Source organism: Crassostrea angulata, chromosome 7, assembly GCF_025612915.1.
Source record: "Crassostrea angulata isolate pt1a10 chromosome 7, ASM2561291v2, whole genome shotgun sequence".
Taxonomy (NCBI): Eukaryota; Metazoa; Mollusca; class Bivalvia; order Ostreida; family Ostreidae; genus Magallana; species Magallana angulata.
The window spans coordinates 26,666,327-26,722,299 of record NC_069117.1 but is presented as its reverse complement, the minus strand read 5'-3'; the positions used below and the strand labels follow the sequence as shown (position 1 = coordinate 26,722,299).

The window sequence follows — 55,973 nt, the reverse complement described above, 5'->3', positions numbered from 1 at the left end:
CCAGAAACTTGTCTTCCACTTCTTGATAACTCTTTCCAGAGTAAAATCCATTCTGCTGCACTACCTTCAAAAGATAACCATTTTTGGTAAATGTATATGGTTAAGTAAGATCATTGATAGCCTCCCCATGTTTTCCCTCAATATTTCTTTTTATCTATCAAACTTTGTTTACAACATACCATCATGCTTTGCTTCTACAGCAGTGAACACGTCTCTGGTTTCTTCTTGCAATTTTTTGGCTTTCTCAAGCATGGCCTTTAATCGTTCCCCTAAATATAATTTAAAGTTCAAATTATCAATCAACTAACAGCATAATCAGTGTGTCAAATTATGAAAACATTTTAATTAATAAATAAATAATGCAGCGCTTCTTTACCAGTATATAATAATCCACCCCCAAATATGAAAATGTTCAAAATAATATCATGTAAAAACAAATTTACCTAATTTTTCCTTTATTCTGTTTGAATAATGTTCTAATGCATCCACTAACAAATGGTGTCTGTTTGACACAGTCATTTCTTTTGTGATAGAACTGAATTTTCTGAGGTAGGACCACAATCTCTCGACACCTTCTCCATCATTAAGTCCAGTTCCCTCCACAAACCTTTGACCAAATTCAAGCTAAAAAAAGTTTGTTAAGATTTACTTTCTGCTTTTTAAAACAGTCAAATCTGGAAACCAACGCCTTTAAATTTAATTTGGAGACAAATCTCTAAAGCAGAAATTATGCAGAATTCAGTAGGTTTAATCTAATCTTAATATATACACTATCAGAAGTAACGGATCATAGACACATTTTGAGAATTAATACGCAAATACTTCTGAACTTTGCAATCTCGAACACCGATATTTCAAATACCATTGTCAAAATGATTAAGAAGTTTAAATTCCTTCTTCTTTAAGTATTTTAACCTAAATATCTTGAATCCTTGGATATCTCTGAGTTTTTTCTCAGTACCTTGACTTCAATATAACGAGGTTTGACTGTATATTTTTTTTCCAACTAGTTTCCACTGTAGGTTGGTCTTCATTATAACAAACAAATAAGAGTTTACAAAAGTTTGCAGCTAAAAAATGCTATTTAAAAAGAGGAGGGGGTTACAATTACAGTTCTTATTGAATAATATCAATATAATGTACTTCTCAATTTCAAATACCCCATTCACTCCAATAATTGCATATGACTACTAAAGCTAGTGATTTCCAATAAAATATATCTTTCCAAATACTAAACTTCAATCATATTCTTTCACTTACAATACTATGCAATGTATATAAAAAAAACATACACATATAATTCTTATTTTTAAATTCAATTTCAAAATTTCTGGTAAAGGATTGCAGTATTCTTAATTCAGTGTGCTGACTTATTAGATTAAGCCAGCAGTGTACTTTGATCAAATAGATTTTAATAGAGCATACCTGGCATGCCATATTATGTGCATAACTGTGAAACACTGGCACAACAAACTTAAAATTTGCCTGTAGGTCTTTGTTTTCTTTCTAGAAACAAAAAAAAACAATATAAAGAAAAATGAAATAAGACAGGTAAAAAATAACTCATGAGTTTTCATATTACTTATTTTTATTAACTATACCTGCAAGTGTCTCTGAAGGCTACATGCTATGTCATACATAATAATTCCAGCTCTTTCATCCTGTTCAGAATTGTCGACCAAGTGTTGTAGGAGGTGCACTGAATATGCCAATCTAAATAAATTTAGTATAATACATATATAAGCAGACTGTTACTTGTGGCACATTTTAATTATCAACAACTCAGTCCAACCTCATTATCTTGAACTTAAATTACTGTAGAAGCAGAAATATTTGTTGAGGATTTAATTTTGTTATTTTTGTTGGCAGTTTAAATCAACGAAATTCAATTTATGACAAATTTTTAACCCAACTATTAATAGACACAGAGTTGATACACAATACATATAAGGAATATACGATATGTGACAAAATTGAATGCCAATGAAATTATATTTGGTATAATAACAACACAATTTCAACCCAAGGAAAATATATGCTTCTATAGTAATTTTTTAAAGCTGCTTGGTCCGATATTATATCAAATTTTATGCACGCTTTTAAACGATGGCTATGCTTAGTATATGTATAATAATAGACATTGCAGTAGTTTTACCCATCAATTATGACAAATTTCAATGAAGAAAAATACGTACAAAATTTGCTAACAAAAACAAACGACATTAAAAGGTACCGCGTTATTTTCGCTTCATGTTAAATTTCACCCCTGATGACGAGAAGGGTATGGTTGTATTACGAATTTGACATCGCTTTAAATAATGGTCGAAATGATCAGACAAATCAACATGTTACGTTTTGTTCGCTAATATTTCTAAAGTCTGCTTTCTTTACGATCGATGCATAGCAAGAAGGTTGAATAACCCCAATCATTCGGGGGACGAAACCAAGCGGTTTCCTTTTCTTAACATTCCCGTGATGCATTTTGGTTTGTTTTTTCGTTTGCCCAAAGAGAAATTATTTTTATTTACTTTGAATATTTCTAACTTTGAAAAGAGACTGATTCTGCTGGTGTAAATAGGAGAAAGTCCATAACTTTGTAAGATAAATGATTTGTATGAAAACAAATTTTATACTGTAATTACAAAAAAGCGGATCAAGCAGCTTTAAAGAACAAGTTATTGGCACTTCTAAACATCTTTGACATATCCATGGTGAACAGGATACTGAAGTTCAGCTGTATATATATCCCAATACAAACTAGTCTATTCTCAATCACCTACAGTCAGAAAACATTATGTACACTTCTATTCTATATATAATCCTATACTTTTTCTAATCCCATTAAATGTTGCAGACATCTATGTTTATTATCTTGAACTTATGGTACTCGACACACTCTTGTGAATGAAGTTCATTTTCAAAACTATTTTATATTATGATTTATTACCTTTCTCCATGTTTCAGATTCATAAAAAGCTGTGGAAATATCATGTTGGCACACAGACCCAAACAAACCAGTGATATCTAATTTATCAGTCTTCTTTTTAGAACGAATGATATTTCCCGCTTGAAAATCTGAGCAATTCTGAAAAAAAAAACATGAATACAAATTAATAAAATGGATGCATGAATGATTTTACTGCAATTAAATACAACTGTGTTTTGCAAAGCCATCTTTGCTTACCATTCAGAGAACCTAATGGAATACTCTAACACCCTTGACTTCTATATTGTATCATAATTTTTTTTTCTGCTCTTGAGGTGACAAATTATCATTCCACACTAACATGCAGTATTCATTTTGTTTGCACAGCATTGTTGTGAAAGGACCACCAAAATCCGAAATTAAGCATTAAATGCTTTATAGTTTTGGAAATGAAAGACAGTATAATCTGTAAGATAACATGCCATTCTTCATGTTCTAATCTATGAATAGCTACGATGTACATTTTAATGATTTATTGTCTTTCCCAAGGGAGCAAGAGTAAATGTCTCAATAATTTTCAAACAGCCCTCATACATGTATATGCCATTTCAGACACCAAACAAAATTTAACTTATATGACTTGTACCACAAACATGGTTAACCCATTTCCTTTAATTCTTGTATTTTTTCTATTAAAACACAACTACAGACTTTTGTGAACCTATTAAATTGTTCAATCAAATAATACACTTACAATATTTTGCTTTTTGGCATCTTGACCATAAGCTGACACAAATGTGTCAACTTTGTCTTGGTCCATGAAAAATTTTTCTTCTCTTCTGGGTACCCCAGTCCCCTGTCCTGATGATTTCTTGTGCACAAGACCAAAGTTACCATCCAGGGAAATGATTTTAGTTACATCACTCTGAAAATTAATATATTATTGTTTTTTTTAATCATTATTTTATTGACAAAAATTAAATCACATGTGGTGGAAGTCACATATAGATACTCTTTTTCCTCACTTTCAATTTTTCAAGGATATTCTTTTTCATAAAGATATAAAGATGATTGAACATATACCGGTACTCTTGAACCTACATAACCCATCATAAAATAATCATTACATATCAATACCAAATCTGGTAATTTTTTTCTGCAGTTAAACTTAAATTTGTACCTAAACTGGCTATTGCAATACTTACTACAATTGCTGGATTTGAGGTACATTTACTAATGGTTGATTTTCTGAGAATTCAGTATGTAGTGATGATTTTTTCTTAGAGATAAAAGTTTTAGCCAAGATTTCATAAATAAATAATATGCACAAAGATCCTCATATCAAAACAAATTTTCACCACAAAGTGTTCCTTGATTATATAAACAGAAAAAATACAAGCTCTATCATAGAACATGATGTTTCCTTGCAAGCTGTAAGCGAGTACCCTTATAAGTAAAGACCTTGCTTATTAGTCCCCTACTGGTTTTCACCGGGGGGGGGGGGGGGGGGGGGGGGGGGGGGGGGGGGGGGGGGGGGGGGGGGGGGGGAACTATAGTTTTCCTCTGCGTCCGTCACTCCATCAGTCTGTCCCACTTCAGTTTTCCACACTTTTTTTCTTTATGCGTTAGAGGAATAGTATGAAATTTGCTGAACAGCTTCAAAATGTCAAACTACAGATCAAGTTTTCACTTTTGTAGCATCTGGTTGACATATTTTGGAGAAAATTAATTTTTTATATTCCAATTTTTTAATGTTCGGGTTCGTTATCCTGTTCGATGTGTATTGAATAAACGTGAAAAGTATGTAGTCAGTAATAGTATCGCGTGCATAACTTGGACCATTCCTTTTATTGTTGCTAACAAATAAGTTCTGTAAAATAGTGTCAAGTATTGTGTTGTAAATTTAATCTTCAGGGTTTTTTGTATTATTACAATCGAGTTCGTTATCGTGTTGGTCTGTTGATTCTGGGTACAGAAGACAGTAAGAAATGATATTCTGCATAACAGTGCATTGTTTTCACAAATTTCTACAAACTGGTCAGGGACGTGTATTGCTTATGCAATACTCTTAGAATGCTTGTTATCCCTGCGCTACTTAAATCTGAAGACCATTTTCTAATGTTTACATTCTACTGCGTTTTTCCATTAAATTCTGTGATCTTTAAATGCCTCTAAATGCAACAACTAATCACTGGGTTCCAAAGGTTAAAATGACGAGTTCTATTAAGACATGCATCACAAACATTGAACGCTGTAAACTGCAATTTCACAAGCGAAAATCAAAGTTCACGCCTGTGGCTGTTACTGTGGCTCTTCCATTAATATTAACTTACCCTTAGGATAAGATAGAAATTTAAGGTATATATCACATTTGCAGACAAGGCAAGAAGTTAAAACAAAAATGTAAATATAATCAATAAATCATGATTTTTGTAAGTATACAGTTTCATAACTGCAGTGATGTGTGCATACAAATTTTCACAATGCACTAACACATGTTACTCAATTTGTATGCTCACACCGCTGCAGTTATGAGACTGTATAAGTACTTCAAAAAATCATGATTCAATCCTATCATAGCAGTCACCAAAAATCCTAAAAATTTCAACTCTGCACTAAAAGTACTTTTGATTTGACTTTACATTACATTAGTTTTGCAGATTGCTAATCAAAATATTAAAATTTCATTTCAAACTTATTTGTTTTGTAAGTTTTCTGCATTTGATTTTCCAAATTCTAAAAGGATAAATTGTTTTTGAGTTCTTCTTAGAATTTGAAAATAATGGATTGATAACTAATATGGGAGATTATTAGATTGATTTATGAGCAAATTTTACTGCAAAAGACAAATATTTTGTTGTCATCAGATTTTTAAAATTTAGACTCTTTTATATTGGAAAAACAAGTAAAAGGCATTGAGATTCGCTAATCGTCTATGGTATGGGGCATTCATCGAATAATGTCAACCAATTACAATATATGCATGTCTGCATTTTTACACACATACCTCACAACAGATAGGGCATTCATTAGCCATTTGAACATGGTTTTCATCATAACTCTCTCTGTTGTTAAACTGAGATCTGTGGAATCTGTATTCATTAAAGGAATCCCCAACAAGACTCCTGTATATATCTTTCACCTGTAGGTACAGAAACAAAAAAGTTGAGCTTTTGGCATTAAATATGCTTTTATGGTGCTTTTGAAGACAATTTATAGATCCGAAAATATTGTCTTTTATAAATGTACTATAAAGGCAAGGATATATAGAATGTGCTGTGAAATTGCAAATTTTCATGGAGGTTTAATTATCATTGCTTTTCATGGTACATGTATAAAGAGACCTCTATAGAAATGTTACAATTTAAATATTGCAGTGTTATAATGTTTACTGTTCAATAATGCATGCAGTATAAAATCCTTTTGGACCAGTATTTTCCTCAAATCATGAAAATGTGATATCATGAAAATAAGTGCTCATTCAATTTAAAGCTGAACACCGCTTGTAATTAGGCAATGTCTGCCATATTTCTCTTTTAATTTATCATCGGTATCCTTACAACCCCTATATAAGACACAGACCTCTTAGCAGTTTAAAGAATTAACAGTAGAGGTTTCACCTGTGTTACTTGATCGCAATGAAATTATTCAACTTTCTATATGTTTTTTTTCAAATCAGGAGAATGGTAATATCAAATAAACATATCAAAGCATCATATACAAAGAGAATATGCACATAGATTAAGAAATAAATGTATAAAATCTTAAGACCATGAAAGGAAAACTATACATTAACAAGTTTCAGATGTGCAATTGAGTGTAACAAAATCAAAGGGTTAATGTATACCTGTGCGACGGTGCCTATTTAGTATTTACAAGCTGTGTTCAGCTTTATTTGCATGTATCTAAAGTATTTTGCTGTATTTAAATGTCAATTTATTCAAATGCCTATCAATTTTTGTGATGAAGACATGGTTTAATCTAAAATAGTTTATCATAATGCTAAAATAAGATTTATATAAATTGATGGGTTCTCATTTACCAAGTTTTTTTGGCTGAAATATAACTCAAAACTGTATCATGCTGTATTCTTCAAAATTAACCATCACTTTTTTGAGTTGTTATTAGTGACATTAACTTTTTATTATGAAATTAAACATTTATAAAATATAAATCTGGCTAATAATCTCAAATGTTACTCCTCTTAAAAGGTCTGGTGCTGGACAAAGTGATCCTTCTGTTTACATAGCATTTTTAATAATTAATTATCAAATTCATCATCTCTCTGTTACCAATATAAATAATAATACAATAAAAAGTAAGACAACTGAGGAAATGTGATTTTCATTATTACAAGGCATTTCTATGTTGATCCTGTCAACTTAGATCATCTATAAAGCAAAGTGAAAAAAAAATTAATAAATAGACAGAAAAAAAAATAATTACCTCATCAGGTCGCACCATAACAGGAAATCCATTCTGAGATTGAATAATGGCATCACAGAAAGATTTTAAAGACAGGCAACCCTCAAGCTGAAGGACCACAGCCAACTCCATCAATTTAAAATCAAACGCAACACGGGGTACTTCAGGAGAAGACGGCCATAGTCTGAACCTGACCAATGTGACAGACTCCATCTCACACTTGCAGAATTGCATATTCATTTTATGCTGATGTCCTGAAATTCAAATAAAGCAAAATATTTTATTTGTTCTGTTTTGCACATGAAAAAAAAAATCAACCAAAAAGTTACTGATCTGTTTTTTGCATGTAACAAAACAACTATTAACTACATTTTTGGCTTAGTGTCTCAGCAAGTAATTAATGATTATTTAATTCATGTTTTATTAATAATTATATTATATCAGATCACCAAAAAAAATTGTTTGATGTATGACCCATCATAAAAGCCCCGACCCAATTTTTTTTCAGCATTTTGGATGTTTTAATTAAAACATAAAAAACTATTTGGGGTAGTGTACTTACCTGATAGGCTTATTACAGCAAGGGTTTTGGTGTAAGCTGTTGGACATTCATTATGATCTTTCCTTCTAATGCAAGTTTCTGATGAACTTTCATGAGGGACATACATAGCATTCTAATTAAATAACAAAGAGAAAATTAAATTTCACTTTTTTTTTAAATCATAAAATACACATATAAATCCCAAGGAATACCCATGCACATTAAATTTCACATTTTTTTTTTTAATACAAAAAATAACACTTCAAGAAAGACAGTTCATAAACATGTACAAAAATAAATAGGAAATGGTGTTGGTTAAAAATTACTTACTTTCCAAACACATGGCTTGTGAAAAAGCACCACACTGTGGATTTGTGTACAGCATTCTTCACAATAGTGGGCTGTTGGTCCACAGTCTGGGCAGTGAATGATGTGCATTGTCTCCTTGCCACAAAAACAACATCCCCATGTTGATGGGCACATTTCCTCCACCCTAGCCCTGAACATTGAAGGCTGTACTGTTTCCCATCCTTCACGTTCTTTAGTCTTCCTGGATACATAAGTCCTTACATCTATTTTTGAAAATGAAATTATCAAAATATAAACAAGTATGTAATACTAATTAACACATTGCTTTTCATCATGCTTATCACTGATACTTTGTTGCTTAAGCAGGTGTGGCAATTAGCCAATTACCTTCCTGAACAACTGAAGTTGTTGGCTGATCCAATAGTTCCTCTGTGACAACTTTCTTTGGTTTCTTGGGAACTGAACATTTTGGCTCCAACTTTACAATTTCAATTTCTTTTCTCTCTTCCTTGTATTTAATTACTTTAATTTTCTGTACAAATTTTTTACTCCTAAGTGACATCTTTGTTTCTAAGTGGCATATCTAAACATTAAAACATGAAATATATCAAAATGTGCTTTTTATCATAATACATGTAATACAATAGTGATTGATCACTCTCCGTCTGAATCTGTGATTTTAAAAAATGCATACTTATGCTATAAAAATAACAATTTAAGGCCTGCAACTAGCCCCCATTGCCATTCTCTGAGGTTGTAAGTATCAAAGTTCAAATATGTCTATCTTAGTTTCAAATTGAAATAATGATCTTTAAGTCTTTTTATCCTTAACGGTTTAATTCTGTTCTTAAATGGACCACTATAGTGTTTAAAAGGATTTTTATAAAGTGTAATTTAACTTTTGAAAACTTCCAGCCATGGAAAGCTTGTCAAAAAGGCGGCTAGTTGCAAGCCTTGTTAGTTTTATAGTACCGATATATGCTATAATAGCTTATAGGTAATTGTAAATACCTATTAGTTATGCATTTTATCAAAACACAGATTTAGATGGTGAGCACCAGCACCTACATTGTATGATTCAATATTGACAAATCATTTTCAACAAATCACATTTTAAAAGAGATGTTTTTATTTAAAAAAAAAAAATATGTATCTATAATACAGTGCATGTTAATCATCTCATTGAAAAATCTACATACAACCAACTGGTCAAAATAGCGGAGACTCAGAGAGCACGGTATTAAAGAAAAACACAATGCCTAGACTAGAGCTAAAAGTTCACATATAACTAACATTTGGTAGAGGTAACAAGATATCTTATTTTTCTGTGGAGGTAAGCAAAAAAAAAAAAAAAAAGAAAAATACCAGCTAATTCAACTGTTGACAGCTGTATCGTGATACATGTACATGTTGTTTCACATGACTAACTCCTGGGCTGCACCAAGATCGTAGCAGCTAGCCTAGCCGTCAGGTCGTTGCTATCTAAGTCTATTGAACGGACCGCTAGGTTGAAGATTTGAAGTTGGAAAGACTACTTACATCGACATAATTTGTTAATTTCAAGTGGAAAATGACATGTTAGAATTCATTATAACTTAAGGGACAAACAAAATATCACTAAATAAATAGATTTTATATTTGATACGAATATCTAAGTAGCAGCTAGGCTAGCTAACTGTTTAACTACGTAGCCCTAAGTAGCAGCTACGATCTTGAACGCAGCCCAGGTCTAAAACAAAAAAATGAATGGTTGTCCAGTCTGGGAGCTATATATATATATAGACCTGCAGTCATGCATGAACAATTCGCAATATGTATTGTATCATATTAGATACATGCGCGGATCTAGAGGGGGGTTAGGGGGTCCAGGCTCCCCCCTGTAAAATTCAAATTTCTTTAAATTACATATAAAAATAACAAAAATATGTCTCGGACCCCCCCCACCCCCGGCACACTGAAATATCCGTCGGAACCCCCCCCCCCCCCCGGGGAAAAATTTTCTGGATCCGCGCATGAGGTAGCTTGGGACTCAGGCCCAAGCAGAATCTTGGTGAATAAAATAAAGTTTACGTTGCAAAGAATTTCTCCTGTTTAATGACAAAATTCGCAAAGGCTACTGAAAGAATTCATACTCTTTAAATATTAATTCCCTTTCCAATCAGCCAAAGATGGCGGCCAAGGGACAAAACTCAAGTATTTCAACTATTATTGAGTTATTAAAAAAGATTCATTACTGAGATCAAAAGACAATACAAGCCCTCCTTTCAATATGATGTTTTAATATCCTTACCTTTAACTGGACAGTTGACGAATTTTAAAAAGGGATGCCTTTGAGCAAATACTGGCGTCTACCCCTTGACCGCGTTCTGAATCTTCATCTTATCACGTGACTTCTCATATGGTGCGAAAAAAAAACCACGTATACATGCTTCGGTACGGGTATGTGAACGATCAATTAAAAATGTTAGAAGACGCATGAACTTGTAGGTGTTTTATTAAAGAGTTTATGATTATTACCTTTAGATACCCGTGTTGCGTTTTGTTTTATTTTATTAATAACACCGCTTGTGTTAACCAGCGGGTGTGGGGTGGGGGTGGGGTGGAAGGGGGGGGGTCTTGCGCCCATTTATAAAGCCTATTTGTGGGGGGGGGGGGGGGGGGGGGCATGCTACATCTTTTTTCTCTGCATGATGTAGGTGTCTCATCTGTTTTTCATAAAATTTCACCCCGCAGCAAATTATATGGGCAATATTTACAAATATTTATTATTTCTATCACAGTGTAATCTAGGCCTAATCTAGAGGAATCAGTTATACAAAATAAACAAATTATACCACGTAGGAATTAAAACGTACTTTTTATCAAATATGCGGTCTGTGCTCAAAGTCCAATCACAGACCAAATTAATGTTAGGTCATTTGACCTCTATGCAAGATCCTAAATTTGGCTTTCATTGATAATGTGTTTGGCGCACATACATGTACATAGTTTTTAATGAGTTTAAAACTGTATGTGGATAAAAAATGACTCCGCAAAGGACAAAAATGTTTTATAATAATTCAGTATATATATAGACATAAATATTTGAAAATGATAACTATTAATTAATTAAATAATATTAATCAACACAGTATAGATAGATATTACGAATCATATTTGTTTGTTTTCTTGCTATATGCCGTGTGCGAAAAAGAACGAGGCTTTCCGTACTGCGTCTGGTGTTACTGTTCTGAACGCTAACCCCAATAGTATATGGTATAATGGTAATACCACAGACAGCATTGAGAGCTGTAACCCCGTTAACTTTTTTGTCGGTTCAGAGCTGTAACCTTGTTCGTATCAGGTGAACTGTGCTGGAACCCCGCACGTTAGTGGAGTGTGTGTGATATCGGGCTAGCTGTGCTGGATTTCCGCACGTTAGTTTCGATTTTGTACAAAGAATTATATCGGACTGTCCGTGCTGGAATCTCCGCACGTTATCAAGTTGTTATCTCGGAACTCCGAGAATCGGTTTTCATTGGAATACCATGTACCGTTATTTCATCAACTTAAATACAACTTGTTGAACTTTTGTTTCGTTTTGGAGTTTTTATTCAGCGTAAACTTGAGCGAGTGTAACGAATTGAGCTTTCCCCTGAATTCACCATATGGATTTTAAGAACTTTTACATTACAATTTACAGTCTAGAATGCAAATCAAATACAAGATACGTTCGTGAAAGTTGGGTAGTATTTTTAGTAGAAAGCCGATTGGCATGCTACCGGGCTAACCGCAACTTCACGGAAAATTCGCGATAGGAACTTAACATTTAAAATTCATTACTACCTTCAGGCGGTATGTAAACAACGCCGCATAATAAGTCGTCAGTGGAGTTTAGTAACATTTTGTCTAATTTAAACCAAAACACATATTTACAGTCTGTGTTAATTATTTTTATATACTTAACAATGTTATCCCTGACCGCCAAGATGATTCCACCAGAGCGGGTATTTGTAAGTTTACGTCTGTTTTTCATGAATGTTACGTATACATATCCTGGTATTTGAATATTATCACAGTCGTCGGTTTTGGTTTCAGTGAAACCTACCACATCATAATTCGTAATAAAGTCTGTGAATTCTTGATAATTTAACTTATTTTTTACACCACATACGTTTAAGGAAAGAAACTTAAGATCACTCGTCGCAGTCCGTTCTCCCGCAGGTCCCTATTTACCAGAAGGAGTTGATCCTTGGCGTTGTCTTTTGTTTGGCTGTCTGTCACTTCGGGGTGTCTGTTGACTCGCATGGCTTGGTCCAGTCTGTCGCGTAGATGCAGTTTGACGGGCGGATTCCATAGGTGGAGTGTAAATCTCTCCCTCAATGTACAGGACATCGCGGACCAGCTTTGCGCGTTTTTTCTCTTTCTTGGCCTGACGCATGACAGGGTAGAGCTTTTTTCTCCTCTCTTCAATTTCCGGGGGATATTGTTCATTCACCCAGACATTTGATCCTTTCAGCTTCTGTGCCGCATGTGTTCGGATGAACTCCCTATCCTTGTAATATGTAAATTTGGCCACAATATTTCGTGGGTGTTCATTAAATTCGTTCCATCTGCCCATTCTGTGAACACGTTCAAAAGAGATTTCGTACTCGAGCTTGTATTTTTTCTAGAGGAAATCCTGTAGCAGGGCCTCGGTGTCTTCCCCTCTTTGTTCCGGGATTCCTGAGAACACGAGGTTATCCCTCATGGACCGCGCCTTGAGATCCGTCACTGAGTTTTGTAGCTTTTCATTAGCGTCTTCCATTCTTTTCATTTTATCAGCCATAATATTTTCGGAAAGTTGTTGTTCTTGTCTGTATTGTTCTAAGCTTTTCCTGTTGTTGTTTATTACGGTTCTATTTGCTTCTGCCGTTTCCTTAACTGAATCGAATACTTCTCCTAAAGAGCTCACATTGGTTTCTAGGTTTTTGAATTCGGATTTCACACTTTTTACATCATTATCTAGCTTCTTTGCGCGGGATTCCATTGCGTCAATAGAGCCCCGAATTTCTCTTAAAGACAAAATTTCTCCCTCAATCGTGTTCAAACGATTTTCTAGATTATCGTTTTTTAATTCAATGCTCGTAAGTTTTGTGTTCATTTGGAGTAGGAGGGTATGAATAGATTCCAAAGTCACATCACCCTGAATATTTACTGTTGGCTGACCATATATGATTGAGTAACTTTCCTCAAGAAGTTTTGACGTGTTCATTTCAGACATTGTTCAGTTATAGTAATTCACTTTAATGCTAGTTTGTAATAAATTGCATTTGTACAATCAGACATAAGTCTACATAAGTTTCAGGACACAGGTTTCGAGACCATGGATCGCTGACTACTACACTATTCAATACGGCACAAACAAGACGTGGGGTGAGTTGATCTCACGGACACACATACAAATAGATATATGTACTTGTGTAGAAAGTTTTTGATAACATAGGTAGTTCTTACAACCTAAATAAATTCAATAGTTTCAACAGAGTTGGGTCCTCCTTCACAAGACATATGCATATGCAGAGTTACAGTTCTCTTATAGATGTTTAAGACTTGTTTTTTTAAATTTTCACCGGAGCCCAAAACAACAACGACTTACCGGCTCGATGACCTCTGACCTCCTCCTTATAAACACTGGAGTTTTCATAAAACTGATTAAGTTTTAAACTCCACGATGTTCAATAACAGTTATCACTATAGTTACTCCTTGTGATTAGAATACGATTCTGAATTTATTTAATTTTAAAATGAAATAAAATAAATAAAAATAATTCATTGAATTTATCGCATGGTTTATTCTCCAGAATACACTTAACATTGTGATAAACTATTTCAATTAAAGAAAAAAAAACAAAATAAAAAATCAACATCAACATTTATATGATTTGTACATTGAGCGAATTTCATGGAGATAATATTTTTCCTCAAAATCACTATGCCGTCCAAAAATTCATTGTGGCTCAGAGGGATATCATTGTGGTTCATTTAAAGGTCAGACGACACTTCCTCAATTTTATATAACTTTTTCCAGGAATTTGTTATTGGTTTACTAGTACTTTGATAAGTTTTGTTGCAAAAAATTAGGATACCTTACCAGACGTTTCTGCAAAATACTAGCGTATGCAATTTCCTATATAATCTTCTTGAAAATACACTTGAACCTACGCTCTTGGCAGTGAGCGGCCACGGCTCTAACCACTCGGCCATATAGGCATATATCAAATTATAAGTAAATATTAATCATTTTGAAAATAATTACAAAAATAATTATTTTTATTGGAACTCTTTTTTGCGAGGAGATACAAAAAAGATGCTCGAGGAACGTATCGTCTGACCTTAATTGTGGTAAAAGACGCGCCCGTTTTCCTTTCACACTAGCGAAGTGACCAGACTGATGGTAAAATTATAACACGGACCATGCTGACAGGGATCTGTTAAATGGGAAGTGTTAATTGAATAAATAAGAGCCAATCAAACTCGACTTATATTTATCTATGAGTAACCCTGACAAGTTAATCATTCAATCAAGAAACATGCCAAGCATCAATTGGTTATTAAGTGATAGCCTGGGGCACACTCTCGTGAAACAGTCTTACAAACTCTCTTAATTGGCATATTAACCTTTCTTAAGGTGTTTATTCTTTATACAATGCAATAGAGAGGTCCATGGCATCTCAAAATGAAGGCTTTGCGAACGGTCTTATTTGAAGTTTTGAAAGACAACTATTTTGGATATCGAGTAAACGAAGACCATTAAAAATGTTATACTTTAAGTTATTTTTATTCTAATTTACACACTAAAATCTAAAACTGTTTTTAAAGATTAATTAATTAATGAAGATGTTGTGAGGAGACACCAGTATGAACTAGTCTAATTTATACAATTTAAAAAAAAAATCCACAGTATTTGAATTGTGGATTAAAATGTGATCAGTCAAGACGATTCGTTGTATGTAATTATAATTAGCTATTGAATGAACGGATATTGATTGCATTAATAAGTTGGTTCATTAATACGGCCATGACAACGTTTGTGCACAGTTCTAATTTATAGAAAGTCGAGCTATATAGTTACAATGTAACATTTGATCCCTGACACATGTCATCTGCATGCAGTCAGCCAAGCAGAACTTGGGTTATTAATAGGTGTTTGGTCAGGACAATGAACGTGACCCTTGAACAATCACAGTTTACTCCTCGTGAAGTGAACAGTGTTACATGTAAATACATGTATGCCAATAAGACTAGTATATATGGTTTAATTCATGACTAGTATACATTTTGGTTAATTCATGATTGCAATTAAACTGGCAAAAAAAAAGTGGTTTGTTGGTATTTTAGAACATTTTATTTAAAAATAAGATACATTCAAACAAAATCCGGAAAGTAGATATTTTCAAATACATATAGCATTTGAACAATCTTCCACAAATTTAACATTGGCAAATCTCTACGTAATTATACAGGAGAAAAAGCATAACGGAATTTAAACATATTTTTTAACATCCAATCTCACTAAATTTTTGAAAAGTACCAAAAATCCCCAGAAAAACCAAACATGCTATGTACATGTATATGGTGTACCTTCTTATGATAATCAATTTCAACAACGGCACACATCATCTGCACCCAACCCTTGCTAGTTAGCTCATATCGTGGCGATACTTAGGTCAAACAAAACCCAAAGTGCTTCCTACAAACCCATCACATGACCTACTTACTTTATAACTCGCCAAGCGCTTGTAAACACCACACGAAAAGTTCATCCGAGTGGCAAACAAAGATGGCAGGTTCCAAAAGCTCTAGCGATCCCGAGATTGAAATCCAAGTTGAGGAGACTAAGGCCTCTTCCGAAGGGGACAACATGTTGTACAAAGTTGACGATACACCGCCATGGTACCTGTCAATTCTCCTAGGATTCCAGGTATTGTAATTGATTTTGATTTATGTGCATACATGTATAAATGCCTAAGGTTAAAAACAACCATTGTGTTAGGCGTTTGGGATCTTAACATGCCTTTGCTCTCATTCACGGTATTGCTATGGTTACGATGCATACATACATGTATTTACAAATCAAGTTTGTAAAAAATTCTCCTTGAAGTTTTGTTTTACCGATGTTTGAAGCATACTTGCAAATCTACATCACTTTTGACATTTATATTCTTGAAAACGGAATTGCATTCAGTTAATACTTTACATCACTGTAACCAGAGATAACATGCACTTGTAATCATATGCATTTTGTTGTACTATGTGTACTTTTCCGATCTCTCCGTGCACTCCTTTAAAACTAAAATCGACGTGTATCTATATACACTCTTAAAGTGATAATTTTAAGTGCCTAGATCATTCATTGCTGTTTATTTACATATGCAGGTAAAAAAAAAAAATGAAGGATCAAAAGCAACCAATTTCTAGTAGTTTCAATTCATTTTTTTTACACGCATGTAAATTTTAGGTGCTGAACTTTAGAAGCATTCCCTTGGTTGAAGCAATAAGATTGCCACAATTCAACATATTTTCAACTCTTTACTATCATGTTTTAACAAACAGACGCAACATGTAGATGTGCCGCAGGCATAAAAAATGTATTCATGCACAATAACAGAACATACGAAAGTAGTGAAAATTCACCAACAATATTAATTTTGATATTCAAAAAGAATTTACAAAATAATATACGTCAAATGTTACTCTACTAAAATGACAAATTAATTCATGCCATCAACATGTCAGTTTAATTTAGCGATATTCTTGTTCTCAAAAAAGTTGATTAATCTTGATTTTATCATGTCGTTTTTTTTCTTTCACTTTTGTGGAAAGTGGTAAGTTTTCTTTCAAGATTATAGTTGTTTTATGTTTTTTGTTTGTTGTTTGTTTTTTGTTGTTGTATTTTTTTCTACACCAAGACACCAAATTCGCGGTTACCAACCTAGCTCCTAAATGCAATCTCCAGAAATTTAACAAAAAGTCTGTTTTTCTATTACAGCACTACCTAACAGCATTTGGTTCCACACTCTCTGTTCCATTAGTCCTGCAGTCGGCCATGTGTATTGGTGACGATCGCGTCGGACTCAGCGAAATCATCTCCACCATATTCTTTGTGTCGGGATTATCCACGCTGCTCCAGACTACCTTTGGGGTCAGGCACGTGAAAAATATCCTGACATTTCTAAATTATTTATTGAAATGAAAGACATTCTAATCCATCAAAAAAAAAAAAAATTGATAAATTTAAAGTTATGTAATGCCCAATTTTTTTGAAAGATAAGATCGCTCGCGCATATCAGTCAAGCACTGCCAGTATACCCTGATGGAATGAATTTAAAATAAATGTTTTGTAGGTTACCAATCATTCAAGGGGCAACTTTCTCCTTTCTGACACCAACCTTTACTATATTGGCGCTGAAGAAATGGGAGTGTCCTTTCACCTTGGCAGCTAAAGGTACACCTGTGTATAAAAAAAAATTAAGATAATAATCAATCTTCATTTTTATTACGCTCTTAAGAAAAATACAGTTATCATGGTTATACAGTTGTCTGAAAATGTGAAATTTCTTTTATCATTAGGTTTTTCGCATTCTCGAGGTAAATTAAACATGTTACTGCGCTCGGACTTGGCAAAAAATGTTAATAGAATCCGTATGTCCTTAAAAAAAATTAAACAAACCTAGAGAGCTAGGATCATTCAGGCTCTATAGTTTTTGGTGAGTAACGTGAGCTCATGGCGACTGCATAGGGATAGCAAAGGAATTCTTTTCGGTTGCGCATGGTAACTGACATGTGCTATTGTATTTTCTGATGTTGCATATTTTGTTTCTTTATAAAAAATAGAACATAAATGGGTTGATCCAAAAGTAATGCCACACTATGCACCGCGCTTCTCACTGGAGCTGTATTGTATGAAATGATACATCAAAGTTTTCCTTATCAAAAATTAAATTTGAATTAAAATTTATTAAATTTTGTTGAACATGCACTTAACAAGATATTGATGTTTATAGCATGATATATTATACGTGACATCGCCGCGTCATGAATTTACATCCTTTTTTAAGGTTTGTATAATTATATGAATAAATTACATGCTTTAAAATTTGAAAATGCCCCAAACAGCACAATTTTTTAAAAACAGATATATTATTAACTTTGTCTAACTGTTTTGAAAAATTAGGAACCGTAACTATCCATTTCGGATATCTACCCAATGCCTTTTGTCTCTAGATCAAGGGATAAAAAGGCTGGGAATGCGAATAGTGATACGATGCATTTTTTACTTCGATGGATAGAAATCACTATAGATACTGTACTGGAATTGATATATCAACCTAAAATTGAGAGTGAGTGAACAGGGTACCTTAAACGTGGTTCCAATATCTAATAAAAGCATATGTCATGTCATGATAGATAGAAGACATACGCTCTGAATTAAAGCTGGGTTCTTGCGTCTATGGCTATATCATAAAGCTACGTTCACGACTTCTTGAAAAGACCTCGACAAACTGATCGCACAATAAATAATCCAATTTACTACTTCATCGATTACAAAACGATTAATTAGTTACTTCATGAAAAAAAAAATAATAAAAAAAATTTAAAATAGAGCATCGTGGCGAATATTTGTAGAGTACTAAATTACAAAATTCTACCAGAACGCCAAAGATCTAGAAATGACGTTGCTAGCGTGCGGCGACAATTGTTACCTCATGCTCTACAAAAAATATTATCTTCAGAAATAATTATCACAATGCATTAAAATTTTCAGGTCTGAATTGAATTAGGTAGATATCTTAAAGCAGGAATTTTTGTCAATTTACGCGGGGTTTCCACGATTTTATCGCATCTGTGACATTACATTTGGATCAACCCTCGTATAATCAGAAAGGACACTACGCTATGTAGTCCGTATGTATAAGAATTCCAAAATGAAATGACGTAGAAAGACGGACCGGACCCCTCCATTGTCGGATACCCACGTGTGATCGCGTCCTTTACTTTAAAGACGCGACCACTCGTGGGTATCAGACGATGGGCCCCTCTAGATTCGCGAATGATTTATAGCAATATTAGAGAGGTTTAGCAACCCAACGTGTACGCGTACGTGTAGGTGTAGAACGGAAAATATGTGCATTACGTCATCAGTTTGTGTAATGACGAATTTCTACACGTATGTACCCGAATGAACATACGTGTAAATTGCAAAGTACCCGTAAGGTCGAACTTGTAGCCTCTGTTTCCCTAATGTCTATTAATTTTAATAAACATGTTAACTTTTCTTAAGCCTGAATATTCAATGCATATACTGATATCTACCAACATAAATTTTCATTAGCGTTTAATATGTTATTGGAGTTTTATTTCACGCATCTCTTCCTCCAAAACATGCAATGGCTCCGTTATCTTAATAATTTGCGATAAATAAAAATGTGCATAAAAAATTATACAATAATTGATGTTTAATAAAATTAACACATGCAGAATTCCTACTTTTCGTTTATAACCAACATTCTCAGCTTAGTAGGAGAGGATATCCATAATTACATTAAAACATTTACACGTACAAGTACACGTTACAACTGCTAAACAAGAAAAGTAATTGAGCTGGTACGCGTAGTTCTAACTTGTAACCTACACGTACAAGTACACGTACACGTTAGTCTGCTAAACCTCTCTATTAACTACTTTTCTCCCGTGCAACGCGCATTACAAGTACTGTATATAAGGATGGAAACGGAAAGAACAATTTTTATCTCATACATGTGGTGTATACTACCCGTGTGATATACCTTTGCTATATCAAATGGGTGATGCTTTATCAAATACTTCCGGTCGGAACTACTTTTGACACAGCCCCTCGCTTCAACGCTTCAGTGACCTATTTTCGAAGATTTGCTAGTACTTTCAATATAACTATATGATATCTACTACAAAAATTAATATAAAATTGATTTTGTCAAAGATTTAAATTACAAATATGAAGGGAAACACATAACTGCGTAGCATAGGCGTTGGAACCGGGGGGCTATTGTGAGTGGAGGGGGGGGGGGTTAGCCCCTCCCCCCCCCCCACACCTTTTTTGCAAATTTATTAATAACCGTAACCACAAGACCCTTTTTTCTTGTTTGTCAAGATTTTTGATAAATGTAGCCCATTTCCAACTTTCAATTTGCTTTGTGGAGTTTATAAAACTACAAATTACGTTAACTATCAACAGATCAAGGAGTTCATCCTGACGACGCGATGAAATCAGACCGCTCTGGTTGTGTTTATATAGAAGAACTTACCGAAATAATGTTTCATGAGACTTTATTCCACCACCAGTAAGCATCCTTATTCTGGCACTATTTTCAATTTCGAATCATAAGGCTAGCCTAGTGTTTGTTTTATTAAACATCATGCATCAACAGCTGTTCCTCGTTCGAGTCATATTCAAACTAACGAGCATTCGCAACTTCGTCTGTGTCAACAAACTTTATTATTCAAGTCTTTTAATCGGAATTTCCATTTAATCAAGTTAATAAGCTCTAGGAAAAATTATCTAGAGCTAAAAAATTATTTTAAGGTTTATTTCAGTGAAACTTTACATTAAAACAGTTAGATTTTACTCAGGAATGACGTACTAAATTGTATTGCGAAAGGTCACAATAGCCGCATAACACAACGTTGCATCATCGTTTTTAATCTTTGAAAAAAAAACCCAATTTGGGTCACACTAGGGACTGTCTCAAAAGCTTCATATTATAAATCAAATTGTATGAGATAAATAGAACATCTATAATTGTGTGATTTTATATTTGCTTTATCCAACTCGTTGAAATGGTTATATTCGCTCGGCAAGCCTCGCGAATATATACACCATTTCAACTCGTTGGATAAAGCAAATATAAAATCGCACAATATAGATATCCTCTATATAACGTTATTTAAATCAGTTGACAGTAGCGATTATTTTAAACAGCAAACAGGACTAAGTATCCTTAAAGTAAGCCAATTAACCCAGTTGGTCAACTTCTTAGCATTAGATGGAGGGAAAGTCCCCTTCGACCTGAGACTCTCGAGAGCTACAGATGTATAACTGTAGATGGGATAACATTTTATGTAATTATAAGCGTAAGCACGTGAAATTGTGCTACAAAGCATGCATTATGTCAATTTGATTGTTGGCTTTAAAATTGTCTGATCCGCGTAAAAGTGTTTAAATTAAAAGAAATTGAAATGCAAAGATTTGTATAAAGAAATGCAATATAAATCTATATCAGCAGAGAAAAGGATACAAAGCAGTAATGACCCCTTTTCATCTTTTTTTCCTTCTGAATTTTGAATGATAATTTGAATTAAAAGGGGATATAATAACAGTATATATAAAAAACACACGTACATAAAAAAAATGTACATGTAATGATGACTGTTTACTTGCTACCACCCCCGAAAAAAATATTCATGAGCAGATTTAATGTAAAAATGTAGCCTTTAATTCGGCCAGTTTATAGATATATACATATATCAACTCAAAACTTAAATATACTTTTTTTCTGAAGTTTATAAAAATATTTTTTTAGTGCATTTATTTTTGTATGTGAAAAAAAGTTTTAAAAATGATTTCGATTATGGGTTAGAATTATGAACCATGCTGCAGGGATTTTTGAAAGCACAACTCCGAGTTGATTAGATGTACTGTAAACCTCTTTTTTTTAAAACAGGAGAGTGGAATGTGACCTCTGACCCTCTACCAGACCCCGGAAGTCCAGAGCATAAAGAAATGTGGCAGATGAGGATGCGCGAGGTAGGTACAAACTGATATGCACTCAATTAAGTGCTTGGTGATAAATGCAATACCTGTACCTTCATTAAATCACAAAATATCTAAATTGTTTGCCCTGAAGTGATTTCTGTTATTAATAATTTTGCCCACCAGATTCAAGGTGCCATCATGGTTTCGTCAATTTTCGAAATCGTCATCGGCTTCAGTGGGGTGATTGGCCTGTTTCTACACTTTATCGGACCACTGGTCATCGTCCCCACCATCTCTCTGATTGGTCTGTCCTTGTTTAAGGAGGCAGCCGACCTGGCCTCTAAACAGTGGTATATCGCCGTCATGTGAGTACAAATATATGCATAAATTATATGTTTGTGAAAGAATGTACATGTGCATGAAATATAAGAGTTTTGTTGATTTTAAAATCAAAGTAGTTATTGTAGCGAAAGGCGGTTAGCATACTTGTCTGGAATACTTATATTTACATTAAAATTTCGAATTCATACATGTATACTGAAAAATCACACTTTAGGGTATGACTAGCCGATATCTTTCACTACCTGTAATACCTGTGTATATGGTTACTAAAAACTGGATCAAAACTCATTACATGTAAATGCCTGCATCATTATAAAGAACAACCACAATATTAGGATCCTAAATGACAAATATATTCGAATTTATAAGGCTATAGATATTTTTTTTTTCAGGACAGTGGCCCTGATAGCGATATTTTCACAATATCTGAAGAAGGTTAAAATTCCAGTTTGTCGAGTCACACGAAAAAATGGATGCTCGATGTATAAACTGCCAATTTTTAAATTATTTCCGGTTAGTATTTTCCGGACGAAATTTTTGCATGAAACAGCTATATTAAAGATACTAAATAGAAATTATCATAATCATATTTGTTGTTTTCCAGATTTTATTAGCTTTGATATCTGCTTGGGCTATTTGTGGCATCTTAACTGCAGCTGGTGCATTTCCGGAACAAGGAAAATGGGGTTCTGCCGCCCGGACTGATGCGAAGATTGACGTGTTAGAAAAGTCGCTTTGGTTCCGATTCCCTTATCCCGGTATATGCCAACTAAATACATCATATAGATAACACTATACTTGAGAATAAGCAAGACACTGACAACTTTTATTAAAAACCTCCTTACAAAAAATCTTAAAAGTAACATACTGCTATCAAATGTCAGGGCATTGTGGTCATTTTTTGACTATTTTAGTTTCCTTTAGAAAAGAGCTTTGTGTAAATATTTTTTTTAACTTTTAAAGCTTCAATTTTTTTTACTAAATGATAGCTTTAAGTTAACAAAGTCATATCTAATGTACGTAGGTCAGTGGGGCCTGCCAACAGTCAGTGTGTCAGCCGTGTTTGGGATGCTTGCTGGAGTACTCGCCTCTATCATAGAATCTGTGGGAGATTACTACGCATGCGCCAAACTTGCTGGAGCTCCTCCTCCTCCAGTTCATGCTATCAATAGAGGTAGGTAGAATATTTATACTAATAGAGAATTAATTGTAATTATAGTACCTTCCATTGTCTTGCATTGGGTTTTAGCTCTCCTATTGTTACTTGCACATAAGGCTGTTTAAAATTAATTCTACGTTTAACGTAACATGAAAATTTAAAACCTACGAGGGAGGGAGGAAAAAAATAAACAAACAAAAATTTCAAACAAGTGTGTATTTATTGAAAGTCACCCATTCAGTTATCAATACATCAACACTGTCATATAATACATATGGTAAGATTCAGTCCATGTTAATTTTTGCATTTTCAAAGCATATACTTTTGTGTAATTTATGTTTATATCCTTTCTGTGGGTACATCATGTAAACTGGACGAGAAGTGGAGTGACTTGCAAGCACATCAAGTGTTACATCCAATGGATTTACATCAACATAGCAACCAAAGGGAAAACTTTTTCTTTTCAGGGAAAATGTTGCACAACACATGTGATTCACAGATTATCTACAATCAAAATAATGATATTATTTCATACATTTTCATAATGACACATTTTAAAATTTAACATATCAGAGTTGTGTTGTAAGATTCACTGTACCTACTTCTAATAACTCGAGACAGGGTTCTTGAAATAACTGCCACCCTACAAGTGTATTCCACTTCTCTCCGTTCTACCACTTTAGTTGGGCCTCCTGTTAGTTTCTTCCTATTATATATTGTGAAAGAATAAATTATTATTCCTGAACATATTATTAAAAATGTAGACACATTTCAAATGAAAGGGATTTGCAGTCATTATTGTGTCAAAACTCTTATCTAAATCAGTATATTATGCTGGCTTAATGCATTGCTTCACTTCAAGGTATATACATCCACAATTATTATATTTAAAACCAAATATTGGTAGTTCGAACACTGAAATCTTTGTATGATTTTATAGGGTCATTCACCTTTGAAATTGACCAAAAGTTAAAAAGGAAAAAAATTATCACATCTTGGAGCTAACATTGAAGTCTATGGAGAAAGGTATAATTTTTTAAACTCTTTTAATATCTTTTTAGTAAAGCGGTGGTAAGAAATTGCTAAGCTTTCCCCTTCTTAAAAAAATGCAAAAATAACTTAACCGTACACATTCTAAGTTTTTGTTAAATAAGACTTCATCACTAATTCACTACATCACTTGTTGATGGATCACTTAAATAAATATATACAACAAACCTCGTTTCTGCCTTTTTGGGCAGAAGTTGGTTCAGCATGGTTCAGGCTCTGTGACTTGACAACCGACATTAAACAATCTCGAATAAGATTTTTACTGCCAACTTCGATCATGTGTTTGTCTGACCCATAATTGTTGTTTTTTTACTTTGATAGTGGCGTAGACTCTTGTGTTCTTCGTATTGTGAAAACTGAATACCTCAATGCTGTCTTTGAGCATGTTTTTCTCTCATACAGGATGTAGCATTCAGTCGCTAAATGAAAACCCAAACCAGAACGACTTTTTCAAATCCGGATTTGTTTGTTTTTTCAAAACGACGATTTCGCCGAAACCTACGCGCGCGGGTTACGTTAAACGTAGAATTAATTTTAAACAGCCTAAAGTATATAATTCATCATGATAATAAAACATCAGGACAATGATATGAAATTATTAAGATAAATTACGAAATAAGAAATGAAATTTGATCCATGTAATCTAATGAAAATTAGATCCTCCACGCTCCCGTATTTGCTATAATTTGATCAGACTATGTTTTATTTTTTCAGCATTAGAAAAAAAATTACCTTTCAGGTTAATGAAAACAACCATACGACTTGTGTGAAAATTTTAATGACATTCACTAATATTTTTGTTGTTCAAGTCATCCGTTAAAGTCTTTTGATGGAAGAATCAGCTATTATGAATGTTTATGCACATAATTGTACATGTACTTGTACACCTGTATGTAACGCAGTGGGTAAATGAACTCGTTTCTCGCCGCTGCGACCTGAGTTCGATCACTGCGATCTACAGTGTATGTGAAAGGGCTTTCTCCAGGTACTTCCTCCTGCATCGATAACCCCCTTGCGCTGCGTTTACATCAGTGCCAACAAGATATTGAAAAAAGTTGTAGAACTTGTCTATCAATCGTTTTAGAATACATATACGCTTTAATATTATATTATCATGTGTTTTTCATTGTAATACTTATCGGTTGTAGGAATAGGAATGGAAGGAATAGGCTGCTTGTTGGCCGGTGCTTGGGGATCTGGCAATGGCACGACCTCTTACAGTGAAAACATTGGTGCAATAGGAATCACTAGGGTAAAAATATCTTAAAATTTTTATTAATAGAATGTATGTCATTTTACCTTTTTAAAACTCAAACATACTACAATCTTGGTTAAAACTCTAGATTTTCGAAGATTAGCAGTACGTTTTATCAAACGTGATTTGAATATGTATATTTTACGGGCCCTTGTTTGATTTGATGGTCTTCTTTCTTCTTCAGGTTGGAAGTCGACGAGTTGTACAGATGGGAGGTTTGATCATGATGATCCTGGGATGTCTGGGTAAATTCGGAGCTTTGTTCGTCACCATTCCTGACCCGGTGATTGGGGGACTGTTTATGGTCACCTTTGGTATGTCTGGCAAATCGGCACCTACAAATATCTGTATCGCTACTAACAACTTACGCATTATTTTCTTCACATTTCGAGAAATTTCTTACAACTTAACAGCAGTGACAAATTAACAACTTTTTTCTGTTGATTAAGCACTGTTATCCTATTTTGGAAGATCGTTTTTTCTTCTTCTATTTTTAGGCATGGTGGTAGCAGTGGGACTCTCCAATCTGCAGTTTGTGGACCTCTCTTCATCAAGGAATATATTCATCATCGGAACCTCCATATTCTTTGGACTTTCCTTCCCAAATTGGATGAAAACCCACCCGGGTTATATTGATACAGGTTATCTGAAGAATTGAGATTCATATATTATTAAAGTATTAATGATTGAAGAATATATAAATCACTAAACACAATTAAAATGTGTCAGTTAATGGTATGGTCATAACACAATTACTTACTAGTCTATCAGTACATGTAGGCACGGACGATAAATGTTTGATCCTTGAATGCACATGGCTTCTTCATTATTATTTACAGTTTAACAAATGCGATTAACACTTTATATATTTACAAATTTAGGGAGTGATATTTTAGACCAGTTGTTGAGCGTTCTACTCGGAACTAGCATGTTCGTTGGAGGAACAATTGGTTTTATCCTTGATAATACTATACCAGGTAAATTACCTGCAAAAAGTCATTGAATAATTTCAATAATTTAAATTTTCGTCTTAAATTGGTACATGTAAAATGTCATTGTGAAATATTTGAAACACACTTTCCCTTATATTTACAAGGAACTTTAGAGGAACGTGGTATTTTGAGATGGCGGCAAAAAGATGAATCGTGGACAGCCAGTGGAGATAATGTCAACTCTGTATATGACTTACCTTGTATACAGAAATATCTCAACAAACTGACAATCACGCGGTACCTCCCATTTTGTCCTAATTTCCAGCCTTGTTGTGGGAAAGGTAGCAAGAAGCAAGAACCTCCGGTAGAACCAACGTCGGTTTACGAAAAGAAAGTTGATGATACCAATATGTAACTGTATGTTATGTGCAACGGCCCATTTGAAAATGTCATGTATATAGAACTGACCAACTGCAAATCTCAATCATCCCAAACAGGAGTCAAGATCGTAAAGACATTTAAAATCAATATCTTTTTTGTTACTTTACAATATTTCATTGATAATTTTATCGCCAGAAGATATAAATATTAATAACTGGAATTATAGTAAGATGCAATTTATTTACCAATGTGTTCATATTTAAAGGGGCCATATTGAATTCGTTATAGTTATGTATACGTGCAAATTAGATTTGTGAGTCCGCATTAATTATGAACTGGACATTCATCTTTTGGGGTTTTTTTTTTGTCTTCGGTAAAAGAATTTTTTTGATCTGTTGCAAAAGTACTTAAAGTAGGGATGCAACAACCTAAAATTGTTGTTTAATTTTTGCAGAATTTACCTTTCCAAGTACATGTATAAGGAATAGATACAGTGTAAGAAGACTCCTAAATAAAGAATGTCCAGGACATAAAATATTTGTCATATCGTTAATAATATCGTTATACATGTATCGCTAGCTGATATTAATAATTGTATATATTTAGATGTATCTTTATTTTTTAGAATTTTATTTCCCTGACAACTATACAGTCTAGCATTTAATATGTTTAATGAACAGTCTCTGTGTATATGTATTGACTACAATGTATACTAGGTGTTCATCCTTCATTTTTTTCTCATGTCTTGTTTTTTATATGTATTTTACTTTATTAATGAAGAAACATGAATTCTTTTTGTGGATTGAAGATATCAGGGATTCATCAAACAATAAAAAAAAAGTTTTCCAGTGAACAGTGTTCTTGATAGATTGATGTGTCGCTGTACCTTGTGGATTAAATTAGTATTAGTACGGAAATATAGCTAACAAACACTAAATCATACAGGTTCAACATATTGATAATACCAATATGGAAAAGAGTTTGCATAAATATTGAAATTTAAGTGTTATCTATGATAAAAAAGGGGAATTTTTGACTTTTTTATAATTTAAAAATGAAGTGTACATCGGGTGTGTAATCTTAAAAGTGTACATCATAGATAAAAAAAAAGTTGCACTAGGTTGAATGCCGTTGAGGACTTCTACATAGTAGACACCGAGGTTATAAAATTACTCAGGAAATCGGTGGGAGTTAAAAAAAATGTTAAGCTTTACCTGACTACCTTGACATTTTAAAGGAATTGAGCGATAAGCAGTTTTATGTGCAGTGATCGAAAATGTTGTTTTTTATTTAATGATACGTACCCACATAGCAATGTTAATCAAACTTAAAGTTCGCGTTGATACATAATTATGTGTAGGCCTATATTGACATTATTGTGTGCATTCACCGCCGATTTGAGATCGTGTATATAAATTAATTGGTAAACCTTTCCCGCACATGCCGATCACTGTCACCTACTTCATATCAACATTAGGTTTTAAAAAAAAAAGATGGCGAACGGCACGCCTGGTGTTGAAATACAAACTGAAGGAACGACGACCACTCAAGACAATGACAACATGTTATATACAGTGTCCGACTCACCGCCATGGTACTTGTCAATTCTTCTTGGATTTCAGGTAATGTAATTAATTCATTCTGATTACCGTACAATGTTCATTCAAATGTCTAAACATTAAGATGTTTTGACACCAATAGTATTCGTGTGCATGTCATACTATAAAACCCGGCCTGGCCAAGCCTAGCTAATAGTTTCCATTTGTTATAATACGTATGCTGACGTTCGTGTGGTGTTCACTCTAGAAGATACAAAAGCTATTTACTTAAGACAGCTAAAGCCCCGTGCTTACAAATAAAAAAAATACTGTTAATGAAAGATTAAAATTATTAATATATGTTTCAATCCACAACAATTCTTTTAAAAGGTACTTGTATTTATTGGGTTCCATCCTTTACTTATAGATACTCGCATACCCGTAGATACGTTCTCCAAAAGAATTTTTACCGACTTTATGGATGTAAAATCATATTCAAGTTCAATTTTACAATATATATATATACAATGTATTGTTTCTTATACATCTTTCTTTTAACAAAGTAAAGATTTTTAAATCGATTGAAAAATTAACTAAACTTCAGTAAAATTAATAAATTACATGTATTGTTAATGTGCATAATTACGTAGGATAAAAGAAATCGTCTTCTATGTATAGGAATTTGATCTGACGTACATCATCATGATTATTTCGTGCAGTCCAATATTTAGCATAGGTCGATAAACAAACGTTTCGACCAATCGATAAAAGGGGCCTGTAGATGTCCGTCATGTCAGTCTTTACAGAGTTATGAATTACAATCAATTTTCCTAAGAAATAGAGGGAATCATACGAAGTGGATGTAAATATATCTCTTTTACAGCAAATGCCCACATAAAGGTTAAGAACAGTCATTTGTTTTACAAGTGGAAACGCATAAATTCTATCTCAAAAGCTCTTTTAAAATTTACCATAACCATATTCATGTGATAATAAACATTGTAGAATGATGCAAGCCTTATACATGTAAGCTTGCTTATAATACATTAGAAAATGCAGCTTTTTTCATTATATGTTTGTTTCATTATGAAGCAACATTATAACACAAAGAGTAGATTAATTTAGCCGACTAAATGACACTGTGTACTTTGGCGTCACTAACATAAATTTACAATTAATTTCATACAGAAATCTATGTCTCGACCGTTTTCCACTAAATGCCAAATTTTGATAACTATAGTCGCCTGAATACTCGACTTGCTACATTTTTTATTTGTAAACTTGGCTTTATTTTGCAGCACTACCTAACAGCATTTGGCTCCACACTCACCGTTCCGTTAGTCCTGCAATCGGCGATGTGTATTGGTGACGATCGCGTCGGACTCAGCGAAATCATCTCCACCAGTTTCTTTGTGTCGGGAATATCCACACTGCTTCAGACTACTCTTGGAGTCAGGTGTGTCTATATACAGAATTAGACACACTGACATATCCCAAAGCATTGCCTGAACCAGAAAAGATATCCATACCGAATTTAAAAACATGATGATTTTTCATTAAGTGTATTCAGAATGCAATAAGTTAAACAACATATATTGCAGGTTGCCTATCATTCAAGGACCAACATTCTCCTTTCTAACACCAACTTTCACTATATTGGCGCTGAAGAAATGGGAATGTCCTTACAATCTGGCAGCTAAAGGTACATGAACATATACACTTTTTTTCATTACTGGGTTACATGTAATTTAACTGTAAATTTCTTATTTTCCCCGAGTACTTAATTTCGCGATTCTGCTGTTTTGTATCTAATCGTGAGAATATAAAATCTCAGGCATCAATATTTTGTTATGATTTCATATATTAGATCAAAACTGTCTGAAAATTATAAAGGGAATTTTTTAAATCTGCGAGGGTTGCTTCTCGCGATTTTACGCGGATATTATTCTCGCCTAATAATAAATTTACAGTATTTCGGATGACTGATAAGGCGGTGCTTTGTTTGGATAACAGGACTCGAGATGTATTTCAATTTTGTGATACGTGTAGTATAACAGTAATGGTATACCATGCACGGCAAATCTTTAAAAACACTTAGTCCAACGTGGTAAAGTTGATCAAGATTACTTGTATTTACTTTCTGCACGTTTTGACAGGAGAGTGGAATGTGACCTCTGACCCTCTACCAGACCCCGGAAGTCCAGAACACCAACAAATGTGGCAGATGAGGATGCGCGAGGTAGTCACCGAAAAAACAAATAAACATAACAATGAAATTATGGAATCATTCTTTTAGTATCATGAAGTTATCAAACATCTAGGGTCAGGGAGTGATCAAATCAAATAAAACACGAAAGGGTTAATAATAGAACTGACCACACCCTACCGCATTTGATCACCGCATAATACTCAAATGAATGGTTTCCTATTACTGACCATAGGCGTCAGACAGACATTTGTTTTTGCTTGTCAAGAATAAATGTAGCGCCCCTCCCCCAACACACACACAAACACACACACTTTTCATTATGCTACGACTCCACTGATTATTAATATTTATATGATCTTCAGAAATTGTTCAATTGCTAGTATATATATAGCTCGTATTGCTATTACAGACAAAAGAAGTGAAAATGCAAATATAAATGATTAGATACCGTACACGCACAATGTACATGTATGTCCTTGTAGTAATTCTCCATCATGAGCGAGACAAATCAAAGCAGAAATGGGATTTTACAAAAATTATTATGTCAAAAAAAAGTAAAAAGCCAAATATGATATAAATGGAGAGATTGATGTACATGTTCAAACAGGGGCGTCAAGTTTTTGATTAAGGCAATTTAAAAGACATTTTTATCTGAAAAGTCATCCTGTAGATTCAAGGCGCCATCATGGTTTCGTCACTTTTCGAAATCGTCATCGGCTTCAGTGGTGTCATCGGCCTGTTTCTGCACTTTATCGGACCACTGGTCATCGTCCCCACCATCTCTCTGATTGGTCTGTCCTTGTTTAAGGAGGCAGCGGACCTGGCCTCTAAACAGTGGTACATCGCCGTCATGTGAGTTTATTTTCAATTGCACTTGCATAAATATAAAAAATTATTTACCTAAAGACTAACAAAAATTATATACCTGAAAGTAAATTAGGATTGCGTTAGTGATTCTACAAAAAAAGTAAAAATTTAAACATATTCAATATTTGATTCTTTTCAGGACAATGGTTTTAATAGCGATATATTCACAATATTTGAAGAATGTTAAAATTCCCGTTTGTCGAGTCACAAGAAGAGATGGATGCTCAATGTATAAACTACCATTTTTTAAATTATTCCCGGTTGGTATTTTGTGTTTAGATGTTTTTTGTTTGTTCTTTTCCAATTTGTTTTTTTAGAATAGAAATAACTGTACTGTTGTTGTTCTTGTTGTTTGTTTTTTATTTTAAGATTTTATTAGCCTTGATATCTGCTTGGGTTATTTGTGGCATCTTGACTGCAGCTGGTGCATTCCCGGAGCAAGGGAAATGGGGTTCTGACGCCCGAACTGACACAAAAGTTGACGTGTTGGAGAAGGCGCTCTGGTTTCGATTCCCTTATCCCGGTATTTTCTCATACAGAAACCATTTACAGACGATTAAGTAAAAATAGTTTCGTTTACGAATTTACATGTATGTCAAGTGACTGTAAATAAGATTAATCAGTCCAAAATTAAAAAAAAACCACAATTTTTTTTTTATCTCAAATCGTGTCTGGATCCCTTTTATTGTCTTAGGGTTTTATTGGTTATGTAGGTCAGTGGGGCTTGCCAACAGTCAGTGTGTCAGCCGTGTTTGGGATGCTTGCTGGAGTCCTCGCCTCTATCATAGAATCTGTGGGAGATTACTACGCATGCGCCAAACTTGCTGGAGCTCCTCCTCCTCCAGTTCACGCTATCAATAGAGGTTTGTTTTTCAAATCAGAAGACAATAATTTAACGAATTTAGTTTGATTGTTCATTCTGGTATGGATAATTCTGGTACATGTATGAATGAAGCGGACACTGCAGAAAAACCAAGTAACCAGTGTTATTAATTATGTATCTATTTTCCTGTGTATTCATTTGAAAATTAACAATGCTTGTCCATTGCTAATACATGTATCAGCACAATGCATGCATGCTTATACATCAATATTGAGTATTGAATTGGTTGTAGGGATTGGAATGGAAGGTATAGGATGCTTGTTGGCCGGTGCTTGGGGATCGGGAAATGGCATGACCTCTTACAGTGAAAATATTGGTGCAATAGGGATCACCAGGGTAATGTCTTGTGGAGTGTGTCTCTAATCTATATTTTTACGTATCAAGATTCTACTTAAAGAAAGGTGAAAATCAAAAGTTAAGAAGCCAAAAAAGCATAATACATGTATCATTTTTTTTAGTAATAATAATTACTGTTAAGTAAAGTCATCTTTTACATTTCTCCAGGTTGGAAGTCGACGTGTTGTACAGATGGGAGGGTTGATAATGATAATTATGGGATGTCTGGGTAAATTCGGAGCTTTGTTCGTCACCATTCCGGATCCGGTGATTGGTGGACTCTTCATGGTCGTTTTTGGTATTTCCCCAAAATCGGCACTTACAAATACCCATAGTGAATTTGTAAAAAAAAAAAATGTTTCAATTTGTCCGGGTTCTATTTTATTAACTTAAAAGACATACATTGTATCTCACCTATTGTAATGGCTGATGTCTCAGTTGTATATTTATCATCAATAAAATTGCAATCTAAGGTTTTTGGTTTGAGACCTTGAAAATATATTCTGATGTACCACTATGCTATGATAGCCGCACGCATGATAAGATATTTACTGTAGCGATGTTGTCGTCATTGTTAGGCATGGTGGTAGCAGTGGGACTCTCCAATCTGCAGTTTGTGGATCTTTCATCGTCAAGGAATATATTCATCATCGGAACCTCCATATTCTTTGGACTTTCCTTCCCAAATTGGATGAAAACCCACCCGGGTTATATTGATACAGGTCATTCTTGAACAAACTTTTCAAAACCATAGCTGAATCGTTTAGTACAAAATCGAAGCAGTGTCAAAGTTAACATACTTATAGCTGCATTGTTTACAATGATTGAACTAGACGTGCACAAAAAGGCACTATAAAAGCTTTGACAACGTGCTGAAACTCCTATATTGAAAGAATTAAAAAAAAGAACGCTCTTATTTTCTCTCCATCATTTAATATAAATTGGAAACTTCAACGTTTTATAAAGCGCATAACAAATTAATACAGGTAACATGTATGTGCATATTGTTTGCATTAAGGAAATTTAATTATAATTATGTATATTTAGGAAGCGATATAGTTGACCAACTGTTGAGCGTTTTACTTGGAACTAGCATGTTTGTGGGAGGGTTGACTGGTTTTTTCCTCGACAATACTATACCAGGTACCTGTAGTTTTGACGATTTTTTTTTCCTATATTTATTTTGTGTACAATGTAGTATAAGATCATGATGTGAATGGATTCCCCAGTCGTTTTGACGTTTGGTTCCTTCACGGGTTACACATGTACATTAAAAGAACTTTTGTTTTCTACTTAGGGACATTGGAAGAACGTGGTATTCTAAGATGGCGACAAAAGACTGATACGGTGACAACCAGTAAAGAGAGGAACGACTCTGTATATGACTTACCTTGTATACAGAAATATCTCAACAAACTGACAATCACGCAGTACCTCCCATTTTGTCCCAATTTCCAGCCTTGTTGTGGGAAAGGTACTGGTGAAAAAGACGAACCTCCTGTTGAACCAGTATCGGTGTACGAAAAGAAAGTGGAAGACACTCACATGTAATTCTGTCAGTCACAGATCGACACCGGATAACCTTGGAATCTCAGCTATGTGCACTTACTTATTATAATTTCCATACTGGTACTGTACCAGTTATCGGCTAAGACCAGTTATCGGCTAAACTAAGAGTTCGGGTTTATAGCATGCGACTATCAGAAATATCTTAATTCAGTCGTCTGTTTCGAATAAAGAAAAGTAAGTTTGCTTGAAAACTTTCTTGAATATGTTTTAAACATGAGCTTTAACGATCATTGTTTACCGCTGATTTACATCTTTGCACTTTCAGCTATGGGGAAAGTGACGTAATAAGTTAAAAATAGAATATGACCTCTTTGTGATACGTTATTATATCACTTCTTTGATATGACATATAATATCAATACATATAAAATTTCTAAACAAAAGAAATTCACTAAATTCTGAGAGATTCATGGTGCAGTTGAACGCCTGATTGCACAATTATGTATTGAACAGCATACGTTTTTTTTGTATTACCGTATGATGATAAACGGATAATTTTGTATAGTAACCCCTACGACCTATAGGCTGGCCCCGCAAGGGACATAATTCAATTTAAACTTTGCAGAATATAAAATCAACATGTAAAGGGATTTTAAGTACTGTGTCATTATCACGAAACCGATAACTGGTACAGTAAATCGTAAAAACTCGGCAAATTCGGAGCGTGCTAAATATCACAAAAACAAAATGTTTGAGTTCTAAATGATGATATAATCTAACAGTCTGATAAATTAGGAGTTCACCATTTAAAATATGTCAAGTTTCATTCAAATATATCAAGAAATAAGGAAACACGAAAAGAAAACGTAAAATTATAGCCGATAACTGGTACAGTGCCAGTATGGAACAGTGCCATGAAGATACTGGATTCTTTTGAAAATGATATTGTCATATATTGCCAGTAGCAGTTTTATAATTATACATTTAAATAATATTCCAGTTTAATGTTCCGCATTTTGGAAAGACAGAAAAAATTAAGTGACACGCACAAGCAATTTTAAAAACTATTATAGTTGCAAACTAGCAACAGCCTTATTATCTTGAGGACGCTACGTTACAAATGGCAGTTTTCAAAAATGTCATTGATCCACAAATGGAACTGAACGTGTCGCAGAGTGAACGGACATGATCTCAATGCACTGGTGATGAAGGTTTACTTTTATTTACATTCGTTGTCATTAAACTGTTAGCATTCAATTTGTAGCCATTATAGCAAAGACATTCTATGAAATTAATGTAACTTAACCACGGATTGCTACGCTGTATAAGTCTATATTTCATTTGCATGGTGGGTTGCATTATGCATTATTTTCAAGTAAAATGCCGAAAATGTTATTGAACAAGAAGATGCGTTCGATCATGTACATGTATATGAACTAAAATGAACTTTGGTTAACTATTTGCAAAGAATGTCAACTGTCTATAGCCATATGTTTGCTATGTATGTAATCTTGCCTTTGAAGAAATCCAAGGTTTTATACGGCAGCTTGCAGCTTTTATACTCCATTTCAATTAGATTTGTTGCCATTTTTTGGTGAGGGGATGGTCTCTTTTACTTATATAAGGGATATGTTATTATATTCCTGCTAACTGGTACTTATAACATGGTCAGCAACCAGTACATTGTTAGACTATATATTTTATCTTTGTATTTTATATTTATGTATTCTACATACATGTGTAATCTATTTATGCTGACTTAAAGTGCGTCAAGTAATGCTATAAAATCATGATTCTTCGAATCAATCCTGTGATTGCTAAATCTAGCATATGTTATCATTTTAGCTAGCTTTGATTCAGTCCTGCTCAATTTTGCTTCCAATCTTTTAATAAAACGCAATCACTGCAATTGATATGAATGTGTTTATACATTATCAAATGTTTGTGTCAATTTGTAATCTAAATCTTCGATCAAGATCATTGTTACAGTACTAAATTGATTTAAATATGAACCCGGTGAACCGCTATCGTGTTTTAATCCAAAATAGCCTTGCGTTACGATGCTCAATATTTAAACACTCTTGTATGCTTTACAATACATCTTATTCAAAATAAATATCCAAAAACCAACATTTTCAGGGTTTCTTTCTTTCCCCAATGTTTACCTTATGTTGAAGTATAATAGATATGCATTCCGTTTGAGTTTCAACGATGAGGACATTTTCTTTTGTATACACAATGAGGGAAGCACTGAGCAGCATACATATACATTACACGCCTTATATATTTTGCGATGTATGAATATGGACGGTCGGCATGCAGTAAATTTGAAAAGGCTTTTGTAAGAGAAAGACAAAACTTCAATAAATGGTAACCTAATCGATAGATAACAACAAAAAAGCACTCAGTAACACCGAGATAACCAGATATTTTTTTTTATTTATAAATACAAACACAACATAGTGGAGATAGAAAGTGACTGTGTTCACAAAAAACTGTACAGATTTTATTTTTTATTCCGATAGCTCCAATCAAAGGTAACGATTCTCAATCACCAAAACCATGTAAACCATGATTGAAAAGATACATAGAGGAAGGAATGGTATTGTGCATGAATTTTTATGTAAAAGTATGAAAAATAGATGGCGATCATCAAATTGGAAAATAGTGTACACAGGCATGTATGTACGTATTGGTTTCGCTCTCCATGTGTGTTCAGTCGGTATCACAGATAAGTCTCAAAGCACACGATGAAACAAAAAAGGTTAAAAAATGACACAATAATTTAACAAATCAACAAAAATTATGTTTTTAAAAAAAATTAAGTCTTGTTAGACTCTTTGTTTTGCACTCTTTGGCGTAAAAAAATATACGCGCTAAAAATGATAACTTATGTATGCATGCAAATCCATATAAAATAATTTTTTCACGTTGAAAAATGTTTATAGAAAAGGTAACTAAATGTTACACGGATATTACAAAGAGGAAATATGGCAAACAAATAATATTTTCAAACCTAATGCATGCAATTAATTGTCTCTACTGGCAAGCAGATTAATTAATACTTTATTAACTTGTCCTAAAAACCGCTATTACTGCCGAAATTTCTCAGTAACTGTAATTATTCCACGATTCTGTTTTTATTATAAGATGAGAAGTCAAGACATTAATTTAGTTGACTGCAGGCTCGTAAACCCCGTGGCCTAACTTTCCTTTTCTGGAAATCTGATCAGATCCGAAATTTTGGTACGCTAATTCTCTAGCTTTGGGCGAACGGAATGTTTCCAGTGATGGCCTAGCAGAATTCTGAAAAAGTTCAAAGTAAAAAACTTTGTTAAAAAAAAATACCGGTACAACGCAGAACAATTAATTAGATTGCACAAAGCTAGTTGCTACATTACGTACTCAAATATTAAAAGTTTAAATAAATTGAGAATCTCTTTCCCTAACCGCAACTGTAAATACTATTTGAAAGATAGAAGTTAAATAAACAAATACATGTACAATGTAGCTTTCTAATGCATGATATTGAGCTAAGATAAATAAGTTGTAAACAGTTTACCTCTGAATACATGTACATTAAATATAAGTTTTTTTAAAAAATTTGTTAATTTTTATATTGAATATTTACCCTGAACTTTGGCATTTGCCATAGAGGGGCTGGGTCCACGGGATTCTGGTATGTTCTAAGGAGAGAGGCCCTCGTCTCATAGACTTTGCTGGGATTTCTTTTTTGCTGTAACAAAAAAGCGCTTATAAACAGGCACTATCAAGTTGACGGAAAATTATTATATCAGTTATATGAGAGAAATGATAAAAGAAATGATGGTGACAAAAAATATCCAACAAATCTTATATCATAACACACAAATTGTTGTCATAATGACATTTCAAGCAATTTAGATACATATTTCTTTCTTTTACTCTAAGTTGTCTTTCATACTCAAATGCATTTATAACTAAAGACATTGGCAACTACAGCAGAGGTCAGATTAAAATAATATGCCAAATATTATATAAGATGGCGTTTATTTGACAGTAAAACTATGAGAATATCTGAACACTGAACAGGAATATGCATAGCTGTATACCTCATTTTTTATCCCACTAAGATACATTACTACGCTGACTAAATGTATATGTTGGGTGGATTTTAAATATTCTACATCTAAATATATGAGAGAGAGAGAGAGAGAGAGAGAGAGAGAGAGATTCTAATTTATGATAGGCATGCATGCATTGGAGAGAGAGAGAGAGAGAGAGAGAGAGAGAGAGAGAGAGAGAGTATACACATGCAATTTGATTAACTTCGATTTTATTTTCATACTGATTTTAAGGGCTAACTAGGGATTCATGCTGTCAGTGTTGCTTAGAAATTCATACACATGACATTTCATAAAATATAATCAGTTCCTGAAAAGTTACATAATTATGCTAATGAAGCCATTCCAGAATTGGTAAACTACTAATTTTAAAACGTGCAAGATTCCATCTATCATATTTCACTTATAGTAAATACCTTCATTTCCCATAAGTGTTTCCTTTTCTGTTGGGCAAAACATTAGCTCATTATAATTAGTTTCATTTAAGCTAACAGTCTCTATAAGTCAATCACTTTTTAAGTTTTTTTGAGTACTTAATAGTACTCATTTGCATGAAGAGTTTCCTGTTAGGTTTTCCAGCAGAATAGAGTTTGAAGCCACACAATTGCATAAAGAATTAGCAAAACTAGACTCAAACCACATAATTAAATTAGTATTAAAGCAGTTATCCAAAGTTAATTAAGATAAAAGTGAAATAAGACTGATTACTTCAAATGTGAGTTAAATCTAAGGTTTCCTGTTTATGTCATACATGTATGAATTTTATCTGTTAATATGTAGAACAATATAAATATAGTAAGTATTTATTCTGTATTAACATGTTAATGTAAAATAATAAATATTAACATGTAATATGATATCCCCTCCCCATTACCAAAAAAATCAAAATGGTTCTTAAGAAATTAAAATATTTCAAATTCACAATTAAATCTTGTATTGATATAGTTCCAAATTTTTAAAGAATTCAAATTGGTCTGTGCTGGCCCAAAAATTCAAGGGTGTCTTAATTCATGCTATATTTAAATGTACTTATACTGTATAAAAAATATATTGTTGAATCTTCTAAATATTAAATATCATAAATTCATACACAAAGTACATGTATTTAAATTCCTCCTTATAGTTTGTTTTTTTTTATTCAATTGTGTTTTTCAAAGTTTTTATGTACAGAATTTAAGAAGAACAGCATGGTCACATGATTGATAAACAGAATGCATGTAAATGTTTTTCCAAACTGTTTCAAAAGCGTATTTATTACAAGTATATCAGCTATAATGAAATTTATTAATTAGGTTAATTTGGAAAGCAAAAGGTGAAATAATCTACAGGTTATTTCATAAGGTCAGAAACCACCACAAAAAAATGTTGCTGCAATTTGCAACACTCACTATTGGGTATGGCCCTGCTGATTGTGATAACCTGGCCTCAGGGAGAATTGGATTCTAATGAGGAAAATCATCAGTCAAATTCTATACTTTTCAAAACACTTTAGTTTTAATAAAGTAATGTTTGATATGAAATATAATATGCAATTTCAATTGAAAAAATGAAAACTTTTCATTCCTTGCATACACTGGTTGGAAAATGCAAAAATAAACTGCATAACTGTGCTTATTATAAAATATAAGAAATTCAGTACCTCTGATGTGAATTCAAATTTCTCAAAATTAAAGTGCAAAAAAAACCCCAGATTCGTATTTTAAACAAATATATCAGAAGATTTCTTTTTTAATCAAAATTTTACCTGGGTTTCTTCTTTTCGGTTGGCAAGTTCTTGTTGCCTTCTCTGTTGTAGCCATTTATCCTGATACTTGTGTTCTAATAGATCAAAAATGGGCGTTGATGGCCTGAAACAGAAATTTTTTTTTTTTCAGAAAGTTATATATAATCATTTTACAGGCTGAACTTAGATTGATCCAACAAAAATAAATCAACTGTTAATTAAGCCTGTAGTTCCGTGTGATCTCTCACAATGACATTATAAATATAACATTACTTACAAATTAGTGAACATCAGAAGCATTTGCTTATATCGTAATTTATTGTTAGAATTACCGTGTTGATATCCCAAACACCATGGTGGGAGGTATTCTTCTTGTTCTGGCTCTAGTATTTTCTGATCCAGCTGTTTTTCTTCGGACATCATGAGTTGCCCTGAATTCATAATTTTCCCCAGCAGTGACTAGACCATTTTGCACAGCAGCTTTGTTGAGAGCCATAAAATCTCTTTCTGCATTTTTATCTTTTCTTGCAAATGGTAATGTGGTTGTAGAAAGAGTCCTTTGCCAACCATGTAAAGCTACAAATTTATAACATTGTATAATATTATACATATATGTAGTACTAGTATGATTACATATATAACAATTTGAAAAACTTTGTCAAACTGATTAAAATCAGATTCTCGATGCTCCCGTTTTAATGATATGGCGAGCATAGAATTTAATCAGATTGTTTCTTTGTGACATTTTTATTTGTGAAATTCCTTTCTGTTAATGTGACAATACTGATCAGCTCATGTTTTTTTATATTATACTTACCATCATCTGCTCCACCATGCCTTGCTTCATTTGGTCTCCCAAACACAAATCCCTCTCCAGGGGATCCATATCCTCTTCTCTTTGGTTTTCCTAGCTCTGTCTATAACATAATTTAGATAATATAGTGGCTGCTGGGTGCTTAATATTTTTTCTATTGATGCTTAAAATATGAATGTATATATATCTGGGTGATTTTAAATTAAAAAAGATTTTTTTAGATAAGTGACTGCTGCACATGGCTTAATTAATTAGTTATATATATAGTATATCTAGCCACATTGAGGTTCAGAAAGAACCAGTCTTTAATAAAACACCTCTAACCACTTCTTCTTCTTTTTCTTCTTCCCAAATAGTTCATTACACCATCTGGTGTAATATCACACTACATTGTATGTGTAAGATCGAGCTATGATATGATTGATGTGCATCTGTTAATTTATGTTTACTCAATTATTAACCTATATATACTTACTTTCTTTTAAGTATAATATTAATCTAACTTTGAACAATACTTTTTTAAAATCTGATATAAAGATGCACATTAATATTACCATGATTACCATATATTACAATAAAACGTTTTAATTGTTTATGCAAGGTGCAACGATAAAAGATAAGCTGTTTTGATCGACCTAGGCAACAACAAGAAAACACAATGCTATAAAAGCACATAGAAGATAAACTGCAAAGAATGTAGTAAAAAATATTGTCTCATTCTGAATTTTAAAATTCGTTAGTTTTGATCACAATTGGAATGATGATAAATTGAAAATCTACACTTACTCTGAGAAGTAATTCGTTGTTTAGCATTGTTTCGCGGTGAGCTCCAAGCTCTCCCGCTGCTGTTAGGTTGAAGGGATTCTGCCCAATCGCTGCTGCCATTTTTCTTTTCTTTAAATGCCCTTGTGTGTGTATTACTGACAGCAAAACAGTTGTTATGCGGAAGCCATGCAAGAAATCTCCATAGAGACAATAAATAATCTTGGTTTCCGGTTCACAACGCCCTCTTGAACAAGGACGATAATCAACAGGAATTACTTCCGGTTAGAGGAAAAAATGAAAAGAACAAATTGAACAATGAGAGGAGTTGCAAGGAAACGAAGTTTTGACAGAACTGTTGTTAAAAAATGTCCAAAATGCGAGCAACAGGTACCTTATCTTAACATTCAAGAGGAATTTTTCAACCACAACATGGCTTGGTGTTTGCATTAGATTTGTGTATATTTTTTTACATTTTCAGTTTATGTTACTTGACCCCATGTCTTTAGCTCCCGGTCAGAAAAAAATCGGATGTACGATCTGTGAGCTACAATGTCTCCCAAAGTAAAAAACTGCAATTTAATGTGCACAAAAAACTGCTCTATTTTTGGACTAATTAACCTTATGAACACACAAATTCTGTGGAAAAAAATTACCACCATTAAATTCTTCATTTTTTTTCGTGCGCTTAAAGTGCAATTTTTTACTATAAGAGGCACTGTAGCTCCCAGGTTATCCACCCAATTTTTTTTCAGACTAAGAGCTACAGATCGCAGCTAAGTTTATGTGTAATTGAAATCTTTTAAAAATTGCTTAGAGCAAATGTGTTTGATAAGACTTGAGGAATGTCGACCAACCATTTCATGTGGCTGTGTAAATTTCAGTCACTTCTGACTGATGACAGCAAGCATTTACTGCCCAAGTGGAGGCTTCTCAAAAGAAATTTTTTAGTTTTTAGCTAATGATATATACATGTAGTTGACAAAAAGGAACACAATGTACTTTATTTTTTTTCTAAATTAGTGTAGAATAAAATGAGTTGGGTAATATGCTCTACAGTTAGATTAGAATATTTACTTATACATGTAATCTCAATATTCACGTAGATTCCAGTTGCCTGCAAGTTCTGCTCATGTGGGCATCAATTTTGGTCGAAAAAGTTCCCATCTCTCATATCAGGATCATCAGGTATGTTCTAATATAACTAGAGGGATATGATTATTTGTATAAATGACATTTTGACTGTCTGTCCTTCTAAACATATATTCTATCGCAGTTATATTATGCTATGCATCTAATTTAAACAATTAAAGCGTGATATGAAGGTGGCAGCATTGCAGAAAAAAATATGATTAAACCGTGTTCATCATGTTCATAAAATTCTATTCTGACAAAACAAATTCAACAAATCAATATGATACTGTGTATCCGGTAATTTTGGCGATGATCTATTTTTCATTTTTTCGCGACCCCTTTTAAATCACAAATATATGAATACACAGAAATAACATCCTGTATAATTTTTTATTAGAAGCATTTTATATCGCAAAAAATGACTGCTGCAAATTAAAATTGTTAAGTATTTTCCCAATTTCCGCAAATTTTGTGACACACGAAAAACAACAACTGGATATACGGTATTCTATTTTGGTTTCATTTGGATCCATTTTTTCATACCTTGCACTTTTAGACTTCAGTAGGCATTCTCATCACACTTACACATTAAGTATCTACATCTACATGTAGTTCTATCATAAATCCTTGTGTGAAATATTAATTTTGTTTTCATTCTTGTCAGTTAAAAATTTCTACATGAATAAGTAGACATTTAAGATTTTTTTTCACCTTGAATTGATTCAACATTGTTTTTCAGTGATTAGCTAGAAATTTGATTTGTTTTTCAATACACAAGATACAGAAAATCAAAGAAAAATGTTGTCAAATACTTCTTATATATTTATCATATTTACCTGCTTCTTTTCTCATACCTTCTTTAACCTATGTACTATAAATTTTCTTTTCTCTTTTGGAAAATTACCTAAGGTTTGCAAATACTTATCACTAGTAGCAAGTCAGTGAATGTCTCTTGAATTTGTGTAAGATTATTTACAAATATGTATATTCTGTCATAAAATACTGGCTAGAAGTTCTTCTTTAATTTGAATCTCACTTCATGTATTAGTACATGTACTCTGAATGCAACAAGGGTTGGCTAAAAAGCAGGAAATACACATATTTCCCAGGACGGTGGAAAATACTTGTAATTCCCGGGAAATACTGGGAAATAAAGTACAACTAAATATTATAATACTTACATGTAGTCTATATCAAATCTTTTGGCATGTTGACAACAGTACACCTTGTCAGCTATGACATTTCATAATTGACTTGGATTTTATCATGTTTTGACTGGCCAGTAATGCATTGGTTATCTTTTTATGAATATTCCAAAGATGGTTCATTCATACACCATTGTTATTTGTTTTTAAGACTTAAGTCAGGTGTCGGTGCATCTATACAGTAATCATATTAAACATGATATCAAAAGTTCCATTTTCTGGTTATTTGGTACATGTATATGTGAAAATGGGCGAAGAAAATTATGAAAAATAAAGTGTGACTACTGTAAATTTCTTATCTTACACGAGTCCTTAATTCCGCGATCCCGCTGGTTGGAAACAAATCACGGGAACATAAAATCGTGAACATGGAACTTTTTTTCTCTATTTCTTATGGTTCTTGACACTCAAGAAATAATGGTAAGATTTTAAAATCCTTGAAGGGTGCTTCTCGCAATTTTACAAGGATATTAATTCCTGGCGTTTAAAAAGGAATCTACAGTATGTCACTACCTCGGCATGCAATGCACTTGAATACCAATAAGCCACACTTGTAGTATATATCTCCCCTAAACAGGAGCTCAAAACTGTCAAAAATCAATTATTTATTAAAACAACATGTGTGATTATTTAAGTTTTACGTGTGACACGTACAGCAATTATAACAGTTTATTTTTTGCTTTGAATCTGTAAAACACCAAACTTGGGGTTCAAAAAGCTGGACTAAAACTTGTACTTAGCAGTTAAAGAAGTCTCTGTGAATAGAAGATCTGGTGAATTTAAGATTCATAAACAGACAGTGAAATGGCAATTAAAGTATGCTAAATTGTGTTTTGACGCTTACTGTTAATATCTTAATATCCTAAACATTTGTTTTATTTACATTGAACAAATTAAATAAATAATGATTATATTTGTATTTCCCAGTTTAGTGAAAATCAGTTGTATTTACCGGGACGGGAAATACCAGTATTTAACACAGGTAATTCCCAGCACTGGTATTTCCCAGCCAACCCTGAATGCAACTGTTGAATGTAATGTCATTGTATTTTAAAGCAGGGCCATATGATATCAATAACAACATGAACAAAAAAACAATTTTTAAATATGAAGGCTTTTGTTTCAGACAATGACTCATCCACCAGAAGAGTACGGAGAACAGAGAGAGCTCGGAGAGACAGCCAGAGACCAGACTACTTCAACTCAGTTGTTATCGATACACAGTCTAAGCGAGGAAGAAGGAAAGTGAGGATCAAACTCTATATTTCTTCTTTTCTAATTCACTGATTTTCATAGCTGCAGGTCTGTAGCTCGAAAATTTTGTCAGACTTGGAGCTTTAGACCTGCAGCTTTGCCATTTGATACACAGAGGTTGAGGCCCAATAACTTGACATTTTGAAAAATTTTTATTTTCATTTTTACCTAAAACCATAATAAATTGTACATTTTTCTCATGTGCATTACTGATACAAACTGTGAGTAAGTACATGTATTTTTATTATTAAAGAACTCTTTTGATAAATGAATTTTGAATGAATTGAAGAAAGATCAACTTATATTTCCTTAAGGGTGCCATTATATTGATCAGCATACTTAGATTCTTACATTATTTCATGTATATATAAACTTATCATATCAGGCAATTTGGTGTACAAACACATTCTTGCCATCTTCTTTTAAAAAGTAAGCTAAACAAGGAAAACTCTCCAGTTTTACTTCTAAGATTGTTGCAAAGGGATCGAAATTTATCTGTAAGGTTGCAAACATCTATAACATCTTTTTTGAAAACAATTTTGTTTTTTAAATCATTTTTCTTGAAATGAAAAAACATATACATGTAGAATGGCAATACTTAAAGCTACGGTGCAACTGTAGATTTAAGAATTTTTATGTGAATTTACAATTTCAGTCCCAGTCTTTACCAGCACACCAGGTACAGGGGGATAATACTGCTACACAGGCATCCTCAGACAGCAGTCCAGTCAAACGACGCAGAGGGAGACCGAGGGGGACCCCAAACAAACCCCTGCTACCAGATAGAACCAACACTAAAAGTAGGTGTTTCTTTGTTTTTCGTCAGATGTGACGTGTTGGAAATATTGTAAAACAATAAATTTTAAAGAAATAAAAGAAGAAATTGATAGGTGTTTATGAAAAAATTATTTGAATGGTGATGTATTTATAAAGCAGTTACAATGAACATGTATCAAAATTGGTATGTAGGAAATAGTCATTTTGTCAGCCCAAAAGAGAGATTAGTGCGGCAGAGGCTATCAGTTTATGCTATCAATCCACTTACAGTGTGTTTGCTCACTTGATGAAGCCTGCTTAAAATTCATACATTGATTTCCATATAAATGATTGGTTGATTTTATGAACCACTTTGAAGAAGGGAGGCCATTTTGCTATGCTGCTGTCTGTCTGCCTGTCAGTTGGTCAGTCCACCAACAGTTTCCATTCATTATCTTTGCGGAGATTGCACAAACTGAAATGATATTCAGCATACATAAGAATATTTAGAAATTAAGAATATAAGCAATTTTTGACAGAATTATGCACCTTACAGACTTCGAAAAATTCCAATTACCGAGTTTTCTTTCATTTTCTTCACAGTTGTTGCACATACTGAAATTCGGTATACAGATTTATCATGTTAATATCTGGGTCAACTTACTCAAGTTCCTTTTTGGGTACAATCAAGCAGTTTTTAGGGGTCCATATGCCATAAGTATTTCACAAACATCTCTTGTTTTAGTTTGCCTCTCTGTCTTTAATATTCTGACTCAATTTGAAACAAAATACTTGGTACAAAGTATCTTTAGATGACAGGATTTCAAATGTGCACACCAATGAATGGCCAGTCCTGATGAGGGGAGATGTCAAAGAATTCAGAACAAATTTGTTAGGGTATCTAAAAATTCTTGTATGTAAGAGGATAAGAATTCACTTATCAGTTGTTACAGAATGTGTTTCTTCATTATTATATTCATTTAAGCAGAAATGACCATAATGATATGCAAAAGCAGAATTTTTCAAATCTGTTTGAATTCTACTTCTTTAACATTTATTTTTTGCAGTCTCTGAGTAAAGATAAGATTAAATATTGTATATTTGAGCACCTGTAAAGTGCGCATCAAAATCACAAACAAAAGTGAACGAAACATAACGAAACCATTTGAAACGAAATGAAACCATTTGAAACAAACTGTTAAAGTTTAATGGTTTCAAATTTTATTACAATAAATGGTTTTTTTTTTACTTTTATGTAGTCATAATTGATTTCTAATTTTGTTTAACTTTGTTTCGTTTCCATTTTTGGTTTCGTTTCAATTGGTTTCATTTTGTTTCATTCAGTTTCGTTTCTTTTCAAATTCGTTACGAACTTTACAGGTACCCTGTATATTTTGTATTCATTTACATGTTTTAAAACTCATAAATGACAGTTTTACAAAATTTTGTAGCCCCGCCCACACCATCCACCCCTCCTGTTGAAGAGGACATGCATGCGGAGCTACCCCAGGAGAGGATCAAACAATTCCAGTATATACTGATGGACTTAAATGCTAAATTCTGTTCACAGAACTTCAAGCCAAGCTAAAGACTTTAAAACAATTCAGTTCATACATGTGCATACTGATTGCATAAATGCTAAATTCTGTTCACAGAATTCAAAAGGAGATAAAGGCTGTACCTGTCATGAGGTTTTGAGAATTGAAATTGAAATTCACAGATTTCGTTCCTAGTTATTTAGGAATAATTGACTGTGGAGTGAGAAGACTGATGTGGTAATTCATGCTGGTTTCTCCACCGCTGAATTGCGTCTCACACATCGAAAAGAATGGGATAAAATTAGAATTTCTATTTGCGTGAAAAATAATTTTATTTATCATGTTTATATTATTTCATTTTTACTAAGGTTCAAATTTGTCTAATGCTGAGTGTCTGCTTTTATAAACAATGTTGTTTTCACCATGCTCACATAGGGATTTTACCCTTTAAATAAAAAATGAATCTTTTCAATGAAAAATTTAGGCAAGGTTATTTTTTGAAAAATTATTTTGTTTCTCGGGTTAGTTTTATTCTATATCTAACAAAATGCCAACACAGGAGGAATGTGCATGATAAGTTGGTACTCTTTATCCCTCTAGTACATGTACATGTACACCAATTTGTAAGTACATGTATTTATTGAAAGTGGAAAATCACATGCTCATATGCTATATTATTTAAAGTTATTATCAACATGACTGTCACCTAAAGGTTAATTGTTGCGTTAATTTAGCAAATGCTCTTTTATACATGTACATGTATTTTACAACATCTGTCAGCTGTTCGGCCACGTGGTTATTATTTTATTATGATTTTATAAAATGTACACACTATACGCACACTGTTTTTGTGCACCAAAAGGGAGACTTCAGTCCATATATTAAAAATAACTGCAAATCTGTTCTTCTGTCAAATAAACATTTTTTTATATTGTATAATAAATTAAATATCATTTATATAGTAAAAATAATGTGGAATCATTGTCTATTTTTAAGATTTCAGAATCTTCATTGGAAGGGGTCCTTTCTGTTATTTATACTTTTGATTTCTGCTGAGTTTCTATTGTATCATATTAAGTTTTATCTAAAACACTTTATCTGAGTTTTTAGCTCACAAATGTACCAAGATATAGTATATTCAGAGGCTTGAGACAGATTTAATAGCTGTGGGGGTGATGGAAGAGTCTTTTCTAATGCATGGACTAATATATTAAAACCCCACTTAGTAGTCCTTTCTCATGCAGCAATTCTTTCTTATTTATGGCTTTGGCAACAAGAGAGAGAGAGAGAGAGAGAGAGAGAGAGAGAGAGAGAGAGAGAGAGAGAGAGAGAGAGAGAGAGAACCAGGAGAGAGAGAGAGAGACAGAGACAGAGAGAGAGAGGGTCATTACATCCTTTTTCCTTTTTCCCTTAAATTTCTGCTCAAAGTAGGTCTTAGACCTATGATTTGAAAAAATAAGTTTCAAAATGTTAAGAAAACCTTTAGATATATTGCAAAGATTCGATAACAACAAAGACATATTGGTAGAAGATGACGATTTTATGTACAGCACACGGCTGCTATGTAGAGGTGTTATCAAATGAAATACTCCACTAAATCATTTTTTAGAAAAAAAGGCATGCATTTAAGTCGCATGTGTACGAGATAATAAAAAAAACTACTCAGCTATATTGGACATATCCGCGTTTTTCATTTAAGGATTTGAATGCCTATGCCTATGGGTGTTGTCAGTCCTGTAACACATCAACGGTGCAGACAAGATAATATGCCTGCACCGCTTGATGTGTTTTAGGACCGACGACATCCAAAAATAAGCATTCAATGCTTATTTTTGATATTGAAGTCCGTTTGTATAGAATATTTGTGTATCGTCGCATTAAAGCCAATATATTATATGATATACGCTGTAAGTCAGGAATATGAAACATACATGGACCAGCCATATGAACAATCATGTTATTTAGTTCGCTTCCGCGACAAAAAATATAGTACCAGGAACTGTGTCGAAAAAATTTTATTATTGACGAAAAGATATGATTTAACGATTTATTTATTTCCCACTAGTACATATCAAATTAGTTAAGTAAGTTTGAACGTTTCAATTAATCTTACAATGATGAATAGATCTATACGCAAAACGCGTTCTGACGTTTATATGTTTGCTCGTGGCGCATGAATTAGCAAAATGTATTCAAAGGAAATTGAACGTTGCAGATTTCCAATGCAGACAAGGGGAAATATACACTGAATGGTAAATATATAAATACATTTATGGCAAATCAATACAGTTTTTTTTTCTTTTAAAAACAATTTTCTAACCGACAAAATGCAATGTAAAATTTGATTTTTATCTTCACATGTACACTGTATAAGTCATACCTAATTTAGCAGGTGTTTTGTGCAAACCTCACTGTTAGCTTTAATTGTAACTGTTATAACTACATGTAATTAGATATATTCTGATATCATTCAGTTCTCGAGTTATCATGTCACAGTTTTTTTTCGTTTGTTTAAAATCGGTACTTTGCTTTTTTAAACTGTGAACTGCAGCTGCAGATACGTTATAAAAGTAAATTATTTTTAATATTTGCACCTACAGGCGCTTGTTTCATACAGTATGTCTATTACATGTAGCTAGACCTCCTGTATGAAACAAGCGCTTGTGTTTGCACCATATGAACATATGTATTTACTTAGAATAAGTCTAGATCTAAACAGTCCAAGAATTTTTTTGAGATTAAACATTGAATAATTTTAATATTTTAGACATGCATGTAACAATCTAATCGCACTAAAATCTGCAGGTCCGTTTTGAGCGCTCTTTTGTCGGGTATGCTAAATTTTAAAATTAATTTAGCAATTTTTCGAACGAATCATGAGATAAACTAATATATTCAGTTCAATTTTATACAACTTATCAGAGTACATTCTTATAGACAGTTGCATTAGAATCATTTTTAAACAAGACCTTGGTCTTTCGGTAGGACGTAACTATTTATTTCTTGCATCAAAACAAGTTACCAATGACGTTGATTTCAAGCGAAATATGCATTGATTGCGTAGTCTTAGCTAAAAAAAAAACCCAGACAAATCTTGTTGATTTCAATGATCTACGGCTGAGTGGCCAGCAATGAATTTACTATTAGACAAGCCTACGTCACATTGCTGTTTGAGACTACTATACCCAAAGTCCAAGCTCTTGTTAGAATGGATTTACATTCAAACATTTATATAAAATCAAACATACATATTCATAATAACAATGTACGAAACTGTTTACAATTTGTTAAAAGGACAGTATAAAATTATGCAATTTGACCTTTTATTATGCCTCCTTCGAAAAAGGGAGGGCATATGGCTTTGCTGATGTCCGTCTGTCGGTTGTTACACCAACATTTTCCGTCCATTTTCTTCGCAGAGGTTGTACATACTGTTCATAATGAAATTTGGTGTACAAAGTCATCATAATATTCAGTATCTAGGTAAAGTTTGATTTTTGGTAAGATCAATCGACAGAGTTATGCACCTTGGACTTGCAACAATTCGAATTTCTTGCAGTTTTCGCATAAGTCTCGGATGGTGGTGTTGGTGGGGGGGGGGGGGGGCATAGGTGTTTCACAAACATCTCTTGTTATAAACGGGTCGGGTAAACTCATTTGAATTTTATACATGGACGAAGAAAGACTTTTGTATAGTGAACAAAATGATATACATGAATATAAGCCGCAAACCTGACTTTAAAACACCTTTAGCATTGTCGTCAGTCTCACTCATCCTTGCTTACATAGATGTACGTAGTTTGATCTACCTGCCATATATGGGACAGAGACCTAACTGTAGCTTGTTCGGTGCGAAATGTTTTCACAAATTTTTCAACTTTCAAAGCGGCAGAATCTGCCCAAGATCCAATAACTAATCTATCTCTGAGGAAAATGTAAGCCTTGTGTGTTTTCTGTTGATGCTTCTTTCATGAAATATACATATTTGAGCTTGATGGAAATTTGACACTGTCTTACAATGTATATAAAATTCACACCATATAGCGCTCTTCTAATTGTGTAAAAACTGTAGATGGCGGTAAAATTAAGTGCTTATCCTGACTTGTGTTGTGGTTTCTCTTCCTTCATCTGAAATTCCTGATTGAAATTTTATCAATCATTGCCTACCTATATATCTCAATTAATTATAATAAAAAGTGATTAACTAATTAATTTATATATCTATTATAATACTTATTTGGATTAAGTTCAGTATAACGTAAGAGGGGTTCTGATTCTAAAAAAAAATGTTATTTTTATTACATTGAATACTCTCTATCTTAAACCTGTCTAAAGATCTTGACAGCTCAAAGAGCGAACTCACCATTAGAATAAAATTTGTTAGAAAACAATATATTTTTAATTGTGGTCCCAACACAATACAATTATGATGATTCATCATTAGGAATACAATAATTGTTTTTTATACTTTCTGGTTATTCCTATATACACAAGAAATGCTAGTTTTTGTTTTCAATAGAAGTCAGACGAAGTGGCCAAATACCGGAATATGTTCAGACAAATAATTTTTTTAAAGATTATCTTAATTTGTAAGCGATAGACAATCGATATGTAGATAATATTAAAATGTAATAAACAAGAAGTTATTAATAAATTTGATTTAAACTAGCTATTGAAAGTTAAAATTGAGTCACCAAGTAATTTTTCACTAATTGCAGGTCTGGAAATTTTGGCTTAATCATACAAGATGTAGACTGGTATTTGTCATGTTTAACTTAGCAAACACATCACGTATATATATATATATATATATATATATATATATATATATATATATATATATATATATATATATATATATATATATATATATATATATATATATATATATATATATATATATATATATACTGGTATTTGTCATGTTAGCAAACACATCACGTGTGTGTGTGTATATATATATATATATATATATATATATATATATATATATATATATATATATATATATATATATATATATATATGAGATGTAGCTACGAAAAATGTAGAACATCACAGAATGTTATAAGCCCCTAGTATTACATTTTGCGTTATTACATTTTGCGTCAAGATCAACTCAAAAAGTAACAATTTGAAATGAACTTAGTTTTTTTCTTCACATAATTCATGTTATTGGATATGCGTAATATCGTGTGCCTTTCTAAACAAAAAACTCTTTTAAAATACTTCACTGCTCAATTATTTTTGAGCTAACCAGACCCGAAAGCTCATGATCAAGTGAGCTTTTGTCCCATGTCCCTCTGTCTTTCCGTAAACTTAACATTTTCGCCTTTTTTTTGCAGAACCAGTAGACCGATTTCAACCAAACTTGGCACAACGTATCTTTAGGTAAAGGGATTCAACCCCTAACGGAGGGTCAAACCTTTTTTGAAAGGGAGATAATTAAATTGAAAATTTGCCGGTATTTTTCAAAAATCTGATGAAAAACCGTTTGAACAAGACAGTTGAAACTTTTGTGAAAACATCCTCAGGTAGGGTAAATTCAAAGTTCAAACCATGATCACCAGAGGTAAAGTATGACCACAATTTAGGGTCGAAATTTTACGCAGGAATATATAGAAAAAAAATTCTTTTTTTTGAAACCGATCCGTCAGAAAAGCTGTAACGTGTGTAAGCATCTTCAGGTAGGGTAGATTCAAGTTTGTTCAAATCATGATTCCCAGGGGTAAAAATAAAATTCATATCATAAAAGTTTGCTCCATTTGTACGTGCATTTCAAAAAGTTTAAATTTAACCAGACTGCTAAATTATTGAGATTATAGATTGAGTAATTTTAATTTTTGATGCAAGCATACATGTTTCAATGCCATTTTCGAATTGCTGATGTCGCACATGATCCATATATCTTTTTATGTGTGCTCTCCATGTTAAACATAACAATGAGACATAATTAACCATCGATTCTGTGCTGTCAAATTACTAACCCAAAACGATATAATGTACATGTATCAAAGGCTTAAGCAGAACCTCATCATGATCACAAGACTAATTAATATCTTTAAAAATTGGAAAGTGACTTCTGGATTTTACATACTTCATTTTCCAAGACTGGTTAAGAGAAAATATCGTTCTAATTTAAATGATAGTTTCACTTTAAAAATGACCAAATTAATTTAATATCAAATTTTAATACAGAGTATAATGCTGAAAACAATTGTATCAATTTCGCCAAAACTGACGCGAGATTGTAAAAACTGCTAGTTTTTCAGGTAAAGAATCGACAATCAACTATTACCTCCTTATCCTCAGCGCTGTGGTGTTTCATTGTAAAAACTCGAGAACACGACTAAGGTTATCTCTCTTTGAATGCTGCGAACATACGAAGTGCTCCTTAAATCAAAGTGAATTAGTACATGCGTTAAGAGGAGTTTCTGTTTCTTCATAACAACATGCATAGGGTTTTTAAAATATAGTTTAACGAATTTTGTAAAAACTTCTTTACGATGTATGCAACTAAGAAAAATCGCAAAAGATTGATCTCTAACACTTCTATGACACAAAACCTGCGACAGATTATTTACCACACATTTAATATCGCTATGTGTTCCAATATTTCTTATGGAAAATTCTTTTTGTTATCAAACACGTGCGTGTGATGCTGTTTAAGGATTTTCCAACGTGCACTGTGGTATTAAGGTGTGGACAATTCATGACTCGGACATGCAATTAAGTTTGTGCAGAAAACTTAGATTACTAGTGAGAAAGGATTCAAAGAGGCAATTCACTGAATGATATAAATGAATCAATGTGTTTTTTTAAATGATGAAAGCTTTTAATAAAGTTATAACGAGGTAAATTTGTTCTCTTGATTATGAAAACATTTATGCTAAATGATTATAGAATAATGGGATAGCGTTCTAAGATATCTAACACATCACACTTTATCCTGCAGATAAGACCACACATATAGAATTGTGAAATATTACACAAAACTCGCGTTGAAATGGTCATAAAAACAGGGTTTCTCCGTTTTGTTGTAGCAATGTTTTTTAAAGCGCTAAGCATAGCTCAGCGCTTTATTGTCGTTAGACTTCTATTTCCGGTGCAAGGAATAACTGCCCTCTATGAGCAGAAATATACATAATTTAAACTGGTAAGAGGTATAGGGAACCAGTTATCTGGGTGACGGAAATGGCCGAGTAGATACGATTGGTTTGCGGGGCTTACGTACATCAGCACGGGATGCTATGCAGTGATGAAAAAATATAGTGCGTATTCAGAAGCTAAAATATAGAAAAATAAAATCGATTTTTGTAAGAAAATGTCAAAAACTGTGATAAATTACTGTTCAAAAGGTATAATTTGTGATTTTAACATATCTTTTTTCAGGCAAGTATCCATATACAAGTCGTGTTCAGCTTTAATTCACATCATCTTCAGAAAGTAACATATATTTAAAGAAATCTGGCCTTCGATACTTTTAATTGATATTCATTAAACATAAACCAAAATTTCAATAAGGCTCATTTCCGCCTACGCTTGCACACAGTAAATTTTCTTAGAACCAAGCTAGGTTAGCGCTTTTCAGTACTTTCAGTACTTTGATTTTAATAGCAATTTAATTTATAGCTAATAACTATTCTCTAAAATCATTTCTTATTGACGAAATACAATGCAGAATTTTAATACTTCCAATTTGATGAGTCAAGATTTATCTGACAGGTGTTTTGTGATAACATTACAGTCTGTTTTGCAACTGTCATACATTTGCTTCTATTTTATTGGTGAGTCGCAAAACATGTACTCTAATTTAATTTTAAATAGTTATTTCAATTTTTTACCATTATAATTTTCGCACGTTTGACTCTTAACCTCGAAGAACCAACCTAGAAATTAACACTTTGTATTAACTGTCAAATTATTAAGGAGGTTGGCCCCTGAAATAATAGAAATTAATGTCAACCATCTGAAAACCACTTAGATATAAAAATGTTCATTTATTTTATTTGTGACCAATGTCACATGCCATTTTTGGGAAATATAGGGCCTCAAACAGAAATGATAGTTTTCCGGAAATTTTTGCTAAAATTTGACATAGAAATTGATAATTTGAAGAAATCGAACAAATATTTAAAGTTTGAACAATTATTGAGTGATGATTTTAAAGTTTAAAGTTGAACACATGTAGTGACTATAAAAGTAAAATCTACATGTAAGTCAAAGATTTAAAATGCTTGATTTTATGGTGGCTTCAAAGGAAAAGTAC

At 33.1% G+C, this 55,973-nt stretch overlaps 4 protein-coding genes, 1 long non-coding RNA gene and 1 pseudogene across 7 annotated transcripts; 3 read left to right on the top strand and 3 right to left on the bottom strand.

The window, feature by feature from the left end:
- The window catches only part of LOC128191221 (uncharacterized), a 13,197-nt pseudogene extending 2,619 nt beyond the window's left edge, over window positions 1-10,578 (bottom strand).
- Window positions 10,579-15,898: 5,320 nt separating this feature from the next.
- LOC128156973 (solute carrier family 23 member 1-like) lies at window positions 15,899-27,926 on the top strand. The gene is made up of 13 exons (XM_052819321.1): window positions 15,899-16,143; window positions 17,212-17,369; window positions 17,567-17,667; window positions 21,923-22,005; window positions 22,138-22,319; window positions 22,689-22,809; window positions 22,901-23,054; window positions 23,321-23,470; window positions 25,654-25,757; window positions 25,945-26,074; window positions 26,258-26,401; window positions 26,642-26,737; window positions 26,857-27,926. Exons 1-13 carry the CDS (start codon window positions 15,928-15,930, stop codon window positions 27,105-27,107), a joined length of 1,890 nt encoding a protein of 629 aa, XP_052675281.1. The 5' UTR covers window positions 15,899-15,927; the 3' UTR covers window positions 27,108-27,926.
- LOC128156974 (uncharacterized) lies at window positions 23,657-25,025 on the bottom strand. Its single transcript, XR_008239776.1, has 3 exons — window positions 24,674-25,025; window positions 24,058-24,161; window positions 23,657-23,959 (listed from the first exon to the last, which is right to left on the bottom strand). It is a non-coding gene; the product is annotated as an uncharacterized LOC128156974 (long non-coding RNA).
- Window positions 27,927-28,345: 419 nt separating the features above from the next.
- Window positions 28,346-36,731, top strand: LOC128192926 (solute carrier family 23 member 1-like). The gene is made up of 13 exons (XM_052866008.1): window positions 28,346-28,695; window positions 29,910-30,067; window positions 30,213-30,313; window positions 30,768-30,850; window positions 31,491-31,672; window positions 31,827-31,947; window positions 32,057-32,210; window positions 32,401-32,550; window positions 32,803-32,906; window positions 33,075-33,204; window positions 33,485-33,628; window positions 33,954-34,049; window positions 34,204-36,731. Exons 1-13 carry the CDS (start codon window positions 28,567-28,569, stop codon window positions 34,455-34,457), a joined length of 1,806 nt encoding a protein of 601 aa, XP_052721968.1. The 5' UTR covers window positions 28,346-28,566; the 3' UTR covers window positions 34,458-36,731.
- Window positions 36,732-37,223: 492 nt separating this feature from the next.
- On the bottom strand, window positions 37,224-42,036 carry LOC128192928 (cilia- and flagella-associated protein 77-like). 3 transcript variants are annotated; one of them, XM_052866009.1, is made up of 7 exons: window positions 41,842-42,036; window positions 41,059-41,158; window positions 40,574-40,817; window positions 40,263-40,365; window positions 39,907-39,960; window positions 38,047-38,151; window positions 37,224-37,721 (listed from the first exon to the last, which is right to left on the bottom strand). In XM_052866009.1, exons 1-7 carry the CDS (start codon window positions 41,938-41,940, stop codon window positions 37,587-37,589), a joined length of 840 nt encoding a protein of 279 aa, XP_052721969.1. In that variant the 5' UTR covers window positions 41,941-42,036; the 3' UTR covers window positions 37,224-37,586. The 3 variants fall into 3 exon arrangements, with proteins under 3 accessions (XP_052721969.1, XP_052721970.1, XP_052721971.1); XM_052866010.1 differs by lacking the exon at window positions 39,907-39,960 and adding an exon at window positions 38,935-38,961; XM_052866011.1 differs by lacking the exon at window positions 39,907-39,960.
- Window positions 42,037-42,051: 15 nt separating this feature from the next.
- On the top strand, window positions 42,052-48,035 carry LOC128192929 (UPF0547 protein C16orf87 homolog). Its single transcript, XM_052866013.1, has 5 exons — window positions 42,052-42,207; window positions 42,924-43,005; window positions 45,283-45,401; window positions 46,066-46,210; window positions 47,618-48,035. Exons 1-5 carry the CDS (start codon window positions 42,136-42,138, stop codon window positions 47,752-47,754), a joined length of 555 nt encoding a protein of 184 aa, XP_052721973.1. The 5' UTR covers window positions 42,052-42,135; the 3' UTR covers window positions 47,755-48,035.
- Window positions 48,036-55,973: the final 7,938 nt, after the last annotated feature.

Excerpts from the sequence above, each read along its gene's own strand:
- LOC128156973 (XM_052819321.1), top strand. The coding sequence starts at position 15,928 with ATGACCTACTTACTTTATAACTCGCCAAGCGCTTGTAAACACCACACG. Across the intron at positions 25,758-25,944 it reads GTGCAATAGGAATCACTAGG|GTTGGAAGTCGACGAGTTGT; the intron begins GTAAAAATATCT and ends TTTCTTCTTCAG. Across the intron at positions 26,075-26,257 it reads ACTGTTTATGGTCACCTTTG|GCATGGTGGTAGCAGTGGGA; the intron begins GTATGTCTGGCA and ends TTCTATTTTTAG.
- LOC128192926 (XM_052866008.1), top strand. The coding sequence starts at position 28,567 with ATGGCGAACGGCACGCCTGGTGTTGAAATACAAACTGAAGGAACGACG. Across the intron at positions 30,851-31,490 it reads GGCAGATGAGGATGCGCGAG|ATTCAAGGCGCCATCATGGT; the intron begins GTAGTCACCGAA and ends GTCATCCTGTAG. Across the intron at positions 34,050-34,203 it reads CCTCGACAATACTATACCAG|GGACATTGGAAGAACGTGGT; the intron begins GTACCTGTAGTT and ends TTTTCTACTTAG.
- LOC128192928 (XM_052866009.1), bottom strand. The coding sequence starts at position 41,940 with ATGGCAGCAGCGATTGGGCAGAATCCCTTCAACCTAACAGCAGCGGGA. Across the intron at positions 39,961-40,262 it reads ACCGAAAAGAAGAAACCCAG|AATCCAATTCTCCCTGAGGC; the intron begins GTAAAATTTTGA and ends TTTCCTCATTAG. Across the intron at positions 37,722-38,046 it reads GGCAAATGCCAAAGTTCAGG|AATTCTGCTAGGCCATCACT; the intron begins GTAAATATTCAA and ends GAACTTTTTCAG.
- LOC128192929 (XM_052866013.1), top strand. The coding sequence starts at position 42,136 with ATGAGAGGAGTTGCAAGGAAACGAAGTTTTGACAGAACTGTTGTTAAA. Across the intron at positions 42,208-42,923 it reads GTCCAAAATGCGAGCAACAG|ATTCCAGTTGCCTGCAAGTT; the intron begins GTACCTTATCTT and ends ATATTCACGTAG. Across the intron at positions 43,006-45,282 it reads TCTCATATCAGGATCATCAG|ACAATGACTCATCCACCAGA; the intron begins GTATGTTCTAAT and ends CTTTTGTTTCAG.